The sequence below is a fragment of the Podarcis vaucheri genome, assembly GCF_965113315.1.
Source record: "Podarcis vaucheri genome assembly, chromosome: 8".
Taxonomy (NCBI): Eukaryota; Metazoa; Chordata; class Lepidosauria; order Squamata; family Lacertidae; genus Podarcis; species Podarcis vaucheri.
Window position 1 is genome coordinate 38,566,201 of NC_138766.1, and position 72,089 is coordinate 38,638,289.

Sequence of the window (72,089 nt, forward strand, 5' to 3'; positions counted from 1 at the left end):
GCTCACGTTCCAGCTTGACAATATCCTTCTGAAACTGTGGCACCCAGAACTGGACAAGGTATTCCAGGTGTGGTCTGATCACACCTGACCAGAATAGAGTGGTAATATTTCTTTCCTTGATCTGGACACTATACTTCTGTTAATGCAGCCTAGAATAGCATTATGGGGGGTTTTTTGCCACTGTATCACAGTATCGACTCAGATTAAGCTTGAAAAAAGAACGTAAGCAAAGGAGGCAGGGAGCCCTTTGGTTGGGGTGGGAAATTAGGCATCCTTGAGCGATTCATTCAAACAGTTTGACCCCTTTCAAGGGATTTCAGTGTTTTATTGGGCTGCTTGTGGGGCTCTAATGTGTTTCTGAAGGAAGGAAGCCTCCTGCTTGCTCATTTATGGAAATTATAACATAGCATAGGCAATTTGGCAACCAAAGGAGAGAGACAGAAAGAAAGAGACTTGGAGAAGATGCCACTCATCTATCAAGGGAACTACTGGTGGTTTCTAAGGGTGTGCAATGAATGGCAACGCAGCTCAGTGAGGAAAGATAATGAAAATATCTTGTGTTTCAAAGCCTAAGGCAATTTCAGCCCTTGTTTCTTTTTATTACAAGAACCCAAATCTAGGCTTTGTTTACTAAATCTTGCTTCAAAATTATTTACTTGCTTTGAAGGGGAAAGAAAAGATCCTGGATTTGACCCCAGTCCTACCCGCTTCATTTGCCAATCTCTTGCCAGGAAAAAAAAAGAGCCTGGCAAGCAAAAGCAGCCCATCTCCACCCCCTTGGCATCCAGATCTCATGCCGAGTCCAGCTCAGGGTTCACAAGCAATTTAGGTTTTTAAACACCAGTCCTTGGAAAAAAGATATGGGAAGTTATGAACCTGCCTTCTACCTGGTCAGATGATTTGCCCATGGAGCCAAGCCTTGTCTAATTTGAATGGCAGTATTTGAGTAGCACTGTCTCCTCTTTGGCAGAGGTCTTTCACATCCTCTGCTGCCATTTTCCAGAATTGGCAGGGATTGAGGTATAGATCTCCGGCATGCAAAGCATGTGCCTACCACCAAAATATAACCCCCTCCCCCCAAAAATATATCTATATAAGAGAAGTTCTACTCCCTTCATAATCAGGTCATGTAAAGAAATGATTCCACACCTGCCTCCCCGGGAGACTGCATCAGCAGCTTGAGTTGCTGACTCAGGAATCCTGCTACTAACAAATTTCTCTCTTCTGACATTTAATATGCATAAAAGGTTGCCAATACATTCTGAAATACGTGATTAATCTAATTTATTTTTAATCATATCTGGAAGTACTATTCGTCTCCTATTAGCAAATTTTCTACATTTTCTTAACCATTTTAAAGCTTTCATAAAGGTCTCGTTTCTCCGTTCAGCTGCTCCTGGAGTGTCACCAAGTCACAATCAAACTTCAGTTGTCCCCAATGAAGTGAATTGGGATTGTAAAGGGAAAATCAAGTATCAACACTATAGTGTTCTAGTGATGCTGCTGTAGTTCATAAATAATGGTCAGTTTGAACCAACTGATTGATTGATTGGAATGACAGGCTTCATATAGGAATTTCCTCTGCTCATAATACCTGGAACTTTTCAGAAGATATCTTCTAAGTGCTTCCTTGCTGTAAAACTCTTGCGTGGCGTTCCCAAGAGATACTGTGTGGCCTGTAAAAGAAGTGTATACGCACCAAGAAATGTGAACCAATTTAGAACTTGAAAAATTCACCAAACTCCACCCCGATTCTTCAACGACACCTGCATTTGCGATGAAATTCCAAATGGAGCTTAGATATGTTTGTCCATCTCTGAGTGCCATTATTTGGTGATGTCCCCCTGCGGCTGTCTTTTCTGGGTTTCTACTGTTTCTTTTGAAAGCCCAATCTACACACGCCCCAGCAAAGAACTTGAAAATGCAAAGAGAAGGTGTTTCATATGCACAAGGTAAATAGATGGAAGGTATTTCTTTTTTCCTTTGACAAATTACAACTATACCATATGCTAAGTTTCTATTTGCAGCAACAGTAGGCAAACTTCAAACAGAAGGCTTTTTAAAAAAAAAGCTCGATGGGCCCTTATAAACTGCATACAGACACATTACGTTTTATGGTGTAGGAAGGAAAAACAAAATAAGAGAAATTAAGCCTGTAACGCTTGATTATCCCACGATGTTTCCATTTGAGTTTTTTTGAATGACTTGAGTAAGAACAGTAGTAGATAGGTAGCCGTGTTGGTCTGCCATAGTCAAAATAAAATAAATTCCTTCCAGTAGCACCTTAAAGACCAACTAAGTTAGTTCTTGGTATGAGCTTTCGTGTGCATGCACACTTTGAAGTGTGCATGCACACGAAAGCTCATACCAAGAACTAACTTAGTTGGTCTTTAAGGTGCTACTGGAAGGAATTTATTTTATTTTGAGTAAGAACAGTACAGCCTCACTCCCACAGTCTAAGCAACTTGAGGGCTCCCTTAAATCTCCCACTCCTAGATGCCTCATGTTGGGAATTATCCCCCTCCCACCACAGGGAATAAAGGTACTCATCCTGAAGTACATCCACTCTAATTTGGGAATCGGTGCTTCCAGTCTCTACAGTCCAGGCTTGCAAAGTCTGTCAACCTGTGCTAATTTCCCCTGTACATACACACAACTTGTGGCAATGAGCACTCACGCTTTATAGTGTGGGTGCTCTTTGTGGGATCGCGCACAGTGCTACAGTTCCCAGGGAACTTACTAGAAGAAGGGGGGCTGGCTTGCCTCTCAGTGTTATTATTTGGAGGTTCACACCCAGCCTCAGTAATCAAGTTTCTTGCTGGGAGGCGGGAACAGCCCCATTTATAAATAGGGGGTGGAGCCGACGATAGCCAGAATGTCAGCTCTGGAGATTCACCGTCCCCACCCTCCCTTTGTTTAATGTTTTCTTGTCTGCAGGTTAACTCTTTCTTCCTGTTTAGCGGGCGCTGCTACGGTCTTTGACTGGTTGCTGTTGAAGGACCGGGAAGAAATTTTCCTGCATTGGCAGGTTTTGTCTTCCCTGTAGCAATTCGTCACAACTTTGGCGGTTTTGGCCTTGGGTGGAATCCTTTAGTCTTTTCTTCCCTTTAATGGGCTGGGTGGGCGTGAAGTGGTGATTCACCCCCCTGCGGCGGTGATTCCAGGGTCCCCCTCTTAAAGGGGGTGTCACTGGCCATACACTGAAAGGTGAACTACCCTGCGTGCAGGGATATGGGCTAGGCTGCCTGCTACATTTACGTCTCACAGAACACCCCCATATCCCATTTACCCTGATGTACCCCAGTTCCCCCAGCTGGGGGGCCTGGAAGAATACACGCCCAAGGCCGAAGCCAAGATCTTCCTACATTCAGAAGTTTAATAAAGTTGTGGCCTAATTTTTAATTCCATAACGTTGTCAGAGTCTTTATTCCTTTCTTATGATCTCTGGGGGCTGGGGCTGTCACGCCTGCTCATGCAACAGCCAGGATTGCATGCACAGTGTATGTGGTTTGTTCCATTTAAACAGCACGTGATTATGCAGGACAGAAAGGAAGGAGAAATCCTGTCTCCATAGCCTGACTGTGCACTCCTGCAAGCATTCTCTTTACATTTCCCTCTTTTCCTGTCATGAGCCCTGTTTTCCTACTTTTTTTCTTCCCATTGCCAGAATTCAAGTCAAGCATTCTCTTTACATTTCCCTCTTTTCCTGTCATGAGACCTGTTTTCCTACATTTTTTCTTCCCATTGCCAGAACTATGACAGAAGAAGAGCACACTGGAAAATACTTTCACTGTCTCCTTGCATCCTTCTGATTGTCAGGTGTAAAAAGAAGAGGATAATGGGGGAAAGTGTCTTCATTATCACCTGCCCAGGTAGAGATAATGTCACCAGTGAAGTGGAAAACACCCAGTGATTTTGGTGTCTCTTCTCACTAGTTGCAGATCCTTTCTCTGTTAGATTTATACACCACCTTTTAATTTGGGAGTAGGTCATGACACTTAAAGCACAATACACAATTAAAACAAAATAACATACGCTTTAAAGCAAAACCATCTTCTATCCATCAATTACACCAGTCAGAATAACCATGTCATTCAGTGCACAAATAACTTTCAGGGATGTAAGTGGCCTTCAGGAAACCTGGCAGAGGAGAAGAGTCTTCAGTTGGTATCAAAAAATAACCAAGGTTTGAAGCAGAAATGTATTGTGTTTATATTATACTTATATCCTGCTTCATAGTCCTAAAGGGTTTTGAAAGCGAATTATGAATGGTTCTCACAATAAAAACAGCTTTCAAGTCTAGCATCAGGAATGGAAATGTTTCTGTGGTGAGGTGAATATTCAGGTGGCATTTCCCACCCTCATCTTTGATCTTCTTTCACGTTGCCCTTCAGTCTCTGCTCACTAGGAGATGTTTTGAGGTGAGAGAGTGGATCTGAGCAGCTAGATCTCTCTTAGTCCACGATGGATGCAAGTCTTCCTTTCAGATCAGCAAAACATATTTGTCAGGATTGGGATGCAAGTGATGAAGGCTTCAGTCCATAACTTGCCTGTGCTAGAGGAGCTTTGTTGACTTTATTAGGATTACATAGGTAATTAGGAAACTTAAAATTAATCCAGAATAACTGCCTTTAAGAATTAGGCCAAGAACAGGTATCAGTTGGCCTTGAAAAACTTTCCCCAGCAATACCTAGAATGTACTTTTTTTGTTTGTTTTAAACATTTTGTGATATATATGTTATTAGAGGCAGTCTCTGGAATCAGAAGAGTTGGATGCTGCGGGCATTGTATGTAGTTTCAGTATTTAATTTGTTTTGAAATGAAAAGTTTACTTACTCTGAACACAGACACAAATCAAGGAATGAAGCCCTGCAACAAGCAGATGTTCATTGTCTCTTTATTCTCTTGCCTTCTGCCTGGCTCTTCATTTCCTCACCTCCAATATCTGACTTGTTTTGTTTTTTCCTCATTTTTATTCAGTAATTATTCAACCACAGGCTTACATGTTGCCCATTTCAAAAGAAGCAATACGATTAGAACATACATTATCTCCTAGACTATGACTTTGGCTAGACATTTGAACCAACTTCTCACTGTATTGTACTAGCATGGAAGCTACTACCCATGATGCTAGGATAGCCATGCATGTGCCTGATCCTTAGCGGTGGGGCAAATCAAATGGTTCCTTCCTACCCAGTCATTGCAATCCTTTCCATTAGGGATGAGTGGGATGTGGGTGGCGCTGTGGTCTAAACTACTGAGCCTCTTCGGTTTGTGGATCGGAAGGTCAGAAGTTTGAATCCATGCAATGGGGTGAGCTCCCATTGCTCTGTCCCAGCTTCTGCCAACCTAGCAACTCAAAAGTACACTAGTGTAAGTAGATAAATACGTACCGCTGCAGCGAGAAGGTAAATGGTGTTTCCATGCACTATGGCATTTGTCACAGTCCTCCATGAGCTAGTAGTGGTTTAGTAGTGGCCACATGACCAGGAAAGCTGTCTGTGGACAAACGCCGGCTCCCTTGGCCTGAAAGCCAGATGAGTGCTGCATCCCATAGTCACCTTTCACTGGACTTAACTGTCCAGGGGTCCTTTGCCTTTACCTTATTAGGGATGAAAAACATCTTTTGCCCCACCTACTTGGCTCCAGTATACGTATGGTTACCACAATAGTAATCCATGGGAAAGCAGTTTCTCATACTGCTAGCATAATAAATCCTTGAGTATGAGCCCTTGGCATTGCTTGATTTCTCAATTCCTCAACCTGTTTCATGATTCTGTACCAAACTGTGGAATCACTACTTAGACTGACCACTTCCATAATAACTTTGCTACAGTTAATAATCTTTACTTGCCCCAGGAGCAACAAAGACCATTCGTACCTTGACACCTTGACACCTAAGAGGGCAAATTTAAGATGTGTAGAAAAAAATAATAGTAGACAGTCTATATGGCTTTTTTCAAGTGTTGCCCTGTGGTTATTAAGGCTATTTGATGGCTTTTAAATATCTGGCTTGTTGCCAATGAGTTAGACTCTTTCTTCTCCCCCTCTATGAATTTGGAATGTTTTGCACTTCAGTAATGGATACCTCCTGCAGGAAGACAAGATGTGACTATTTCAAACAAAGTAATAAACAGTAATGTCTTTTCTCCTCTTAATTCGAGTTGTAAGCATGCCAGTTACCTAGAATGTTTGAAGTATGAACTTTGCTGATAAGAGTCTAGGCCATTTTGAGTGCTATTGACTAGGTGTTCAGTTTTTGTATATTAACGAAGATGTATAATGCATAGAGATTTCTTTTCCTTGTTTAGATTGCAGCTCATACTTCATTGCCTAAGTGCTACTCCAGCATCAATTGGAAGTATATAAATAATATGTATGGTTATATATTTGTTTGTCTAGGTCTTGAACAGCAGTAAATCAGAAACCTTTCTTGGGCTAACTTCAATTCCCAGAATGAGACCAATACATTTGAACTACTGTAGATTATTTGGATGTTGCTTGTCAAGATGGTTATTTAAATCAGGCACCAGTTCCTTCTTCCCCACCCCCACCCCCGCAGCAGCCTCCTGCAGTTTAAATTACTGCTATACATTTCTAAAACCAGTTATGAGCAGTTGTAGGGAAGTGAGTACTGCAAGTTCAAGACTTTAGTGGATGCATTCAAAATAGGCAGTCCTTGGTTGAGAAGGAGAAATCTGCCAGCATCACTAGATCAATATTAAAACACCCTTCTGCTCTTAAACTATACACATCTTTATTACTTTGGGTTAAGTAAGAGCAAGAATGGCTAGCTTTCAATTCAGTTTAGGTTCGAAGATTTTTCTGATGTGGATAGTTATTTCACTAGCTGACTACATTTGAATACATCTTCAGTCTGACTGCCTGAAGAGGGCTTCTTTCTTTGTTACATGTCTAACAAGTTAATGCTTTACATATACTTGAATAGTCATTGGACCAAGTATGTTTTATAAGTCAACAGACTTTTGAACCTCTGTTCAATTTTATTCACTTTGTGGTGCACCATTTATTCAGCAGATTTTATGTGCACCTCACGGAGGCTGAGAGTGTCACTACCTTTATCAAGGGCTATGAGGCCTGAACAATAGGGTCATGGGGTCTGAGGAGGGATGGCGGAGAAATTGTTTTCATTTTTTTGAACCAATATGTGAATCGAAGCACAATTATCCTTTGAAATATGCACTTTAACACTTTGCAGCGCAGTTCTCCAACCACAAAATTTGCATAAAATGGGTACATTAGGGCAAGGTGAGCATAAAAATACATGCATTCATGAAAATAATATACAAAATGCATTATGTTAGGGAAAATTGGCAAACAAATGGGGACGGGTCAATCAAAATTTCATGAAGAATGTGTCTATTGGGAAAAATTCACATAAAATTATGGTGAATTTTCATGAGGATTTTTAAAACAAACAAACAAATCATAAATCACTGTAGAAATGCAGAGAATTAAATTTAAGATTGGGAAAATGAGAAACCGAGAGTAACAGATTGACAGATTCACTCATCTCTGGGTCTGAAGCCAAGTCTTAGCTTACATCAGTACCTGGGGATGTCTGTGTTTCGATATCAAAGTTCCCTTTTGGTGCACAAGGGCCTATGAGTGTAGCAGCCCTTATAACTGGCAGGCAACATGAAATTTATTGGTATTATACTAGTTCTTCAATCTTTGTCTTGTCTACATAACAGTAGTCTCTCCACAATCCAGCCTCTTCTACATCTCAAGGCCTAGACTCAGGGATGTTGAGCTGGAGAATATACTCTCCCACTCTAGATTTGGGTATGACAAGTCACAGCTCCAGCCTTGCTTGCAATCCTTTCTAAAGGATTGTACTTGGTGGTACAGTTTAATAGCAATGATCTAGTTAGTGCTGCTGAAAGGCTAGATTCTGCTATTAAAGAAGTTGTGCTAATTGGCTTCTGGTGGTCAGACTTATCTTATTTCAGAGAACAATCGACTGGTTGTTTTTTTTAAAAAAAGTTTGGTTCTTCACTGTTGTTCCTCACCTACATTTTATCCAAACAATAGAAAGAATAGACTTCTGCCACAAACTCATTAAAATAGATCGGTTATTTCTGGGTGTTGTGTGTGCGTGTTCCTGAAAGTGCTTTATTTTCCTCAAAACTTTCTAGCTAGCATGTTTTAAAAGCCATTCATTTTAAGCCAGCTGAAATCTTCAAAAAATATATGTTGATAAATTTCAGGCCTCAGACATATAATTAATCTTCATATATTTTCCGGTAATGTAAACACACCTGTGGGATGTTTTCCATTGAAAACATGAAAAGAAAACCTGTAATATATCTCAGAGTGATAGCTTTATCATGACTGACAGAGCGGCTGGAGGCCTCTCTTTTAGGAGAATAATTTGGAAGTGTATAAAAGAGAGATTGATTTCCGCAATGCCCATTCTTTTCTTTCTAACATTCATCCCCAGTGTGTAAAATCCTCCCTCTTTTCGATGTGCAAAAGTCCAAAAAGGAATCTTTCCTCATGTGTAGCACAGGCCAAGGCATGCACAATATAATCAGTACCTTGTAGATGGGCAAAGTCCAAATTCCAGTGGAGTGTGCAATTTGCCAGTGTCGTGCTGTTTCAATCAAACTCTGTCTTGTCAAAACTTGTTCTTATTTTGGACATTTGGAAGAAGAAGTTTAACATGCAGAGCTTTTCAGGAAGTGCAGTGTGGAAATAAAGGCATGTTTTTGGCCCTCATCAGATTTGTATTTATTTATTGAAATATATCTAACATCAGAAATGCTGTATTCCACCACTGTGCTCCTGCTACAAGAAAATAAGAAGAACCTGTAGGGTGATGAGGAGGAAAATTGGGAGAGGCAGTGATGGAGTTTAAGGACCAAAGCCTAGTCAGCAGTTCTCAACCTGTGGGCCCCCAGATGTTCTTGGACTACAACTCCCATCATCCCTGACCTCTGGCCTTGCTAGCTAGGGGTGATGGGAATTGTAGTCCAACAACATCTGGGGACCCACAGGTTGAGAAAGGCTGGCCTAGGTGATCTCTCTCTCTCTCTCTCTCTCTCTCTCTCTCTGTGTGTGTGTGTGTCTGTGTGTCTGTGTGTTATGTAGAGAGGGTGTGTATAGTGAGCATGTGTGTGCTCAAAGTATGATCTTTACATATGTTTGTGGACCTGTATGTTGTTGTTAGTGCCTAAATCGAAGCAGGCTCTTGGTGACTTACAAGAGATTTTAAAAATACAAAAAATTCAAGCAATAATCTTTATTAACCATCGCAGCATTCTAAAAATCAAACACCAAAAAATGTAGTGTAATCAGCAGCTCAGAACTGCTCCAGTAAATAAACCATATACATGATCACGATGGACCTATCTACCCAGGCAATTTAAAAATACATCATATTATCTCTCACCTTTTTTCTCCAAGGAACTTAAGATGGCCTACAGAGTTCTCCCCCATTTTATCCTCACAACAAGTCTGTGGGGTAGGTTACTCTGTGAGTGAGAAACTAGGCCAAGATCACCCAGTGAGCTTCATCATGGCCGAGTGGGAATTTGAACCCAGTTTTTCAGGTCTTAGTCCAATGCTCCAACTACTACACCACACTGGTTCACATTTGTGTGTGTGCTAGGTGTTGTGTGTAAAAGAGAGAAGATGTGGTGCAGCAGACTTTTGCTTTGGTGATGTGCATGCATCCTTTGGACCAAAAAAGGGTTAGCCAGCCCTGCTTCAGATCTATACTCTGGGCTGTGCCCTTGGGAAAATAACTGAGGAATATTTCCTGATTTTAGGAGGAATAAATGTCATCCCAAGTCCAGTGAAGGCAAAAGGGCTGTATAGAAAACCCACAGAGATAAGCTGCAGCAATACATTTCATGTAATATATAGAAAGAATCAAGATTTGGTTCAAACCTTGATAGGAAAAGAGAGCTACGGAGAGAAAATAAAAAAGGAAATGTTGCCATCTCCAGAACTATTTGAAGCTGTGCAAAAATGAATATAAGCCTGTTTAACAGCAAAGGCTGTACACCGTTCAATAAAAGGTTGCCCTACCTGATCAAATAAATACAATTTGCCATAGTGTGTAAAGAGGATCTTTTCCAATTTAGCTATTTCCATTAATGTCTGAGTCTACTGATCAATAATAAGCTTTGCTTAGCTTCTCTCTTCATAAGAATCATCTCCTTGGCAGCTCCAGCTGTATTTTTGCAAAGTAACTATTGACAAGACCAAAAACGAAACAAAACAAAAACCTCCCACCACAAACAAGTTCAATAATGAAGTTATAAATATGTTTGGATTTCGACTAAATTAATTATTTTGCTTTGCACTGCCAAAATGGTGAAACCACAGGGTCAGTGGGGAGCTTTAGGAAGGAAAGTCAATCATGTCTATATCCACAATCACAAGAAGCACTTTACTTGCAGCCATGGAAGAGTTCTGCTTGCAGCGACTGGGATGAGTCACTGGATTTAGATTAATTTCCCCCCTCATTTGGCTCTTTTTAAAACTTGAGGCAATGTAAGAAAATACCTGGCAGAAGGAAGGGAAACCTCAGTTGGTAAACTCTTAATGTCAGGGTTGTGGGTTCAAGCCCTATGGTGGGCAAAAGATTCCCGCATTGCAGCTGGTTGAACTAAATGACCCTCATGGTTGCTTCCAACTCTATGATTCTTGCACCAGCTGCTCTACATCTATACTTCTGGAAATGTGTAGGATGTACAGGCTCCATCAGCTCAGAAAGGGCTACTATGCCTGAAAAATTCATTCAGTTTTACTATGAATTTTTCTTTTAAAAACAAGGCTTTTTTCAAGTCTTTATGCCTGGCACAAACCTCTTGAACCTATTTATATGAAATTTGATAGGCTTTATCCACTCAGTGGGGCTAATTTTAAACAGCAGCAGCAACCACCCAAACTTATCAGTTACTTTCGCAATGGAGATACTCAACTGGGAAGGAGGAGAGAGAATACCATTTTGAACTTTAAATCAGGACATTTGTTTTAAAAAGCTGTAGGTTTTCATCAGCGTTGAAAATTAATACAGTGGTACCTTGGGACGCGGGTGGCGCTGTGGGTAAATCCTCAGCGCCTAGGGCTTGCTGATCACATGGTCGGCGGTTCGAATCCCTGCGGCGGGGTGAGCTCCCGTCGTTTGGTCCCAGCTCCTGCCCACCTAGCAGTTCGAAAGCACCCCTAAGTGCAAGTAGATAAATAGGTACCGCTTTATAGCGGGAAGGTAAACGGCATTTCTGTGTGCTGTGCTGGCGCCAGCTCACCAGAGCAGCTTCGTCACGCTGGCCATGTGACCCAGAAGTGTCTCCGGACAGCGCTGGCCCTCGGCCTCTTAAGTGAGATGTGCGCACAACCCTAGAGTCGGACACGACTGGCCCATACGGGCAGGGGTACCTTTACCTTTACCTTGGGTTACAAACACCTCGGGTTACAAACACTTCAGGTTACAGACTCTGCTAACCTGGAAGTAGTACCTCGGGTTAAGAACTTTACCACAGGATGAGAACAGAAATTGCGCGGCGGCAGCTCAGTGGCAGCGGGAGGCCCCATTAGTGAAAGCACGCCTCAGGTTAAGAATGGTTTCAGGTTAAGAACGGACCTCTGGAACAAATTAAGTTAATAACCAGAGGGACCACTGTATTTTTAAGAGAGAGAATTATTTACAAGGAACCATGCAGACACAAGCAGAATGCTAAGCAGATGCCTAACACTGAACTCTCATCACATACATGTTTAGTGAAGTTTATAGGCACAAGGGAGTAGACCTCCATGGTGGCCCCATGGCTCTGGCATTCATTTCCAGCAGACCTCCATGAAATTATTACATTGCAGATCTTCTGAAAGGCCCTGAAGACCCTTTTCCTCTCTTGGTAGCTTACTTTTGAGAGATACCTTTCTGCTCTTTGAGGCTGCTGAAGCTGTTAAATTGTATTTTAGTCTCTGGTTGAATGAGGTTTTATTACTATTGGTTTATTAATGCTGTGAATGTACAAGAAGTAGTAGAATTTTTTCCCTTGTCTCTGTTAGAAGCTTTATTTTCATATTTTCTGGTGTAAGCCGCCTTGAGTGAGTCATGAAGGTGGCCTATAAACATTTTTAAGAATAATAGCAGGAGGAGAGTGCTGCTACTCATGATAATAAATATATAACTGAACCGAGTGCATGGGAAACAGCACTGCACCTCCCAGGCAGCACCCTTCACTTTTGTACAAATGCTTTAAGATTCAGTGACCCACATCACAGTTTCATTAGTGGCTTTGGTCCAGTTTTAATTAGGTGATGATATGTGCATTATAGTAGTTTAATGACGGGGAGGGTAATGGTGATTATATGGATACTGCTGAAAGTCCCCCTCAAATATTATGCTTATGATAGTCTACATTAAGCCTTGGGCTTTTCTGGGTCACCTCCATTTTAAGTGGGAAAGTGTGTAAGAATGTTAAAGTTCATTGAAATGGAGATCATTGCAGCAGGAACACTCCAAACGCTGTGGCATGTAAGTGCATCAGCTTCCCTTGACAGTTGGATACCCAAATTTCTCTCTGTAATTAACTGTATTCTAAGGGTCCATTAAGATGGCAAGCGATAGCCCTAGGCTGCAGATTACTGGCATATTCATGGCCTTGGAAAGATTAGGACACCAGAAAAATAATTTCAGTATGTACGCCACAAGGCTGAAATGTGAGAACACTCTTTGCTAGTGAGAGAAAAGACAAATGGAAGGTCATTGCGAAAAGGATGGAAGACTTGATAGCTTTATTCAACAGATTTTTGATTTTTGATTTTTTTTAAACCACCACTTTAACCAACTAAAACTCATGGATGGATGAAATTTTGTAGATGTTTGGAATGACAAAGACAAGAAGAATCTAAAGGCCATTATGTCCAACCAAGGATCTCAAGGCAGCATCCTCTGAATAATAATAATAATAATAATAATAATAATAATAATAATAATAATTTATTTATACCCCGCCCATCTGACTGGGTTTCCCCAGCCACTCTGGGCGGCTTCTATAGAAACCAAAAATACACTAAAATATCACACGTTAAAAACTTCCCTGAACAGGGCTGCCTTAAGATGTCTTCTGAATGTCAGGTTTATCGCTTTGACATCTGATGGGAGGACGTTTCACAGGGCGGGTGCCACTACCGATAAGGCCCTCTGCCTGGTTCCCTGTAGCTTTGCTTCTTGCAATGAGGGAACCGCCAGAAGCCCCTTGGCGCTGGACCTCGATGGGGGTGGAGATGCTCCTCGCCCAGGTAACCCCCAGAAAAACCACCACAGTGTGTTACAACCACAGTAGCAAAGCCATGTCAATGTCAATAGTGAAGATACCTTTAGGTGATTTAGACAAAAGAGCCAAGACTCTTTAATAACAAGTATTTCCTTCACGTTCACCATAGCATCAAATATCATAGCATTTCTATTTATATGGCTTATTTGTCGACCTAGCATTTAAAAAAACATTTCATATTGCATTATCAGAAAGAAACAGAAGTTACCAAACAAAAAAATTTAGCAGGTGATGACAATGGCTTAACAATTATAAAGGAACTGATAAGTTTATTCCTGTCTCTCACTTCGGTAGACTTAATTCAGGCTGGAACGCCCACTCTTCTCCTCCACGTGGACTTGTTTGCAAAAGAAACAAAAGATGGAAATAAGTTGGCCTTCTGGCAGCTGTATTTTTAATTTACTAAATATCTAACTCACGATTTTAATGCTTCAACTTTCCTAATTAAAAACACACACATTGAGAATTGAGAAATGCCAGGGTAAATAAATATCTAATGAAAGTTGGAAACATTCCCGAAAAATGGAACAACTAAGGAAGATGGCTACCAAAAGTGAAAAACTTTATTCTTCTTAATTCTTTTGGCCATTCAAACCTCAAAAAGACATATTCTTTTATGTTTCTCCAGTCATAAGGCTTAGGTGGTGTGTTTTGTTTTGTTTTACTTTTTTACTATGGCCCAGTTTTGCTCCTTCTGTGATAATGTTTCATGTGCAGTTTGAAGAGATGCTTGATCTTTCCAAATCCTAGAAGTGGACTTCCTACAGAGAAAAGCTAAACGAATGCCTTCAACAGATGTATTTAGTTAAGAGCACAAGCTCTGCTGACCTGCTCTTAAAACTCCAAAATGGGTTCAGTGTGCCCTCCTGGATGCCTAATGATAATACACTGCTTTTGCTCCATTAACTGCTGTGTACGTGCAGCCATCATGCTGACTGGCTGCTAAGCACTTTACTGCCCATCTACATCTAAGTCAGTGATACTTAAAGCTAATCACATACTAACTACATATCCTAGTGACAAAGCTGCATTCCCACTCTGTCTGTATTGATCTCCCATCAGTCATTTGTAAGTGACCGTGCTAGACATGGCCCTTGGGCATTTTTCCAATACAGAAGCCACTTAACATTAAAATTGCAGGATCTCTCTTGGCTGTTTTACAAGCCTTTATCAAAACCATTTAAAAACCTACCCTTAATCATAACGACTCTATGAATTCTTTTCACCTTTGAGCCTTGACCCCTTTAACATAACAGGAACATTTCTGTTCCTTGTTGCTTATTCACTGGTTTTATGCATTTTTTCTGCCCCCTCCACTCCACCTTTTCTCAAAATGCACCTATTTGCTATTTCAGATTTAGCACTGTCCCCCAAAATTTAGGGGTCATGTAAATGAAATACTTTATTGTTGTTGTTGCTGCTGTTGTTTATTGAATTTATATACTGCTTTACGCCAAATCATTCCACACTGTCCTCTATTTTTAAAAAGGGGTCTATACAGATGGCTTAATTTCAGGAGCTAAGAGGATTCCTAAAATGGTGCTTTCTAAAAGCACTACTTCAGTAAAGCAAATATGTGCTTGGAATTGTGTTGGTCTAGCAGTCTCTTGTAGGTATGGGGGTACTCCATCAGTTTTGATGGTGATGCACCCAGAAAAATGAGTGTTCAGAGGTAGCCTTTTCATTTAAATGAATTGACAAGATTACACAGAAAGGATTTTCTGTGTAGAAATGGAGTCCAGAATGGGATGGCACATGGGTATATATGTGTGTAACCCAAAGATGCACATAACAGGCATGGGATTGCAGCAGTATATCATGGGTGAATCTTTATTTTAATCCATAAGCAAGGATTCTTAGTATAGCTGAAGGCAATATATAGCACTGACATTATCAACTAGGAGCAGCATGTCAAAAAATAAAATACTCAGGCCAAGTCATCTTCATTTCTACTGGATATACATTTCAGATGATATATTTTGATTTATGTCTCCTGACATGCATTTGTTACATAAAGGTTGAGATTCTCTCCAGAAAGAAATAGACCACACAGGATAGCAGTAGACAGGGGAAGGTAAAAAGTGTCACGACCCTTCTTTTTAAAATAACAACTTGGGAAATATGGATTTAAAACATCCAACTTTAGAATAGAGAAAGATAAAAAAAATGCATGCCACATTTGATTCTGATTATCCACTGGAAAAAAAATATAAGGATTTGCACATTATGTGAATCAGCTCTAAAGGTGTAGATTATCCTGTGAACTGCCCTGAGATGTGGGTAGAGGGTGGAATACAAATTTAATAAATAATAATAATAAGGTAGAATGTTCACAACCACCATGCAGATTCCATACATTTTCTAGGGTCAGTCCTACCATTAGACAGAGTACCTCAGTTTTTGATTGTCTTGAAAGGGAAACAAATACAGTGGTACCTCAGGTTAAGTACTTAATTCGTTCTGGAGGTCCATACTTAACCTGAAACTGTTCTTAATCTGAAGCACCACTTTAGGTAATGGGGCCTTCTGCTGCCGCTGTGCTGCCAGAGCACGATTTCTGTTCTCATCCTGAAGCAAAGTTCTTAACCTGAAGCACTATTTCTGGGTTAGCGGAGTCTGTAACCTGAAGTGTATGTAACCTGAAGCGTATGTGACCTGAGGTACCACTGTAATGATCACTCACTTTACATAACAACCTGTGCTCAACATTCATAGTGTATGGGACAAGCATATAGAATAGAGATAATAGAGAGTCCTGACTCCTGAAGCATGCAAGCATGATGGAAGCAAGAGGAAGGTAGGAATTAGTATGGGAATGATACAACAATACTTTTTTGAAGAAGTGTTGACTCTAGAAATAATGGAGTCCCATGTCAGGCAGAACAATTTCTTGGAGCATCCCTGAACCAGAGTTTTACCAACCCTGCTCAATATCAAGGAATAGTAGGAATAAGAGGACTTATGGTTGGTTCAAGCTCCTCAGAGATGAAATATTTGCAGTTCTTAAAAAAAAGTGACACCATGTTGAATGCTGATATATAAGTCCATCAAAAAGCAAGCTCCCAGTGTTGATTATTATCTATGTCTTAATATTTCTTATCTTTCCCCCCATCTGATTCACTTTATCTTTAAATTTCATAACCTTGCTTCTGAGTAGATTGAGTTTAAAATAGGGTTCATTTTGTTCCATCTACAGAAACCCAATATTTGGCTATTGAATGCTGAATTTAAGGAAGCGCGTATGAAGCTCTTTGACTCCTACAGTTATAGGCAAATCTATTTCTGCATTTTTATTTATTTTCCCATACTTTAACAAAAGTGTAAATAAATAAATCTTCATTACTCAGAATCAGTAGATTCTTGTCTCCTGTATCTACTGTGCACTCTCTCTGCAGTGAAGCTACCCTGAATTAAAATGACTAGATACAAGCTTTTTAAAGTGCTAATCTGAGGGAAAGGAAAATCAACATTCAAATGGTAATTATTTAGAAAGTAAATTGATCAATTTGTTCTAAGCTCCATGAAGATGAACTGAGGTCAATCCACTTTGCCTATTAAGATTGTGAAGATATCTAGTTGGATTAGTTTCACAGTAAAAGCATGTTTTCCACTGGGGTTTCACAAGAAAATAGAACACCAAACTCTGTTAGGCATCAAGAAAAACAAAGTTTATATTTTACTGCAAATTGCCCAGTCAGTCTCCAGTAAACTGACTATGTAAATAACCTCCCGGTTATTAGTTTCTAATACAGTAGCCCTCCCTGAGGTCAATGTAACTAAACAGAGCTACTTACCTTGGCTTCAATTTTTATCATTTAAATAAACTTTAAACTATAATAAGGATTATGAAAATTGTAGATTGTATAAATGATTCAAAGAGGCTTGCTCCTTCAGCTTTGGGTAGGAGGTAGGAGGAAGCCTCCTTTAAAATCCACCAGAATGAACAACTTAGAATGCAGGGGATCTGCAGCTCAAGAGGCTGTGCCAGGTCAACCAAAGAGACACCTCTGTATCTTGTTCATACTGGCTCAGATGGGGTTCAGATGGCACAGTGTAAATCCTAAAATGGGGCATTCTGGGAGGTCTGGTGGGGGGTTAGAATGAAGAGGGGAGACTAATGCTGGATCCTAAGCCCATTCAGCTCAATCACATGGCCTGGAAAGATGGCATAGAACAGTATTTTAAAGGCTTGTTTTTCTTCTGCCACGCTAAGGCAGTAGCCCTGCTACTGAATGGGGTTTGGATCTGATGTAACTTTACACTGCCTTAACTTGCACTGGCCTGCATTATGCCAGATTCTTGTGCATAGGATTGCTTCTTGTGCATAGGATTGCTTGCAAGATATACAGCCATCACAAATTCAAAGGCAGCAATCAACCAGCAAAGTGCAGAAAGCAGCAAACCTAAATTCAGACAAAGGAAAGCCAGGTGGTGGTGGTGGGGAGAGTTTTCAGCTGGCATCAAAACCTAAAGGCGTCGATGCTGATGATATATAAATGTGCATTTCTCTGTTTTCCCTAACCAATTCCCTGAGCTAGCCAGCCTCCATATAAAACTGTTATTCCCTTCAAGGTCTGTGAAGTCCAAAGATGATCACACTTATTATTTATCTCAGCAATTTGGCAAGGAAGAGTTACCTGCGCCATTTCTATTGTCATCAAAGACGCTGATAATATTAAGAGAATAATGCTTTGTTGTTCACAATTCCTGATCTCGTTATCTGCACAAGAAAGCAGGGCATTTTTTAAAAAAAGGAAAATGTTTATTCCTGTGAGGATCCCAGTATCCAATAGTCATTTCTTGTTGAATAAGCCTTGTTTCTCTTCTGCACAGCATGAGACAAGCAATGCTATCATAAGAGTGGAAGAGAATATACTAGTGACTGGTGTATCATCTTAAACAACTCAATACAAATTTAGAAGTTTGTTCCATTTTTAAAGAATCCCATCAGCCTAATGACTGTGCAGACCACTGCAAAAACTTGAATTCAGTTTAGGCATTGCGGTTACAGTAGGCGTCCCCAACCTTCGGCCCTCCAGATGTTGTGGACTACAATTCTCACCATCCCTGATCATTGGTCCTGTTAGCTAGGAATCATGGAAGTTGTAGGCCAAAACATCTGCAGGGCCCCAGATGTTGGGGATGCCTGGGTTACAGTATGGTGAATTGTAGTTGCAACCCAAGGAGGAAATGAGGAGTTGAGAAAGCAGATTATAGCTGAACTAGGTCACTATTAAATTAGTAGCATGCCTTCAGGGAAAACCAAAACAGTGAGGGAATTCAAGCTTTCAACTATGCAGGTCTAGCCTGCAGTATTTTCAGGTTGAGCCAACCTAGCTGAAGGGGAGCGACAACCCTAATAAGCAGGCAACCAGCACCATCACCCACTGAAGCCCCAGAACTATGGGCAGGTGGGACAGGTCAGCCTCCAAAGCAACTGGTATTGTACAGGACTTGGGGAACACCCACCACACATTAATTAGAGTGCAGGCACCTGGGAACGCTGCAGAAATTATGTGTAAAATGGAAGAAAGGACACTTCCAAATACCCCTTGGCCAGCTCTAAAGTAAGTTAAGTGCAACAAACACCCACACCTCACCCATGAGTAGTTCTCTGATTTCTTCCCCCTCCACTGATAATTTTCAAGTTCAATTTCTTTTTCTCATTAATTGATGGGAGAATGGTTTCAAAAATGCAGGAGACAAATTCAGCACAGCACTGATAAAAAGTTGCTATGTTTCTCCTTACCTTAGATCCCAGACAAGTACTGGATTTATTTATTTATTTTTAAAAAGGGGGAATCAGCCGTTGTGTGTGTGGGGCGGGGGGGTGTATTCCAGCATTTCTAGCTGTGATCTGAAACCTACATATCACTTATCTGTTCTTAGATTCCTGCTTAAGGCTGAGAACTGCTCCCCCCAACAATCACTTAATATTGAACCTGGAGAACTCAGAACCTTGTTCGCTATTTTGTAACATTTGGGTTTGCCTAACTATGGTACAAGTTTGCAATGTTTTGCTTTGCTTGGAATCCAGCATGGCCTCTGTTACTGAAATTGATGTGACTTACAGTACAGTCCTAGGCATGCTTTTCCTGAAGTATGGTAAGTCAGAGTGAGCTCAATAAGACTTCCTTCCAAGTATATATTTGTCACATGGCAGCCTTAAGTTGCCTATTACCTTGACCTGAAGTGCATTCTGCATAGGTTGGGTTATAGCTAACGTTCAAAAATCTGTGAAATATGGGCTGCTCCCATTTTGAGGCCTTCGAAATATTATTGAAAGTAGTTGGTTAGTTACCGCTTAACTGCCATGTACTCATCATCTATGAATAGACCTGGTGTGTGTGCATGTAATTCTCACAATGGCATTCTAAAAAAAAAAAAACCCAATGAAGCTACAAAATTTCAACTGGTTCCAGACTGCTTATAAAAGAAGCATCCTGATAAAGGATGGGTTCTCATTTTTGTGTGGGCAGGCAATCAATAATTTACTGCAGGTTTTTGTTTTGCTGCTGGACCCCTGACAAGGTGGCTTATTGTACAGCTTGGAAAAACCTCAGATTGTGTAACTGGGTGGTGTTCCAATGTAAGTTTTCTAAATTTTACCACAAGATAACAGTCTAATAAAATGCCCACTTGACCATATCAGGAAACTAGTACCCGATACAGAGTGACTGACAGGGCAAATTATGTGGAGGAGAGGGCATAACTGATACCATGTTTGGGTTTTATGGGTGCACAATTTGCTATGTGTGTGCGTGTTGGAGTCCATACAGAACAAAAAGCCCTGAGCAAAGATTTGCACAAATTCATGGAAATTGAAAGGCCTGGGTGAACTGCATATACTGTCTCCATTCTTCTCTATGCCTACTCTGCAAAAAAAGCATTACACAAAGTATTGACTATTGTCTCTTTCTTGGATGCACAAATAAATCCTTCTGCATTGCTGTAAGCAGAACCCAAGATATCTTGCTCCTTTTGGTGAGGGAACAAAAGGCCATCCTGCCATGCCACATACAGAACCAAACTCGAGTGCCAACAGGAGTCTTCAATCCTGGAGCTGGGAAAAATTATCCTTTGCTAGGCAAGAGGACAGCAAGCTAACTTAGGTGGCACAGGGTACGCTGCGTGGCACATATAATGTCAAACATCTCAGCACTTCCACCCAGGCTGTCCATGAGGTGGACTGAAGCAGCCACCTCAGGTGGAGGAATCCCATGAAGAGGTGCCCATCACCATTGCATGGCAGTGGCAGTGGTTTCTGACAAGATCGTGGCATAAGCTGCTGCTGCCACCCCCCCTCCCTGGTAAGTGAGGCTTCAGCAATGAAATGGGATGGGCTACCCCTGCCCCCACCCCAAGCACCTGCTGCCTGAGGGGTCCAGCCCTGGCTTCAGTATTCTAGGTTTGTTGGAAACAAGATCTTCCATAAGGCTGCACAGATGACACAGCTGAGTTGCAGACCATATTTCTTTTGCGTAGTTGCTAAGTGTTGATCTACACTTAGCATGTGGTACCTGGCTGTTTTCTACAGCAAGTATGAATGACACGTGCATATCCTTAAGCATTCATACTCACAGATTTTGGCCTTGTGATCCAACTGAGGACCCCACCCCCCATTGGGAATATGCCCATAGCAGTCATCTATTCTTCACATATTTGCTGTGCGTAACACAAGCCTAGTGATTGCCAAATAGAAAAATGTCCTAAACTACATGCCTAATTTGGAAAATTTTATCCTGAGCATAAATAATCAGTTTTGGGGTTGTTGTGGTTTTCCCCCTATGGTCATAATACAGTATTTGAATAATTGTACTAGATAACTCACACATTTCACCTTCATATTTTTATGGCTATGAAATTGGTGGAGGCAGAGAATACAATCCTCGCTTATTGTTTACTTGGCTTAAAAAAAAATTTCCTCTTCCACTTGTGCTGAAAAGTTCCTTTTATATTTATTTTCTCTCTTTTTTTAAAAAAAAGAGTGAATTATTTAGCAACTAATATGAATTCTGAAAGCAGAAGGAAAGGCAGCAAACACATTTTAAAGGCTACTTAAATCATTGTTGGTTGATCCTTCCCTTGAAATTTGCTGAGCCTTCCTCTAAATGCTAATTGTGACCTGGATTATTATTTGCACATCTTAAACCTTTGATAGAATTCATGGGTGTGTTTTTTTCTTTAATGAAACTTGATGTAAGAACTATAGCATATTTACCTAAGTAGCACAGAAATCTGATTTGGCATATGGCTAGTATATGCTCTTAAACCCCCAGGCGTCAGGAAAAGGCATTAGACACAGTGACTAGTATATGTCAGGTGGTGAGGGAAGCTCTTTTGCTAACTGCAAACCAGTCAACCTCAAAATTCATTAAATTGGTATGAGTTCCAGCACTTATGATGATGAAGTTCCATCAAGTTCATCTTACGTGCAAAGTCAACTTTCATATACTTTGTTATGTAAGGAGGGAAGGGATGTGTTCTCAGCCACCATGCTAATCTTGACCTTTCTCTTGAGTTTCTGTGAAAAAGGGGACAAGCCCCTCAATCTGATTCTGCCTCTCTTTTCATGTTACATATCAAATGTGGCAGTTGCCATATTCAGACTTGCCCCTATCATTTTGTGTGCATAATCTCTTCTACGTGTGCCTCGTACACTAGGGCCGCACAACTTGAACTGGGCCAAAAGGTTGGAGGGAATGGTGGCATTGAGAGCCAGCAAACCCACCCACTGGGATAATGAGGCAGTGGTGGTGGCACATTACCTGGCAGAGCCCATGGAAGGCACTGCCACAGTCCCTGTGAACTACTGGGCAGCCCATCTCCAGGTTTGGTAGGATCTAGATTGGGTTGCCCAAGAACATGTTTCTTGCCACTCACCACCATTTCAAGCAAGAGGGTTTCCCACCTTGTGGTGGGCAACATAGTTACATGCCATTGCACCAGCTTGGATGCTGAGTTGGTGGAGCAGTTAGTCTTCCTGAAGATAACTTTCCACTGCTGAAATATCAGCCTGATCAGTGCTTGTGAGCAAGTGGCTGGTCAAGTCACCCTCTGACTGTTGCTTCTACTTCTACTTCTACTTCTACTTCTACTTCTACTTCTGCACTCTCTCTCTCTCTCTCTCTCTCTCTCTCTCTGCCACCTTCCACCTGCCCACCTTGCTGTCCACCTCTGCTACCCTCTTCCTTCCACTGCCCTCCTTGCTGCCTTTCCAAGCAGCAACATTCGCTGTTTTTCAGATGTAAGCAGACCCACCCTCCTTGACAGAGCACACACTTGCAACCCTGATACTTCCACATGGTAAAAGGGTCTCATGAGTGAGCATGGAGCATGCCACACCTTGTCTTTAAAAAAAATGGCAGGAGGGGCAGGAAAACTTGTTGGGACATCTTCATTGCATCTGTCCAGTTCTGGTTGGCTTGCTTTGTTTCAGAACTCCTAGATCATGACTCCTGAGCACTGTGTCTGTTGCTGAGCCTGCACCATTTCTTGCCTGTATCTCTTTCTTATTTCTAAGTGTGTGTTGAGTGGGAGCCAAGACTAATTTTGGCATTGTTCAGAGTGAGTATAAACACTTTCCAGGTCACAAAGTTCTTGGAGTGATCAGCAAGCAAATTACAGCTAGATCACTTTGAAGATTAGCCATATTTTAGAGACTTTTCATGCATGCATGCATGCATGTATAGATAGATGATAGATAGATAGATAGATGATAGATAGATAGATAGATAGATGATAGATAGATAGATAGATAGATAGATAGATGATAGGCAGATAGATAGATAGATAGATGATAGATATCCCAGAATACTAACTAGAAGGACTACCTAGCAATAATTTTAAATTATTACAGCACATCAACATACACCTGTGAGGTATGCCCTGCAAACACACACCCCCATTGCCAACCAATAGTATTCTACAGATTATTAAGTCCCTTGTGCTGTCTAGGTGTTTGTTTTTAAATCACACCATAATCTGACTGAAAAGTAAAGTTCCATCAAGTTCACTGAGAGTTATTCCCAGGACATGTGGCTGCTACAATAATATAAATGCTTAGCTGGCAGTCCATCCAATTGATTTGAACTCAGTTTGGCTTACTTCTGAGTAGACATAGTTAGGATTATCCTGCATGGTGTTGCAAAGATGGGAGGATATTGCAAAGCAAATATATTTTATGTTATTTTTAAATATAACATAAATATAAATATAACATAACATTTTATGTTATGCAACTTCCTTTTCTGCACTCTCTCCCGTAAGCAGTTGTTTGAATCTGACATGAGTGCTGAAGATTACCATGCTGTGCCCTCTGAACATTGTGAATTCTGTGATCTGGTTCCACTGGACTTTTCCCACTGTTTTCCTTTAAAAAACAAACAAAAAACCCCAGCTACTCTCATTAGCATCTGCCTCAAAAAGATCCTTTGTGACCAGAAACATAACCTGATGCCACATTTGTGGAAAGGAGCAAAGAGCCTGCAAAGGGGAGCACAGGCAGAATGACTGTTATGGCTTGTATCAAGTTTTCTCTGTCCAAAATAAAGGTTAAAAAGAGTGTGGAGCATGTGTTACCTCCAAACTGAGGCTGGCTGCTGAGGGCTTGGAGTGTTGCCAGCCATGCATTTCTCTTCCAAGAGTTCTCCGCTGTTTTATTTATACCCTCTCAACATGTCTAAGTATTCTCCAACCGTCTACCCCTAGAAAATTAAGGGGAAAGCCTTTGCTCTCACTAGAGTATTTTTGATATTTAGCAGATCATTTAATTCTGGTGAGAAGGGCATTTACTGCTGCAGAACAGAGGCCAGAACCTCATTGTCAATAGACAAGCTCCACTTACATTCCTGGCCCTTCAGATTTACTGCTAACACACTGGCAGGCAGCAGCAGTGGATGTGATGTAATATTGGAAATGTTTCTGGCTGTTGGATGATATCTATGTATTGCCTGGCAATTATGACCAAACAGTCCAGATTTTTCAGAGGCAATGACCCTCCCTCCCTTCTGTTGGAAGTTCTTATTTCATCTGTGTTCCTTGCTTGTTCCTGTCAGTCCCCTTGGTTGAAATATCTCCTTTCCTCTTCTTTTGCCAATGCTGAAGAGGAATCAGGATTCAAGTTTAAAATGGAAATCATAAATGCAAGGTATAGCTGGGCCAAGGAGGATGCTAAGGTTCTTTCTTTAGCTTGCATCTAATGAAAAGGAATACAAGTGAGATGCTATAAATACCATAATAATATAGAGGTTTTTCAAAAAGTAGCAGTTAACACTCAGACAGTCTTGCATGCAAACTTGGGGGAGGGGGAGAGACTTATCAACCCGATTTTTGCAGCCACAAGGCATTCTGATCAATAAAAATAAAACATAACATACTCGCACATATATATTTGTATAATTCAGGAAGCTGTTCTTCCCAGTTCTCTCTGGAGTGCAGAAATGAGAAAGCATCTCTAAAACCTGGCTTTATTTACCTCTGAGGTTTGCAAAAGTGAAGGCGAAGTGAGTGATTTAGAATGTTAATTTTATTTAAAGCAGAACTAAAGGTTCAACAAGCACACCACGCTTATAGCTTGATATAAGAGGAAATTAGGGATATCTTCATACTTAAATAAATGTCTTTAGAAATAAAATATTTTCTGTGTTTTGTTTCTATGATCTGCTATGATTCCGTGACATCTAATAGCAATTTGGGAAATCACAGCTTGGTTATCATCAGTGTCTAATTTTATTGATTTGTAATTTCAATATGGCAATGGTGTATGTGTCAGTATATTTCTCACTGTGTGATGGGGAGTTAATTTGGGTTGCTCCATGTGTGGCCACCAATTTCATATTCTCTTGGCATATACTTGTGAATTCAAAGCAAGATATACTCAGGGAATTTTCAGATGGTATTTGTTCCATCTCTGATGCTCCAGCGTCAAAAACCATATAGTTATTGTGCTTATCTACCCTCTTCTCACCCGTTACCCTGCCTCCCTCCAGAAAGAAAACTGGAGAATGAGGTCGTTGTATTTGGCAGGGGTTACCAATGTGGCTCCCATGGGTTGACATATATCCACATAGGTATTCCCTGTTGCACACTGCTGAAATTAGGCATGGAAAAAAGCATTTGATTGTTACCAAGATAATTGGTAGAGTGGGCTTGGTTGTGGTGTGGGTGGGGGGAGGTGCCCATGACAATTTACCATAGTTTGCAAATGTGGCAATGGGCCCAAAAGGTTGGTGACATGGTGTAACCTGCACAAAGTAATATTACATGGTGTCATGAGAAATGGTGCGATATCATGCACCTGATTTTTGTGGGCGCCGCTTCCCACGCTTACATTCATTATTCTGCTTGTCGTTCATGGACGGTGGGACTGAGAAAAACCAACATGCATGCAAAGGCAAAAATAACAAGTTGTCTAGTAACTGTAGATATCATGCCCGCCATGAATTTGTTGAGAACCCAATTAAAACAGCACCTTTATGATACCTATAGGAAAGAGGCCTACAGAGAAGATGAAGGGAGAGTGGAAGCTTTTCTAACTCCTGTTGTATCTGGTCTTCTAGATTCTCCCAGTCCATACCCTCTTCTCCCCCGGCTATGTCCATAAGCAGCCCTTCTCCACACTCTCCATGAGTGGCTTTGCCTTTACCATAATAATGTGTCCTTTGCCATCATAATATCTCTTCCTTGCCTGGGTGGGAAAAGGTGTGTGGGAAACTTCTGGCTGGAACACAGCCTGCTGCATCACATCAGTTGCTCTGCTCACTTTTGCCTCTGGCCCCACCTACTTTTTGTCTCTCAAACACCATCCACCAGTAGCATGCATCCGCTGGAGGTTTGTCCACAAAGGAAGATGACCCCTGGGCTGAAAAAGATCTGCTAAATATAAAAAAAATCATCTCTTGGACAGAACAAGTTGACTAGCAGTGACTTGAATAACAGAGATTTCTGAGAAATTTTGTTAGTCCTATTTCAGCTCTTTAAACCCCAACAAGATTTCTCATACAACTCAACCAATCATTTATTATTATGTTTGGTTTTTAAGAACATTTTATTAAAACCTTCCATATGAAAGAAAGATGAGGAAAGAATAAAAAGTCTGAGCATATACACCTCAATCTCCCACAAATATACAATCCATAACACACACACACACACACACACACACACACACACACACACGGCAATCAGAGGACCATCATGGAAATGAACCCAGGCTGCAAGTTGCATGAATTGATGGCGGTAGCCAATCATGCTCTCTGACCAAAGCAAATTTTATTAAAACAAAATTTGCCTCAAGTGTTTGATTTAGGTGAAATTTGTGGTGATAAATCCATTTTTTAATTGCTGAAAAGGGTTTTATTTTCAGTTTTGCTACTCAACTCTTCTTCAAATTAAAACTGCAACAGAAGATTTTGCTTTTTTTAAAAAATGCACAACTTCATCCAGGGCAAAAGGAGGACCTGCTTCCTGGGACCTTGGGTATTGTACTTTGCAAGTGTTCGTTATCCTACATCAGGGGAATGAGCATGCCCTGCCAACATTTCCTTCCATAACCTTTATTAAACACAAATGACAGGCTTGTGAAACCATTCACTTAATTAATTTCTTCTTAGTGTCATTCTGTAATGTGTTGATCTGTGTCCAAAATGTACATTTACCCATTTTTCCCATGGGATGAAGAACCTTAAAGTTCCTTTTGTTTTACTGAAGAAAAAAGGAATGGAGTCGTTCTTTTTAAATATATATAGAAGTCCTGTTTGCTCATTGTACTGTCAAATAAACCTTACGTTAAACAGCTAGTAACATGATAATGGATGGACAAGAAGATGTTTTCGTCCATGCATATAAAAGTGTATCATGTTGATACAGGGGATGCTCTTTCCTTAGTTGGCTTACAGAAATCTATTTAAATTTGGACTCAAATTGTCATTTTCTCTTTTCTCAGTTTAGGGGTTTTAATATCTGCAGTTGACCTTATATGGCAACCTATGAACCATGGTGCTTAATGTGAGCAAAATTACATCATGTAAGAAATTTCCTTTGGCCCATTATCCTGGTCAGTGCAATGTCAGGGCTTAGAAAAAGTCACAAGGCTGTAAATTAGCTGGTGGGAGGTATATGGGAAAGGATGGTGGGAGGCATCTCCTTAAGTCTAGCACCGAAGTTCCTAATATTCTTAATGCTGTTGCAAGATCATTGTGAAGAATGGTCATTAGGTGTTCCATCTTGGCACTCTGTCAATGCAGAATATTTTATGCAAATTGAAATATCTTGTTCCGAGAAATAATAGATCTGTAGTGATATCATTCCCATGTTACAGTGCGAAGGTTTTCATTGGAAAGATGGGTTGGCCACAACTAGGACATCTTGTTGAGCCTTAGAGGGATATACCGAGAAGAAATTAATCGGATGACATTAAGCTAATGGCAAGCATCACATATACAAGAAAGAGGTCATAGACCATTTTTTATATATATAAAAATTGTTAAGGGGTAATTGATTATCCAGATATGCTTAACTAGGCAGAGGAAATTTCTGGAGAGTGTGAATGTCAGAGGAACAGAAGCCAGAATAGGGGTCATGATCACATGTATACCCAATAGTCTTTGGTGGATCATCAGATCTGGTATTCTAACACTAAGCAACGCTAGGGAAGAACATGTAATTGAGCAAATAAAAGCGGCACAGAAGCTCAAGCTACTTCCACACTTGAACTTTAATAATGGGGACTAATGAGAGATGTCCTCTCAATTATAGTGAAGTAAATGAAGGTGGTGGCAGGGAGTGGGCCTTATAGGAGTGTTAATGTCTTTCAGGCTTTGGTATGTAACAAGTAAGTACCTAAATGCATCTGGATAAGAAGTAACAGTCTCCCCATATTTCACTAGGAAACAACTCTCACACACACAGCCTCTTGAACTACAAAGAAAATGCATTTTTTGAAAGAAGAAAGATATATTGTGGAATTTTGTCTTTTGGCATTTCATTTAAATAGCACTGTTCTCTCAAATTTATATTGCTAGGCAAACAAGTTGTCTACAACAAGGGGGGGAATTTTCAGATAATCTTTTTATGTCACGCGAGAACAGTACACTATGCTTATTGACAGCATAGTAAAATGTAGGAGGAATGAGGAGTTGGGATGAGTGTGAAAGATTAGGGGTATTATATGGCCAAGCTTTTTACCTGAATCTTTTAAAAATAACTACTCTTTAGTGCCCCGTCTGTTTCCAGCAAAAGACAAAAACATACTGCTCTTCAGAAGCACTTTGGGAAACCCTGGGGAGTCTGATTGGCAAGGCCAGTTTTGCATTAAATTGTGAGTGACTCCATCAGATATGTGAAGTGACGCAAGCTCTCCTTTCATTTTGTCAAATGCACTTGAGCGCCAGGTACCCAAGAGATTACACAAGCCCCTAAACTTTAGAAAAGAAAACCCAATTCCTTTCAGAGATTGGGATCAGGGAATGTGAGTATGTCATTGAACGCAATGTGAACAATCTTATTTGAAAGGAGAATTTTAATTCTGAAAGGGCTTTAGCCTTCTTGCCATGAATCAGTGATAAATTCTGAGGTGTGGGAGTTTATCATGACGGCTCCCAAAGCCACGCCTGCAAAAAAAGGGGGGGAAATGTTCCTCATTTTTTTCCCCAGATCATTCTTGGTCTAGGGGGCTACATCTTTATGGGTCAATTTTGACAGGTAGGTGAAACAACCTACCTGTCAGTCACCTGGCATCATTATGGTATCTGAAGATTAACATGTGTATTGTTCCATCCCACCCCCACCTGCCAACGTTTTCATTGAAACTGTGTGGGACAGGTCATGTAGGCCAGCTGGACATGGCTTCACAGGCCCAACTGGGACCACTGCTGAGCCGAATTTTGCCCGTGGGGCAGAGGTTTCCCACTCTAATTTAATCTGATTCAAACTTGAATATTTCATTTTCACTCCACTTACTTGCCAGAGCAAAGGAAAAACTATCTGGCAGGTGACATCATCATACCTCTTCTGAAAATAGTGTTGAAACTGTGCTCCCCTGTGGTACCTCTCCACCACAGCACTGCACATTGGATCCAAGCTAGTCTCATTTTCATCAGGTGCTGATGATGCGCCTCATTGTCCTGCCCATGGCCTTCTGCTGTCCCACCATACAGTCTGTTGCGACGGCAGAGCCACCATTTTGCAAGGCCCTGCCCGCAGAGAATGGAAGTTGTGGCCTAAGTATGTAAATCAATGTGTACTTTTCAGTGGGACTTACCTTATGTTCATAGGATTTCTTCCCTAAGCTTTCATATCTGGGCATACATTTCGTTGAAATAAATGGGGCATACTTTTGGGTCAGACTGTCTGAGGAATCCAGTGATAATGAATTACAAAAAGAACTGATCTCAGCTGCATTTCCCATATGGATCAGAACTTAGTTATCCATCAGCTTTCACACTTTCCAAATGTTCTGAGACAGTTCTCAGCTAAAAAGAAAGGATCTCAAAAGCCATTTGAAAATGTTTATTTTAAGAAAAAATACATTTATATGTTCTTATTTTGAGGGGGGAGGAATCCATTTTTTGTGAGAAAATACATTTTAAATTATTTTCTCACTGGCATGACTGGCACCCCTATTGAGGCTCTAGTGGTATGAAAAGGTGCATTGACATGGTTGTTCTTGCATGACCTCTCTAGCACTGTAGACCATTCCAGTTGAATGACCCAGCCAGGTGATGGCTAGAGCAAGTGGTGCAAGGATCACAAAGAAGGGGAGTGAGCACAGGTTAGAGCACAAAATCATGCCTATCGTGTGGTAGGGATGGTGATTAGTAAGGATTACTTCCATGTCATCACTGGATTAGCCACCCAGCAGAGCACATTCAGGTGGTGATGTTTGCAATGCCCTTCAAGGGCAAAGTCACTAGCATCTGGTCTGACCTTGGCTCTGGTGAAGTGTGGCAGGTTTTATAGCATTGGCTGAAAGTAGTTCTCTTTCTCCAGACTTCTGGATAGGTTTTTCAATATCTGGGAAAAATACGACAGATGGAGTTGTTAACAATATGTACCTCCACATGTGGTGGGAATGCCCCCAAATCCAACTAGTCTGGGTAACAACCATGCGAGAAATATGCAAAATAACTAAACAAGTATTAGACGTTACCCCAGAACTGGCCCTACTAAACATCTTCCAAGACAATCATGCCTACTCACATCACAAAGAGCTCATAACCCATCTACTCTCAGCAGCCAGAAACATTCTGGCCAGACACTGGAGAGACCTGTCAGGAATAAGCAAAGACCAATGGTACCAAATAGTATGGGAAGCAGCCTTACTAGAAAAACTAACCAATAAGCTGAAACTGACATGGGGACATATGGAAGAAGACACCGTCACCCCAGTATGGCTCCCTTTTATCAGACAACGACAAGAATCCACCAACAGCATACGAATCAATATGGCTAACCTGATTCAAAAACACCCACCCACCCCACTCACACATGAAAGCAAAGTCCACCACAGCCAATCACAAACAAACAACTACACCTTACGCCTACCCCAACCTCTCTCACCATCAAAGGAACACAAACGAATAGAGAAGAGAACCCGCACAAGCGACACTGATACAACATACATTAAGTAAAATGTAAAACCCACACATACATTAAGTAAAATAGAAACATTGCCACCCGACCCCAGCCCCCCTCACCATGACCCCTCCACCTCTTTCCCCCCTTTCTTCCTAATGTAACATTAATTTCTCAACAAATGAAACTGACCTGTAGAAAATGTAACTTGAAAAAAGAGACATTGCACATACTTTTGTAAACCAAGAAATCTTTAATAAAAAATACACACACACATACACTGTCTTTTACATTGTTAGGATCTGCCCTTGGATCACTTGTGCTGAGGGACAGAATATAAACTATTCTAAGCAACTAAATAAATAAATGCAATTTTTCATGCAGACTTGAGGTAAAGTCACAGATTCATACCAAAATTGGATGGATGTCTGGGTCAACACCTGCAAAGATGACATAGAATGGAAATAGACTGAGTACATTCTGGGTACATACTTGTCAGATTGAGTTGCAAGTCTATCAGAAAAGAGGAAAGGCTTTGCCCACTGTAGTTTTAAAGACATCAGAAGGTTGTTGGCAAAGCCAATTTTGTGGCAGCAGTATGAAGGCATACAGGCAGGAATTCCTCTGTGAAACTCACCAGATCCTGCACACTATTCCTGCAAATGACTGGGAACTGTAGTGAGTGCCCATTTAACCTAATTTAACAGGTTATCCTTTGACCTTTGAAAATATGGAAATGATTTCCATCTACTTTGTTTGCACTTAACTGAAACATCTAACCAAAAGTGGGTATTTGCTGCCAATATTTCAAGTTCTCATCTCTTACTAGTTTCTGGAAACAAGGCAAGCACTCTCTGCCTCCTCAGCTCCATCTTGATTTTGTTTTAATCCTACCTGTAAATGGTTTCATATGGTGTAAAGCCTTCTTCCTGAAGCCTGCTTTTCATTGAACAAATTCAGGGATTCTATCTGAGATCGACAGTACTGACAGAATGTGATACAAGTTCCCCTTCACCTTGTTGACTGTTGGCATTCACAAGACGCTGGAAATCAGACTGAAAAGTTTGAAGAGGAAATTCAGAACGAAGAAGTTAAATACGTTAGAAGCAAAACGAAATACAGGACTCCAGTGCTTTTCTACTTCCCCTTTCCTGTCTCATTCACCACAAATGTAAGGACCTCTTCTTGTGGAGATAAAACAAAGCTAAAAACAATTTTAAATTGCACAAATCCCCAGGTTTTCACTGCTGGAGTTTTCTCTTACCTGTTTCGTTGCCATATCAAAGCATGGCTTTAGCCATTTTCCTCTGTGCTGATCAGAGAATGTGCTTCAAAGAGAGTCCTGGGACTTCCTCCCCTCCCCTGCCACTTACTTGTTCTTTGTTTCCTGAAGTGAGGTTCAATCCATGACCAACAATAAAATCACAATAGAGTTGCCAAGTGGACAGAAAGCAACTGGCTCATGCCTCCATTTCTATGTGGTTCCCATTCACTGCCCCAGCCTTTTATGGCCTTTTGGTAGATGTTGAACTGCACATATCAAAGCACTCTGCCTAGATTGCAGGGTAGGGATGGGGAGAAATTGGATTCAGTTCCTATTTCCACTTTCCAGAACACTCTGAAGATCAAAGTGCAATCACCCTTCAAAATTTGCATTTCTCTTAATTTTGGAATGAAGTTCCCCAGCCAATAAATGTGCACAAAACTGCATATATTAGGGTAAGTTGTACTTATAAAATGCATATGTCAGTGAAAATAGCATACAAAACACATTATATTGGAGAAATTGTTTTGAAAGAATTTGACTATGAGGTAAAATTGTAGACACAGGTGTGTATATTAGGAGAAATTTGCACTAAAATGCTGAATAATTTTCAGGGTTTTGTTTTTAAAAAAAATTTAAATCACAAACTAATGTGGAGAACGTAATTTAGGCCTGGAAAAATGAGAAACCAAGAGAAACCAAAATTGGCATATTCATCAATCCATAGTGGCAACTGCCAACTAGCTGAGAGGTGTCAAATGCAGTAAAAGTAGCAGCTACTTCTATGGATTTGACCCCAGCTTGAAGAATAGGGAGATACACACATTCAAGGGAAGAACTCTTGATGTGTGGCATTGTCTGGTTTGGAGTGCCAAAACAACAGCCAGGAACAAAGTTGCCATGTGTGTATTTATCATAAGGTTTGATAGGGAAACTGTCATTAATTTGGAAGACGCAGGTATGATATTGGGAGATACATCTGTGTCTTTACAAAACACAGGTATTGGAATAGGTAACATATATGTCTCCATCTTGATGATGGACACAAAATAACAATTTATGGACAATTTATATCCAAGGCAAATGGATATGTAATGTAATTCGGGCATTAAGTTTTTGTTTATCTTCACAACTTGGTGCGCTTTCCGAGAATGTAACCACGTCTTACCAAATGCCACGAGAAGTAGCCCTTTGGGAATCTCCTTCCGTTAAACTCGCCGCACTTCAGCCCTAATCTGCGAGAGTGAACAGCCTCTCGAATGATGTTGTTTGACAGTGGCTCAAGTCGGCTTTTGAATTAGGCAGCACCCCTGTTCGCATTCAGTGAATTATGGCTGCTGCTTAAATAAATATTTATATCGCTAACTGTTGAGCACTTTATTGTGACATTTTATTGTTTAGACTTCTTGGGGAGAAAAAGGTTAAATATAATTACCTCTTTGTTCTTAAATGATAAAAAGTGGGTAACATCTGTGCCGACTGCTGCGTGTGCAGCAATAATAGCTGAGTGTTAACAATAACACAATGACCCACTCATGTGAATGTCACTGCCTTTTACCTGAGTGTCTCCAGCAGCTAGGAAAATAATTCCTATTCACCAAAGACTAATTTTCACATTTAAAAAATCTTTATTACGGGTCTAGTGCAGCAGAATTGCTTGACACAGTAGGGAACCCATACTTAGAGTGGCAATATAAAGTATGAGGAAACGCCTCAAGTCACAATCAAGCTGGGCAGTAATTCAGGCTCCAGCATCTCCCAATTACACCAGAACGTCAGCAGATGGCGCAAAGCATCTCAGAATAAAACTGAGCATGCTCACTCATTCAGATACAATCAGTGGCTCAAAGGTGATGTTTATATTTATTATTTATTTATTTATTTACTTATTTACTTATTTACTTATTTATTTCACTATCAGGTAAGTGTGTGTGTGTGTGTGTGTGTCTAGTCTGCCTTGAAGGCTAAAGGCAGGCTCTAAAGGAAGGGTATATATAAATGCTAGCAAGCCTACGTTTAAGGCAACTCAACCACAGCCACCAAAATGTTGTGGCAAAATGAAAATATCAACTAAACCACCTTGGTAACTGCTCCATCCCAGTTGCCAAAAGGCTAGCCAAGCAGAAATGGGTCAGAATGATTCCAGAAGATACACAGGTTCAGATATTATCAGTGCACACACACTTAGCACCTACCTATTGGCTCCAGTCCAACTAACATTGGTTATGACTAGGTCACATTGAAAATGACAGTAAACGGAGTGTGTTTAAGCCCCCTTTAAGATTGTTACAGGACATGGGGGATTCTTTTATTTCTTAGGTATTCCAGGCTCCTGGTCTGGGAAGATATGGGAAAAGAATATCAGGCTAGATCCATGGTTTCCATTATGGAGTCAAGAGCTATATTGTGAATACTACAGAGCTAAATTCATCTCGATTTTTTTCTTGAATTACTTTATCATTCTTTACCCTTCTGAAGTCCTTGAAGCCTTGATGGAGCTTTTAATTCAACCTATTGGTTAAGGGAGAAGATTGGAAGACACGACTTCCCCCCCTTTTAATTATTTTTTCCACATTCTTTGCCTTAGGATATATCATAGTGCCTTTAGGAACTTTAGTAACATGGTCTGTGAGATTTAATCACGGGGTGTAAATTGCTTTGAGAATCTCAGATGAAAACAGCTGCTGTCAAAATGCCCAGACTGTTCTTGAAAGATGGACAAGGAAGTGGTCCATTTCAGTGTCCTTCGTGCAACAGCCTCATGATCCACAGTGAGCTCAGCCAGGCCTGCAAAAGGTGAACCTGATGCCTAAGGATTGACCATAAATGAAGCATCAGTTTATGACAAACTGGATAATTCTATAGGTCCCACATGCCTGTTTGATTTTGGCAAAGTGCGGGGAATTTTGTGATACTTCATTGACGGAACATCTATCCAAATAATGTAGTATTGCACAGAGTCAGCTGGGAGCAAAAAGCAAAAGAAGCATTGTAGTTTGGAAAAACCAAGTCTGTTAAAGGAGCCCAAGTGCCTCTACTCAAGCATCTTCCAGTGATCAACCAGATACCTACAGAAACGCCATAAAGAGGACATGGGTGCAATAGTCCCTTCTCTGCTCAGAGGTAAGTCCCATTTAATGCAGGGGGACCTATTCCCAGGTAAATGGCCATAGGATTACAGCTTCAATTGTTTTATTTAGCCCAGCATTCTGTCTAGCAAGAGATACTTTCAGATAATTAGGAGAAATTAGGAGATGTTTCTGGGTGAGTGAAGTCATCCAGTTTTAGGCTTTAAAGGACTAACAAGAGCGCATGATGGTACCCTCTGATCATTCCTGGTCTTGTCATCTATAGATTTTGTCTTCGGTGGCTGGTCCTACTGTCAAACCCTCTTTCACACAAAGGGAATGAATCATTTCTTCAAGGTCACAGAGGATATCAATAGAAAAGGCTTGAGATAGAAAACAGACCATGTGCGGCTGTAGGAGAAAATCCACCTCAGTGGCTCATCGGGCCATAGCAGAAGGACTGTTCTGAAAATTAAGAGTGACTGTGCAGCCAAAGAGCCATTTAGGTTTAGAGACAGTGATTACTGACTGTCTGATTGAAATGTGGGGGGATTTTTTCCCTGTCTATTGGATATTTTTTTTTATTCCACCTTCCATCTAAGATGTGACCAGTTGTATATTTTATGCATTAATTATACCATTTTGGGGCTGTTCAATTTTCCGATGATTTTCAATGAAAGAAACCAACATTTTTTGACATTCATTACAGAGGTGAGTGCCTACTGTCTTCCGACATAGTAGGAGCATAAAGATTTAAATCACTAAGGTCAAGGGTTTCACAAAGCTGGTCTTCCTGGAGCAAAAGAGAGTCACAATCTGAAAAGCCACTTAACAACTCTCATCAGGAACATTATAAGGTGCAGCCTCAAACCCACAGAAAAAAATCAGAAGCAGAATAATTCTCATGGTCACCTCAGTGCATATACAGTAAGCTGTGTGTTGCTTTATTTTACCCAGGTCAACAAATATTTTGCCCCATGCCTTATATCTGGCTAATAAAAGATTTATTCTCTAAAGTTTATGTGAATAAAACATACTTGGCTACTAGGCACAATGGCTATTTTTTACCTCCAAGACTGGAGGCAGTAATACTTCTGACTACCAGTTTTTGGAAACCACAGGAGGAGTGGTTTGCTCTTGTACTCAGGTCCTCCTTGAGAGTCTCACAAAGGCATATGTGTGGCCAACATGAGAACAGGATGCTGGACTAAATGGGGCATTAATCTAGCAGGCTCTTCTTATGTTTTAATGTTATATTGCTAGAAATCTCTACCATCTCCTAGAGAACTAACTCACAATTATTAGATATTGGATTGAATCCCAAAGTACATTCTGATTTATGAAAGGAATCCTTCCATGGATGGAATGTCATTTGATACAGTGAAGGCTTCTGCTAGTGGAAGGAAGCAATTTTGGCCAACCTTTCTGCAGCCACCCTCCCCCATGCTACCTCTCACACTGTTCAGCAGTGTCCCTTGCCCTCTAGAAGATGTTTTCAGGAAGGAAGGAAGGGCTGCTGCAAAAAAAGGTGACCTTCCCTTTGGACCGCAGGTGCTAAGGGTGCTCTTTCCACAAGCTGAAGTCCACTCATGGCATCTTTGGGCGAAGTGCATTATATTTTAATGGATATTGTCTTTGAGTGCTGATTCCAGGCAAACTGCCCTGGAAGCTTTTATGATTGAAGGCATAATATTTACATTTATAAAGAAAACCAATAAAATATTTCACAGCCAATATCTTGCTCTGTGTGCAGACACTAGAGCAGCCAGTTGGGAAGACTTGCTCAAGATTTTTCCTGATGCTTATATAAGTATTGGGGAGGAGCCAAGTGCTGCCTGGGAACTCCCTTTATTTCTGTGTGACTTACACCATGCTTGTAGTACCAACCCATAAGGCTAATTTAGGAATACTCTTCCCAATATAATACAATTATTTTGCATAGACTTTTCCTTGTGAGCAACTCTCTCTAGCTGTGTCATGTTTAGACCCATCTTTCTATTTGGACTGATACAGTCTTATTTCCTAAAATGCTGCGAAGCAGAGATCGGTAATGTGTAACGGCAAGTGAAGGAGCAATGGCGTCCCCTGGGTGACATCACTAGCAACTCCAATAAAGTCCTGCCCCCATTAAGATATCTGTGAGACCAATTTTTTAGCACCTTGAAAAACCACCCAGCCAGCTGCTACTGTAGACGATCAATGAAGCTACTGAGGAACTTGTCAGAAAGACAAAAGCTACTGGCTACACAAATATTGTCTTATTATGATCCTTGTCGGTTAAAGAACTTTTGAGGAAATACCTCAGTGGAATGGTGACTAGCCACTGTCCTCCATGGGGTTGAGAGGCAAATGTGGAGGGAGAGGGAATCCATCACTTCCAGCTTAGATGACCCCCGTCCAATTCATTGCTAACCACCTCCCCATGACAGGAGACAGCAGTTACAGAATAGGGTGATGGCCTTTCCAAACACACACACACAAAGTCAGAGTGCTCCTCAGAAGGGGTGGGGCTAATAGGAAGTTCAGGCCAACCAGAAGGCCCCAGAGAGCATCATCCTGCTACCCAGGTGACAACTTTCCATGACTGAAATCTACTGATAACTGCTGTGAACTCTCCAAGGTGCTGACAATGCCTCCCACCCTGCTGTCTTTATTGGGATTTGACTGGATTATCAGAGTTGCCTTGTTGAGACTCTGCTCTTCAAGACATAGCCTATGTTTCATCACTAACTGCCCTTAATATCAACCCAGCCTCCCCGGGGCCCTAAGATAGAAGAAGGAAAGATGGGGGTACATTATAATGTGATTCAAACTGGAGGATCTGAGTTACAAAGTCTAAATAAATGCTATGTGCAAGAGCTGTGAGTTTTAGGAGGACTCTGTAGTTTATCACTTTACATTGGCATCAGAATTTTGAGGACCATTTGGGCCTTGTGCATACAAATAACAGGCAGGTGCAACCTCCAGCTGTTGTTTGGGGTTATCATAATGAAAGGTGCTGGTAGAGCCCAGGGGGAGTGTAGAATGGAGGCAGAATGATCTTGGGGAAGGGCTCAGTAGGTTGTCGGGCCCGCCACTGTGCGAAAGAGAATCAGAAAGTAGTGCTAGAACATTTTACTCAGGGAGAGTCTATGCGCCAGACCTCTAGGGAGTTGGCCAAAATCACCTGTGACTGGGGGGGACTGTTGAAGAGCCAGTGGGATACTGGATTTGAGGTAGAACACCATATATGGAATCCAAGGTTTAAGAACTATATAAAAAGGAGAAGAACAGAAACAGAAGAAGAAGAAGAAGAAGAAGAAGAAGAAGAAGAAGAAGAAGAAGAAGAAGAGTAGCAGCAGTAGTTTGGATTTGATATCCCGCTTTTCACTCCCTTTAAGGAGTCTCAAAGCAGCTAACATTCTCCTTTCCCTTCCTCCCCCATAACAAACACTCTGTGAGGTGAGTGGGGCTGAGAGACTTCAAAGAAGTGTGACTAGCCCAAGGTCACCCTGCAGCTGCATGTGGAGGAGTGGGACGTGAACCCGCTTCCCCAGATTACGAGACAACCGTTCTTAACCACTACACCACACTGGCTCCCAAGCTTGGGGGCATGGGTTCTTCTAGATGTGGACCATCAACCCTGTGGGCTAAGTGTTGGAGATTATGGGATCTCAAGCTGAAAGGTCACCATTACTACCTTTGAGCTCAAGAATGTAAGAAATGCCTCTTGTCTGACTTCATTCCTTATATGCATCACTACAAAAGATTACATACATGAATACAGCAGGCTCCCCATTGTAGATTTTATCCCTCCAATTTGCAGGAGGCAATGGCAGGTAGAGCTAATGCCCTCATCCCTACTCTTGTATACTGATGTTACCTAGAAGATGAATGCTTGAAAAAGACTAAGGTGCCCTATAATCCCTTTCCATTTCTGGTCATCTTTAGAGGAAGAGTTGTGGTTATGGGTATTTCCATGAGCAGAAGAGGTTGCACAGTGTGCTTAACAATAACTTGTACTCCATTTTGCTTAAAACCTTTCCTCCACTATTTTCATGTTGACTTGATTTAACATTGCACTGGAGTAAAATTAAGGGTGAAGGGGTAACATTAAAACCTTGATAAGAGTTAGAATTTACACTTCTGAAGACATACTTTGCCAATGAAAAGCATGCGATCTTATCGATCTAACCTTTAATCAACCCTGCCCCCTTTCTCTCCCTGTGTTCATTTTATTGAATTGTGTCTGAAACGACAGGTTCAGGATCTACATTATGTGGCACATAAAACATACTTCTTAGGACTACATAACAATAGTAGTCCACATAAACAGCCACACTGTTAATTAAAACACACACACACACCAAGAACCCAATGCAGCCTGATATTTGGGGTTGCATAAGAGCTGTTTTACTTTTTAAAGAGTATTGGGGTGTGCATGTTACATCTACAGATCCCCTGCCATGCATATTTGCTTAAGTAATGCACAGTTTGTATAAAGTACCTATATTAATATAATGCACTCTCTCATACCACTAAGAACAAATCTGGATCTGATAATATCCCACAAACAACAGCAAAACACCGAAGATTTTTAGTTTTGCTTTCCTTGCCAAAAAAATTTCTTTGTCCATCAAAGGTTCATCTCCCTCAACTCAGAACTCTCTCTCTCTCTCTCTCTCTCTCTCTCTCTCTCTCTCTCACACACACACACACACACACACACACTTTTTCTATGTTGGAATTATAATACTAAAATTGAAATTGCTTCTCAACAACAGAAACCAAACAGTTGAATATGTACTGCTAACTGCTAGGGTGGGGAGCCCTTTGTCAGTTGCATTCCTTGGGGGGGGGGTGATCTATAGTTGGTCTGCATGCTGGCAGTGGTTTGGAGGAGCCAAAATATGAGTGGGGCCACCCCCTTTCCTCTCTTTATGCTACCCCCTTCTATTTCCCCCTCTCTCCTATTTCCATCACCCGTTCTCTTTCCTCTTGCTGAGGGAGCTATAGAGACTAGAAACAGCTTCCCCTCTCTCATCCTCATGCCCATTTCGACTCTGTCCCCCATTTCCCCCTTGCATCCACCTTCTGTGCTCTCCCAATCTACGTGAAATTACGTTGAGGGCACAGGTGGCACGTCCCTGTTCAAAAGCACAGTGCTCAATTTTATTGAGGGCAGCTGCTCCTGTTATGTCACAATAGCTGAACTTCTTTTTAGTATTATAATTCCCAACAGGCCAATGAAGAAGTTCTTTCTGAAGATTCTCATGAACACTAAGAGCTTGAACATTCAACATTCAGTGAGTTGGTCATAACAAAGAAGATGTGAGCTTTCCAGTTTTCTCTTTCACTCTCTGTGACAGTCCTAACACTTCATCTGAACATTTGGAAAGTCAGTCATATGTCCATCCTCTCCAACAGTGGTTCCCTAACATTCATTGACTGTCATCAAACCACTAAAAGGGGAATTACACTGCTGACCTTGACAGACAAATACAGAGAATTTTAAAGTTGGAATTGTATGCTAACACAATTCCTTGGAGTCTATGGCTCAGACACTGCAAGGAATTCCTAGTCATCTTCCAAATACATACCACTTGAAGATACATTTTGTTTGGGCCTTTCCTTCAAAAATGAATATATCAGGAAATAAGGGGGAATCAATTATCCATGCAAAATCTTTTATGTACAGAACTCCCATAGAAATCAGTAGCAAATCCCTGCCAAGGTGGAGGGCACAAATGACCCTAATTAGCCCAACACAGGTACATGATGGCTTCGTGACTTCTTAGTGACTTCCTGTGCTGATGTATTACCCTAATATCAGCACTTCTGCTAAAAGAGACCTGTATTCCCCCTGAGATGTAAGTAGGATATTTTCCAAGCAAGGAATGGAAAAACCCTTACCTTGTTAATAAATTATATACATTGATTAGTTATCTATCTATTTGGGTTCATTAGCCTGTTAAAATGCTATTTGGCAGAAAGACAAAAGTGTCCCTCTGTTTATTAAATAGAGTAGTGTGCTCAGCCCAGTGGAGTGATACTAATTTACATCCATCAGGAATTTGGATTAAGGTACTTTTCATTCTTTTTGCTTTCCAGTCTTCTGCTTTGGCCCTGACTTTCCAAAGCTCAAAGCTCAGCAAATGTAGAGCACAGCTAAGAGAAACGATAGAAGTATTTTATATGCTGGTAACCATCATAGTAAACTTTAGTATCTTCTAAAGGGTAGGGTTGGGGGGGGCAGAAAAAGCTATGAGTTGAATTGTACAACTCACACAATTGGTAAAGAATAAACTCTTGTTGCTGTCATTCAAGGGTAGCAAAAAGGAGAAATAAATATTGCATGAAGTTCTGTAACTTCAAAACCAGGGATGATGTGACACAATCCAAAGCCAGCAGAACCCCCTGAAGGTGCACAGATCCCTCCAATAGCATGATCACACCAGGTAACAGGACTCCCTTAAAAGAATGCTTCCAGCTTAGTTACATCATGTGACATAGAGCTGACATGTCACTGAGTTACAGTGCAGCACAGAATCACTGGAATGGGCTGTGCAGATGCAGTGAGTTGTTCTGAGTGACATACCTAGTTCTGTCACAAACAGAAGGTTCAAGCTGCTTTGTGGGTAAAACTGAGAGGCCATCTTTTTGTGGCTGAAATCCATTGATCAAATACTCCCAAATACAACCGCTGAAACTGTTACTGAGGAAGAAGCAGCTGATGGTTTGTACCTTGCCTAATATAAACATGACTGAAAGCGTTAACACATAAACAGAAATGCCATCTGATGTTGTCATCACTGTATTTTTCTGAATTTCTCGAAATTAAGGAGTGTGGCTGAGGGAGTCAGCTCAGCAGTCAGTCATAGTTTAGGTTTTGGATTAGCAATGTTTCTGCCAGATGGGCTTGGATACATAAAAGGGTGTGGGAATGTGGCACTTTCAGGTGGTTTCTTCTATCGGGGTAGAAATGGAAAACCATAGCTCCTGAGTGTCTAATTGTTGTGATTTGAAACATTTAAATATATAAGGCTACATCCCCTGTTCACTCACCCATCTTTCCTGGAATATAGATCAGAGCCATATCCATAAGGCTCATTTTGGCTTCTCAATAAGAAAGGGCAGCCAGTCAAGCCTCATCAATGTAAATAATGGATGCTCAAAGAAAACTAGTTAGCCTTCTCAAATCAGAGGTAACACTGAAGAGGAGGATAGAATGCTTTATGGTCTGTGTACTCATTCCAATGTCTGCGTCTTGGTAAAAGAAAGGTTATATTGCCCATCTCAGAAAATGTCCCTTTGACTTTGGGGTTCTTACCCCCACATTAGAAAGGGAGCTCCCTAGCAACAAGTCTTTTCAGCTGAGAAAATAAGGTTTTCCATCCTGCCTTCTGATCTAAACCCTACTATACTTGGAAACTACAGTATATGAAAAGGACACGTTGAGGTGCTTCTTATATAATAGTTACTTTCAGGAAATAACAAAAACAACAATGAGCTATATGCATATTGTGGCAAACCCCAAAGTTCTGGACAACGACAATTACGGATATGAAGCAAGAGACCATTTTTGGTGCAAAGATTACAAGCTGTTGGGGATGGCACTATTGGAAGAGTGGCAAATGGTCAGCTGGGATGGAAAAATCTTACCATGAAGAATTTAAGACAGGAGGAAAAACCACAACTGGAAGTCTTGAATGTAGAGGTAGGTAGAGTTTCGAGCACCATCCAAGCATGTGTGGCAGACCACAACAGGTTTACGCTTGCATTTATACAGACATGCAGAGAATGAAATCCATCAACACTTTAAAGAAATTCAGCTGAAAGTACAGAATTAGAACTGACAAAAGATGCCCTGATAGAAAGATCAAGCAGGAGCTTAAAAGAATCGATCCAAAGATCAAAGTTTTGCAGAGAATGAGAGCCATCATAAATGAGAAGATAATAGAAACTTGTCATTTTATCTATCTGAGAAAGATTAATCGAAACTACAAGCATATGGCTCAGAAGGGCATGGCAATGGTAAGCCTGAATGTCAGGTGTATAGGTGGGCAAAGTGGAGAAGTGGAGATGGGCAACAAGGAGGAATGAAAATGTACCTATACAAACTGAAAATTCTAAAATCGAACACATGGAGATTATTACATAACAATACTCTAGATTTTTGATTGCCTGATATGTTCCCTACCTAGTCAATTACTAGTAATGGAAATGGGGTGATTGTTTCCACCTAAGAAGAGATAGTGTCTGTGGTTTTTTAGAGCTGAAATATGGGATTCCTTTCACAGCAGTAAGTGGGGGAAAAACAAGAACAGCAAACAGTATTGAATAGTGCCCACTTTCGTCAGTTCTTTGGTGATTGGTTTTTTGGGGGGGTGTCCATCGGAACTGTGGTCCATGCAGTCTCTTTTGAGCTGCTCAGCTGACTGAGGGGAAGGTGAGAGTGGTGAGAATGGGGCTGGATTGTGGGGGGCAGCGGGAATTGTCTGGAGCCCCCTGGGATGAGGTGCTTGGTATGCAGCTGATCTCCAGCTCAGCTGGCTGATTCCTGTTTCATTTGGGGCTCAACTGTCCCCTGGCTCAGCTCAATATATGCTGACCTAATTTGTCCATCCCAGGTCAGCCAGGCAACAGCTTGCTGAGCCAAAGCTGGTGGAGCTGAGACTGGTGCAAGCCCCACAAACGAAACGTAATAGGGGCGTGGCAGGAGTGGGATCAAAGATCAGAGACTTAGGTTGGCTCCTAAGCCCATTCACCTCCATCATGTGATCTGGCAGCCCACCATAAAACAGTATTTTAATGGCTTGTTTTCCCTCTTCCAGGCTTAGGTAGAGAAGGAGCCTCAGCGCTGAATGGGGGTTTGGATCTGATGTAACTTTACACCAGCTTAACTTACGCCAGCTTCTTGTTCATAGGATTGCTCCCATGGACTTTCTTTCCAATTGCTGGTTCTTCTAATGCTGAGAACTTGGGTTTCTTTGTTTGTTGGTAGACATATATCCTCCTAAAAGTGTAGCGGTATTAGCAGAGCCACAATTTTCCACTAAATTTATGCCAACACCTACAGTGTTCGAGAAGGTTTCTTCCATTTGCAAGCCACCACTGGTAAGAGGCATCAAGGCTAGAGCTTTCATATCAATGTGACTACACTAAGTACAGTGGAGTCTGGAATTGCACCAACATACCAGCTGGAAATCTGTTCCTCTAGCTTCTTCCATGCACCCCAATGTATAGCAGAAATTGCAGTATACATCTATTATCAGGAACTAGGGTTTTAAGATGGCAATTTGGTATTTGGGCTTTAAAGGGCATCCTGTGATGACAGACCATATGGTCATCTTCTGCCCTTTAATGTTCCTATGCAATAATGTATTTACAAGGCAACAGAGAGGCTAGGAAGATAATGCCATCTGCTGCCACTGAGACGGGAAGCACAAAATAGATTAGAAAGCTAATAAATGAAAGACTCTCAAGAAACAACCAGGCACCAACAGATATGTTTAATTTTTTATTCTTTCCATTTGCATAGTATTGACCAAGGTATACAGGGAGGGAAATTTGCTTGCTAGTAAAACAAATGACCAAGCCCACAAATTTGATCTTTCTTTGATGGCAAAAAATAAATTAATGATACAAATTACTCGTTAATCTATTCAGTATTAAAGAATGGGTGGCTAGGGAGGTCTAGCAGTGGATCATTCATGTTTGAGTATTCATCATGTTATTGACTCAATTGTGATCTGTTCAACAGTCTCAGCGTAATTAAGTCTCCCGGCTTGCTTTTGTCAAAGCGACTGTATTTAAGTCACACTGAATTGCCATAAACACAGCTGGATTCCAGTAGACTAACCTCTCACAACCCAGTATCCTCCAGATGTTTTGGACTACAACTCCCATCAGCCCCAACCAATCAGGGATGGTTATTTTATATGCATTTCATAGATTTATATATACTGCTTAATATCAGTCTCTAAGGGCACAACCTTAACTCTTTGCATTGCCTTCCTATACTTAGGATCGCTCCCTTAGTTAATCTAGCACATCATTTGACCCCAAGTTTGCTGGAATATAAACTTGTAAAAGATAAAAACCACCATGAATCTGGCATAAATTATGCTGGCTGGGCATACGTAAGATTGCTCCTTTAGCGGGTTACAAAAAAATCAAAAGAATCTAAATCAAACAGCTGTAAACAAATCTGATCTTAAAAGTGCCAGAAAAATACCGTAACAAAAATGGTCCAATAAACATCCCAAACTAGATATCCTTCCATTAAACCCTGATTCACCCACAGAGCCAGTGTGGGATAGTGGTTAGAGTGCTGGACAAGGACCTGGGAGACCAGGGTTCAAATCCTCACTTGACCATGAAGCTCACTGAGTGACCCTAGGCCAGTCACTGCCTCTCAACCTAACCTACCCCACAAAGTTGTTGTGGGAATTGAATGAGGAAAGGGAGAACCATATATGCCACCTTGAGCTGCTTAGAGAAAGATGTGAGATACAAGTGCATATGAGGGATTCAATACACACGCACGCACACACACACACACACACACACACACACACAAACACACACACTGCCCCTGAAATTCAGTGGAAGGGGTGATCTAAAAGTGACAGTCATAAATATTGGTGCTTTTGAAGTATAACCATTTGTGGATTTGAGAGAGGTTTTTGTTTGTTTTGAGGGATAGTTGTGGCATGGAATACACATTCCCCTCTCTTTCTTGGTCCCTTGTTTAAGGGGCTTCCATACAGCAGCACTGTAACCCAGGTCATCCTGACCCAGACAACTTTCTAACTCAGCTGTTTGGCAACATACTAATATTGTTTGATTTGGATTATTAATTATCTCTATCCTGAAATACTGAAGGAAGATTTGAGTGGAAAAAACCCCAAAGTAAAAAATCAGTGCTGATCAAGAACTACCCAGAGGAAAATCCCAGAACATCCCGAAATATTAAGATTAGGATGATTTCCAGAAGATCATTGCTAGTCCCCACAAAGTCTGCCTAAGATAGAGGTTTTATAGAGTTTTTGGGAAATGCCAAGAAATTCCTAGAGCATTTCCAGGAATATCTGCTGCAGACCCAGATTCTAATATGGCTGAGATCATGCTGTCCTCTACATGATGCTCACAAAGCAAGGCCATCTGTAGCATTTAGAAAGGATGCTGTAAAATCCTGAAGGAAGTCCTGCAGCTTCCTTCACATTGACCCAATATGAAAGAATCAAAGCACGGTTAGATTATCCCTCTCCATTGTTTCAGTAGTGATTCCTTTAATCTACAAAATGAAGCCATTTCACATGATTAAACCAAATAGAAATAGTTCCATTTAGCTGATTCAACCGTCTCCAGCTGAACGTCCGCAGCCGAGGCTTTTTCCAAATATGGAGACAAGGGCTTGGGAAAGCTGCACCCAGGGAGAAGCTCCTGTTCCCCTGTGTCAGGCTACTATTAAAGGTCTAGCCTCTGAGCCAGTCGACAAGGTGGCAACTATAATTCCGATTCATGGATTTCACTGTGCATTTTCAACAGCTGCAGAGTGGGTGCTTTACAAGGGAATTACAAAGCAGGGAACAGGTACAAAATCTATGCTTCATGTAGCCTGAGAAATGACCGAGGCATTGCCGAAATCCCCTTGTTCTTTCATTACAGCGAAGTAGATCAGGGAACAGCCTCCTTCTCTGGTGCCACTGAGTCAATCTGTTACAAAAATGCAGAGCCAAGAGTTGACACCCTTGTCATAAACAAATATCCAACCTAGTTTCCAATTTTGAAGGCAATGCCATCAATACAGAAAACATACTGACACAACTGTGGATATATATTTTTTTTGTCCTTCTTTTTATGTTGTATCTGCCTCCTTCCCTCAGGAAAATTCATCAGCAAGGTGGTTGCGGAGAATTCATTGGCACCCACCTCAGAAGTAACGTGTTTCCCAGCCCTGTCCGGTGGTCTAAATAAAGCACTCAAGGAGTTAATGGAGTCTGCTGCTGAGTGTTTGCTTTCTTCTGTTTGAAATCAAACATCTGATCTTTATCTGAGGTGACAGGTTTAATGCCTTTCTTCTCTGACAAATTTTGAGCTGAAGAGGAATGCAAACACATATATCGGTGTGGTTTTATAAGTGCTCATTGGAGCAAGCCAATATTGGCAGATTTGCTCTCTAATAAACAGCCGAGCCATGAGCTGGTGCCACATGGTTAAAAAATAAAATAAAAATATATCTTTTACATCATTTACATGGCTTTGGTGGGATTTAACAGAGGTCAGGTAATTCAACATGGATTTGGGCTAGCAGAGAGGCGGGTTGCTAGTTTCTTCATATTTGAGATGTTTAATCCTAACCTTTATATGCAAAGGAATATCGCACTCATGAAAGGTTAACATTTTCAGTGCCAAGAGACTAAAAGACAATTGAAAATAGATGTTGCAATTCGTATTACAAAGAGACATGAAGGCAAATGGGCAACTATATTCAAATGTGAAATCTAGGATCAAAGACACACATGAGGTGGGAATTGCAAACCATTTGGAGGATGTGATTGAAAACCAACAAGTGAGCACAATCATATGACATGATTCTAAATACACATAATGGCTAACTATAGCACACCAGTCCTTGGGCAAAAAGGAGTACGTAGGGGTGTATGCACCAGGTCTATCCTCTGGCCACCATTTCCTCCTCTCCCAACCTTTCACATGATGACCACAAAGGTCTGCAAGAACATTCTTACCATATTCAGCTGAATATGGTTACAACCCTTCCTTCATTCAAAGAGCACTGATTGTGTGAAGGGTCAAGAGAGAAGGGAAGAGCAGGAATATTTCGCTAAAGAAGGGTATGGTGCATGTTCCCTTAGCTTCTAAGATGACAGGGTTGATAGACTGGTCAATGGCTATCATACTTTAAAAAAATCTTGTTGAGAGAGGCCTCACTTATTAACCTCTTCCCCACATCACAATGTTAGTCAAGACCTTCCTTTATAGGGCAGCTTTTAGAACCTGACAGATGTACCGGAACAGCCATTCCATATATCATGCTGTCTTTTTTATTTGGCATTGTTTATTTTTATTTTATAACTCTGTTCTACTAATTTTGATATGTCTTTTATGGGACTTTTTAAACCATGGACACTTCAGGGGCCTTTTGAGGCTGATAACAATAATACTAATCATAAATGGTTCAACATATTCAGTTCAAGTACCACATTTCAAGAAAGCAGGATTCAGACTGAATTTTCACAGAAAAGTGACAAAGTTGGACAAGTTGAAAACATTTAGATGTGTAGAGTCTGAGAAGGACAGATTAAGAGACACATGCTGTCTTCAACCATTTAAATATGCTAAGAACTGGTTTGTAGAATCAAATTTATCACTTGAATTCTCTGCAACTATTTATTATACACTTGCTTCTTGTTCACACATGCTTGCCATCGCTTAATTTCTGTATGAATCCTGTTAGGCCAAACCAGATGCATGGTAAATATGCACTTTTCACTTGGGCTGTAACCCAGTTGATTTTGCCATAATCCAAATGATAAACATGAAAATATGAACAAGCTCTTGAGGGCTATCAGTAGAATGAGTAAGCCAACTCTATTGCAAAACATTGTGTTGGGGACAATATTAAAATGTTCTGTGATGGGCCTATTCACACATGCATTGCTGAGAATCTCAGTTCAACTGGAACATCACTGCATGGGACCCAAATCTATGTGTACACTTAGCACTGTGCTGATCAATGAGTGCAGCACTCTTGCAAAGGAAGCAGGGGAAACTGATGAAATTCAAGCTAGGTTTTAAGGGAAGAATCGGTAGTTAATGCCAAACATTCTCCCCATAGATCTACACATGTTGCTGGAGAGGACAAAAGTCTGCAATGCCCACCCGCTATTCTCCCGCCATCCCCAGCATGCTTCCCACAGCTGTGGCAGTGGTGGCAGCAGCAGTGAGCAGCATGAGGAGAAAGAATGATTTCTTCCCTCCCACTGCTGCCATTGCTGCTGCCAAGGAAAGCCTGGGTCACAGCTCACAACCATAGGTAAGTCTCTATCCTATAACTGGTACTCCTCTCAATCCCAAATTTGTTCAGTCCCTGAAAAAGTCAGCAAACTTTGCTGAAAAAGTCAGCAAACTTTTTCAGCAGGGGGCTGAAAAACCTTGAAAAACCCTCAGACCTTGTGGGAGCCTATATTTTTTTGGGGGGGAGGGGGGCGAATGAACATATTCCTATGCCCCACAAATAACCCAGAGATGAATAACCCTTTTAAATAAAAGGACACATTCTACTCATGTAAAACATGCTGATTCCCGGACCATCTGCAACCAGATTTAGAAGGCGATTGGGTCGGATTTGGCCCCCAGGCCTTATTTTGCCTACCCATACCCTTAGGCATTGCCAGTGGCGTAGCATAGGTTGCCAGCACCCGGGGCAAGGCAAGTAATTTGCGCCCCCTAACCCGTGGATTTGCGCCCCCTAATCCTAACCCCCAGATGTTGCGCCCGGTGCGGCCGGCCCCCCATGTACCCCCCACGCTACGCCACTGGGCATTGCATTTGTTGGACTGTTACACCTTTCTCTTCTTAAACCTAATCCAGCACCATGGATTATTGTGGGACCTGGTCTTCTTCCAATTTCTAGGCTTCCCTACCCTTGACTCCTTTTCCTCTCCCTGTCACTCAGCTGTATTTGTTGTTTTCCTCTTTTTCATTAGTCAAGACCAGGGGTCAGCAAACTTTTTCAGCAGGGGGCCGGTCCACTGTCCCTCAGACATTGTGGGGGGCCAGACTATATTTTGAAAAAATAATAATGAACGAATTCCTATGCCCCACAAATAACCCAGAGATGCATTTTAAATTAAAACACACATTCTACTCATGTAAAAACATGCTGATTCTCTGGACCATCCACCAGGCTGGATTTAGAAGGCAATTGGACCAGATCCGGCCCCCAGGCCTTAGTTTGCCTAGCCATGTAAAGAGCTTGCAGGAAGCCAGTTTTAACCCAAAATGAAGCTCTTTTTCTACTTTTGACCCATAAAAGAATGGTTTCTAAGAACCCAGAGGAACTTGGCTTAAGTAAATGAAGCCTGGATCCTGGTTGGATATTTTGAGTAGTCAACAGAGATATATAGGTTTCTTGTCGGATAAGAGAATACTGACAGCTTCCAAAATAAAGTCAGAGTGATTTGCTTTTATTTTGAAAATTAAAAAAACAACAACACCACTTTACTTTTACAGGTAAAATAGTAAGGCAGAGCATCCTGTCAATACTTTCCCTAATCTTTTCACCACGAACCTTTCACAAGAAAGCTAAGTCTGCAATCCTGTATCCACTTACCTGAGTGTGGCCAGATGGGGACAGGTTGGGCAGCACACCTAACTTAAGGCAGGAATGGTTACAAAGTGGCACCTCATTATCAATGTCCCAGGAGCTGCTGAATCTCTATTGTGTTAATGTTTAATAAAGTTCTGGCCCTAATTTAACTTAATGGTCAGTGTTCCCCTCATCACTTTATTCTGAGTGTGGATGTGACGCTGCATTTCACAGATTAGGTTAGGCACTTTGATAGTGATTAGTCAGGAGGATGGGCCTTGGTTTTATACTGTTCACACACTTCCACCGTAATTCTATACATATGTATACAAAAATGGTGTACTGGGTATAACTGCAACCTTTAAAAAGAAGCAGACATAGTAATCTCCTTTCCTGCCCTCTCCTGGTGAAGCACATACAGTGAAACAATACAAGGCTCTTCCAGATTTCTTTTTGACTGGGCTTCCTTCAATATTGTATTAAAATCTGTATTTCCTTTTAGAGACAGAAGCATCCCAGGAAAGGGAAGACAGGCCGTACTCCTGGAATATTCATGTGATCAAACAGGACAGGAATTAAGATACACTTTGTGTACCTGAGTACACAATAGCTGAGGTGTTCAAATGAACAAGTGTACAGTCTTTTGCAGAAACACTTGTAGGCGTGTAGAGAAATACCTTGCCCCTCTGTTCAGTTAATGTATGAACGACCCTTTCAAGTCCCCTCAACATACAGTACAAGAGTTAAAGGGCACTGAAGCAGTAAAGTATGCTTGAAGTAACTGTTTGTGTGAACATGACCTAAATTTGCCAGATCACACCTCTTAGCTTTAATCTAATTTAGAAAACTAATTCTGGTCAGATCACTTCCAACTGTATTGGACACCCCTTCAAATCCTCCTCCAGTTACTAAACACATGTTAGTATTTATGTATTAGCTGCATCAGAGCAAGTGTCTATGATGACATGAGCCAGGAGAATACAAATTGTTGGTGTGTGTGTGTGTGTGTGTGTGTGAGAGAGAGAGAGAGAGAGAGAGAGAGAGAGAGAGAGAGAGAGAGAGAGACTTTCTCACACACAAAAAAGAAAGATCAGGCTTACTCAATGGCATCCAAAAACTTTTCCATCTGCTGAGGTACATGATAATTGACATGTCTCCGGCAGGACTGCCGGACCACATGGATTCCAAACAATTACATTTCTCAGCTGTTAGATTTTCAAACGTGATCTATAGAGCGATGCTGACAGTAGATTTTCTGCCAGCAATAAAGGTGGCCTGATTCAGAGAATAATTATTGTATGCAAATGAATGTGATTTTCCTCTGCCCTTTTATGGATGGCTCCACTCTGCCATTCATCAGGGCCACAAATTTCGGTTGGTAGGATTTAAAGAGACAGGCGCCTCTAGAGCTTTGTCTGGACTTACTAAATCCCTGCTTAAGTATCTTCATAAATAGGTGGGCATATGCTATATGTGGATGCCTGATTTCTACCTCTTTTATCTATATATTACTGCTTAGGAAACGTTCGAGGAAAAAACATCAGAGTTCCTGTCCTTAAAGTTCATGAATCTAATGGCAGTATCGTTATTATTTTTTCAAAGCATGTCTAGTATATAATCCTGAAATGGTAATATATACATAGTCAGTTGCTATGTATATACCTATCTGCTTTCCAGCCTTATAGGATTTCTCTGGCACAATGCTTTTCTGATCTCAAATCATCCTGTAATAGGTGTGATGTCATCAATTCTTGGACGAAAGACGAGGAAAAAATGTGGGATGCTCAAGGTTCACCTTCCTTTTGATGCCATTGTTATATCCCTGTAAAAACTGAGTTTGTGAGCCGAACGAGTAAATGTGAGTTGTAGGTGAAAACGAAAGGTAATCGTAACAAAGTCACTCTCTGATGCTGGCCACAAGAACATGAAGGCGAGCTCATAGGAAATCTGTAGTGCATAATGTGTCATTGTTAAATATCAGTTTCTGCATTTGTTCCCAGCATGTGGTGTGCATCCTCCTCCTTTGAGTATGGAAGAAAGAAGAATGTGACTGATATAAATGGAACAGGTCCATCTGTCAGTGGGCTGTCTTGTTACTCATCCTGTAACAATATACTGATGTCACAGTAGATACAGAATGCTTCTCCTCTCCGGTACCACTGAAAAGCAAAGAGGATGTGTGTGAAGTGTTTTTAGTGTGTGCATGTGTGTGTGTGTACATCTATATATATATATATATACACACACACAATGTAGTAAGCACCACTAGAGGCCATCATACACTTACCTAAATAAATGCCACATTAATACATTCATTTCAGGGAGAAACCAGAGGCAGAAGAATGGTCCTTTACACTGCCAGAATAAAATTGTTGAGTTGAATGAATAGTTCCTTCCAGTTCAGTGCAGCACAACACATTTTTTTAATCAGGAAAAGGTTACAAATAACCATTAAGTGGGGAAAGACACAGTGATGTGAAATGCATTCTCATAGGAAGTGTGAAAAAGCGCATTTATACTACTTAGGAGACTACATCAAAGCCAGTGTGTAAGTCTACATTGTGCCCCAGATATATCAAGTTTACATGCATAATTTGTCAACCGAGGTGAAATAGAAATTAATTGTTTTCTAATTTCAAGTTGAAAAATTGGTATTGTGTAGCATTGTAGAGCAACGTGAAATTTCTGCCTACCTTCCCAAATTCAGCATATCTTTCAATGGACCCCAAATGATGGACCCCCTTCTAAGTCTCTATGCACTATTAGGCATGGTGAAATTGCATCAGATGTGGGTATCTTTCTATATGAAGCCCTTTAAGTTTGCCGGAGTCAATAGAAGTTTGGATAAATATTGTTACTGGGCATGTCAGGATCCTAACACTTGCTTCAGAGTTCACTGTGGATCAGATGTAATCTGCTCTAATTTGGGAAACAGTGACCACATATTGTGGCATTGGCAGCCATTTCCAGGGGGTTGTGTGTTTCCTTGAGGCCTACGACACCTTGATGAATGGGAACATTGCTTCTGGGAAAGGCTGGAAACTTCTGGTCTCCTGGGCCTGTAGAGTTGGTGAGAGGAGTCAAAGCTATCCACAGAGCAGAACATTGATTGGTGACATCCATATTTTCAGAGGTAGGGTGTTTTTGTGGGACTACCACAAATTGCTTACAAAAAGGAAAACACCAATGTGTAATTCAATCAGGGTAACTTTACCATTAAGGGTACAATTAAGGATGACCTTACCATGATCCTGATAGATGATAGTACAAGACTGGGCAAGATATACCTCTAAAGGGATTGATCCTATTAAGGAAGGGATGGCCCATTTCAGATTCTAGGGTGGAACCAAGGGTTCCAACGGAGGAAGACATATTTCCAGAGTGGACACAGAGCCTGTTGCATTCTGCCAGACTCTGCTCCTTTTCTTGATAGCATCATGGTCAAAAACCTAAAATAGAAAACCAATGTGCTGTAAAAAGGGTCCTGAAGTCACCAAAGACCCTGAGATTGATGAGACTTTCTTCCTTAAACATCTCAAGAAAGCAGCCATCCTAGAATCTTCTCCTGATGGTATCTTTGTGGATGAAGAGAGAGAAGAACCCCAGAAACTCTACTTCCTTCATCTTTTGCCCCCTAAGATACTTTCTCTGATGACATCTTTGGATACTTTTGTCTTTCCCCCTGAAATTTCTTCAGTTCTTGCCTTTGCTATCATGCCATTCCCAGGGTAGGAACAAGTTCCTCTGGAGACTTACCAGCATTGCTGAAGATGTTTCTGAACCAGAGTGTAACATTATTACCTGGCAGTTGATGTTTTCCAGGGAGACATAGTGAGGGTCCTAATGGTCTGCAGTGTGCAATGCAGAAAACAACAATAAAACGACAACAACAACAGCATGGCAGAAGTCAAAGTTAATGGACAACCATAAAAAAACATAAGAGTCCATCAAATCCAGACACAATAAAAAGATGCATAGTTTTTGTTCAGGTTCACCACATAATCCATTATTTTCATTAGAATGTTTGATGTAGAGAAGAATTTCTGAGAGGGTGCAATTGGACAAAAAATGGTTCAGTAAGACCACTATACTTCAGCTATGCTAAAGGTAGCTTTTTCCAATGTTAATAAATAACATGGAAGATATTATTTAAAGAATGGTTCTAACATATCCCGTTTATAAAGCTCTGATTCAAGCAAAAATTATTAGACAGGAAAAGACTGATTATACTAGCACTTTTAATGGGCAATTGGAGAATGTTGTCAAATTAAATCTGTACCCCAAGCACTGCTTGCTGTTGTAAATATGATTCTTTATGGAACATGCATAAAAATGATGGCATTATCACTCAAACAGCTTTCACAATATCACAGCTTGTTTTTATTTTCATTTTTGCAAGCAAAATTATAAGCCAACTGGAAGTATGCACTAGAATGACATAATACCTCCTATCACAGTGAATTTGTGACTTTCAATAAAGATAAAACAAATGCTATTATTATTATATTTATACTACCTTTTGCTTTAAACAGGGTCCTTCAAAGAGTTTACATAAGAGAATAAAACCAAACACCATCAAACCAAACAACAAGAATTAAAACTTGTTTAACATTGTTAAAAATCTCAATCACATATTAAAAACAGTGAGAAGCCACACAGAATAAAATGTTTACACTGCCCACCTTAAGAGTCAGGGTCTTACTTGCTTTGTGGCAGTGGGGGGGGCGGTATTCTGAAAGCAGGGGGCTACCAGTCTTGCATTCTCACAAACTACTCTTTTGTTATTGGGATATATAAGAAGTTCTCCTGTTCTATTATGCAGCCATGCCTTGTCAGCCTCATTTGCACACATGTTGGAAAGACTGTCTTCTCTGTGTGTCAACATGGAACCTTTTGTCTGAGGAAAGAAAAACTTGCCTGACATTGTCTATGCCATCATAGGGTCTGATGCCAGTTAATGAAAAAGGGTTTGGGGGTGGGCATCATGCAAGACATAGGTGGACATTGATCAAATTACAGTTGCATTTGATTCATTTCCATGCCTACACAGTTTAATTTACAGTGACACCTTATTCATTCTTGAACAGTTAGTCATCCATCAGTGCTGTCCTGCAAGTGATGTTGGCAATATGTTTGAGCCAAGATAGGTAAGATAAGTTTGCAAAAAAAAATAAATTAAAAATCCAGCAGTGGCAGAAGATGTGGTCCTCCTTCCCCTCCTCTTTCACACACATAAATTTTCTCATAATTGCCAGCCTTCACCCATAAGCACCTAAACTCCCCTCACCCACTTTGTGGTATGTGCTCCAGCAGTGAAGACTTTTTATACCTCTCTCTCATTTCCGCTGCCTCTCTGGCAACTGAAGAGCTCTATGACGTTTTTTGTGAAAATCATGCCCCAGTCCTGAAAATGTAATTTTATCACCTTTTCTTCTCCACCTGCCCACCACAATTTTAATGGAATATTTTGTTCACCTTAGGTTGGAAAGGTAGACTAGCAACATTTCAAATAAATAAATGCCACAGACATGACTCCATGTTTATTCTCAGATATGATACGGATGTGTTTAAATAAAGAGTTTTAAATCTGCCGTTTTATGCAGCTGCCCTGTTGAAATTTGTGCAGTCTTCAAATTTTGTTTCATCTCTGGAATATATTATCAGCAGCTGATATTCATCTATAACTGATATTGACATCCCTGCAAAAGGGAAACTTCTCGTCACAATTTGCAGTCTTCTTACCAGAAATTTCATTGAATACCACAACTAACAGGTGCAAGATCAAGGAGCTATTGTCATCCCTGACCATTGTCCATGCTGGCTGGAGCTGATGGGAATTTGAATCCAATAATATCTGAAGGTCACACATTGATTACGCCTGCCCTGGGTTCTTCTATGGCTTGGGGGGGAGCGGATCCTAGCTTCACTGAGTGTCTAATTTCCAACTCACTTCTTCCATTTCCTTCCAATAATACTTACTGGGCCAGAGTCAGGAGAATGAGTAGTTCATGAACATCCTTGGGATGTCATTTAGTCATCCAAAGTGCCACCAGACATTTTGTTCTTACACACTGAGTGGCAGCACAAGGAGCACAAGGAAGGTGAGGGGACAAGTTAGCAGTTCCCCGCATTTCCCCCTCCCTGTCATCCATGGCCAGATTAATGCAGAATTTGGAGCCTGGCAGGGAAGGTGGCTTAGAATCAGAGTCAAGAACCAGGGAGACGAGAGGAAATTCTGGAGTCAATTTGGCTCAGACAAATAAAAAGGGAAAATGAAAACCAAGCTACCATGGCTCCCTGTGCCATTATGAAGTTTCTCTGGTAATACTTGATCTAGTATATACTTTCCAAAGTTCTTTCTCTTCTTGGCCTCAGTGTATGGATACTGCCCGCAAAGGTGCAATGCAGTGGAAGGAAATTTCTTCATACAAGAAATAAGTATTTTCCTGGCATGCTCAAACAATGCCCCCACCCAAGGAATGGCCCCAGCTACACATGTGCTATGTTTCATCTCAACATACCAGAGAAGACTTATGTTCTTCAGTCCTAACTGTAAAACAAGGAAATCACAGAAAAGGGCCACCTACATTGTACAGTTGAATGGAGGGAAAGGCACCGTGAGCCTTTTTTAGATAATCTAGCAAGCAGGCAGAAAAAGCTTTTCAATTATATTCAAAAAAGGGGGGAACCCTGTAAAATATTATTTCTCACACCTTTATATTTATTTCAATATTTCCTACTCCATCTCCCCCCTTTTTAAAAATGATCAACATGACTTTCCTGGAAACTAATGATAGAAAGAGTTATATTTACAGCCTCACTCAGGAATTTAGCATTTTCTGAGAGCTACGCTTATTAGCCTTTCCATCATGCAGAAAGAGAATCCCTTTTGCAACTGGTTCTTCTCATTCTGTTACCCACAATCCCCAGCAATTCCCTCTCCCGCCTTAAATGTCTCAGGCTCCCATCACTTCCAGACAAATGCTCTGCCAGCTGAGAAGCAGCTGCACTACCTCAAGTCAGAGCTTCGTTTATCTGTTACCCACAATTCCTTAAAGTGGACAAAAGATATCTGAAACACACAGAGAGACACACCATGGGATAATAGTTTAAAGGAAAATAGAGCATCTTTTCAGTTAAAACATCCTGTAGTATCTCTGCATAATGTTTCATGACATATGACAGGAAGGAGATGACATGTTTCACCACAAGTCAAAAAACACAGCCATGTCAACTATAACTTTGGCATGGGGGGGGGATACCAGCCACACAAACACAAAATCAGCACATATGCAAAATGGAGTAAGGAGAAAAGCTGTCTTATTTTCTGGTTTTGTTCAAAAGTTTTCCCCAACTTTGTGAAGTATGATGTCATTTTCTGGTACTATCAGCATCTTTTCAGTCCTGTCTTTTCATCAGTCTTTACCACACACACCAAGAAATCCTTTGCAAAGATATACCTTGGATGAACTATTTGTAAGGGGTAAGCAAAGGAGTGCAGTTTAGGGCAAAAGTACGTCTTACTGAGATATTTCAAGTGAAACAAAGGGAAGGCTTGACATATATTTTCTGTCAATCAGAACAAACTATTTGAAGTCTGTTTTAAGGACCCACACTGCCCTCCCCCATTGTGATACCAGCTTTCCTTCTCCTTGATGATTTCTCCCCTCAGTACCTTTACACACACACACACACACACACACACACACACACGGTTCGTTTTGGGCAGTGGCTGTCCCATAAGAAATACTATTCAACTGAGCTGCTGCCTGTCACCGCTTCCCATCACATGCCTGGTAATTAAACTCTGACTGATTTATTGACTGACAGCCAACAAATCCCAACCCAGTTTTTATGATATACATACTTCCCCAGGCTAAATTCACTCAAACAACAGCCCAGCTGAAAAGGAAGGGGTAAGACTGGGGAGGGAGAAAAGAAAAGAGAAAGAGTGATGGGTGGCAAAGCAACACACACTTTCAAAATCTGGCCTTAGTAGATGAAGGGAATACATTTTGTTGGGGGGGGGGAGTAGCGGGGAACCACCCTGTCAAACATAACGTCTCTTTCAAAGCCTGGCTTCGAAAGGGAGGAGGAGGAAAGAAGTAGTAAACATTATTACTTCAGCTTTAAGATTCATTTGAAACACCTCACGTACAAAAGATCTCTGAAGGGGAAAACAAGATGTGCTTGCAGCTAATATTACAGTCAAGTTCCAATTTTACCTAAGGGAAAGCAGCTTTATTAAAAGTCATGACTGAAATTGCGTGACAGGTGCCAATATTCTCCACCCTGACAGATGTGTCAGTTTGCAAATGCCATTTTCTTGTCAGCAGTCCCTAGATGGAGTTGCTCCCATCACCATTTGTCTCTCTTCCAGCTAGATCACACATGCCCGTTGCCTGCCTCCAAGCTGCACTGCATTGTTTGATATGTGGAATCTTCACAATGAGACTTATTAAAAGACAGTCCATTATTTTTATTTAGAGCATTTCCAAAACAAGCAGAGCGCGCATGGAGATAATTTAAAAATTGTGTGGCAGGTCATCTTCGGGCCAGAGCAGCTCAATTTGAAATGCATAAGGAAGCAGTGTTTCCCCTCCCTGCCCCCCTCCTGTCAGTTCATAATGAGGGTGATTTGAGTGACATTTAACCCTTGAATAATGTCTTTGAAAGCCTGTAGCACTGTACTGCTGTACACTAGATACAGGCACCATTCAACATGAAGGATGGATTCTGCCCAGATTTTTCCTAAATCTTTGTTCCCTGTGCGTTCTCTTATTCTGTTACAGGTGGGCTTGCCCGACGCAGCTATAAAATATAAAATACTCCTGATCGGCTGTATTTATGGACCCATTCCCTCCTCCTGTTGGTTTCAAACACAAAAGAAAAATGGTATCTCTCTCGATCACGCCTGGTATGAGTAGCAGGTATAGCAGCAGCCAAGTCCTCTTCAGCCTCTGATGGAAAATTATTACAGATGAAATGATTCTGTAATAGAAATGGTAATAGGAAAGTTCCATTCTAAAGCATGTTTGTGTTAACACAAGAGGCAATGATATGTGATAAATTTGGACACCAGGGCAGAATGACCTCAAACACCAGCATTTCTAGAAAAGGGAGGTGGGAATAAAATAAAGCCAATGCACATTATTTATTTGTTTATTGCATTTATATCCCACCTTTTTCTCCAAGGAGCTGAAGGTGGTATAGACGGTTCTTCCTCTCCTCATTTTACCTCCACAATGACCATGTGAGGAAGCTTAGCTTGAGAGGCCCAAGGTTACCCAGTGAACTTTAGGGCCAAGCTGGGATTTGAACCCTTGTCTCCCAGGTTCTAGTCTGACACTGTAACCGCAACACAACACTGGTACATGCATGCACATAATTAAACACATGTAAATGCAACACTCATTCTGAACACATCACTGCCTTCCACTGGCAATTCCCAGTCCCTCTCCTCCTACCTGGGGTATTAAAAAAAAATCTGTGAAAAGAGAAAAGTCCCACACAATTGTAGCTTGTTCACTTCACAGTTTTACACACAGGTGGTGACTATTCCAAACGGGGAGTTCCTTTCCCTGTCCCTATGCGGGTCAACAATGTGTGTATAAGCGTGTCCTGCCCTGCTACATCCTGCCCTGTCCCCTGCTTCCATTCTGCCCCTGTTCTGCCTTCTTCCAGGTCCAAAAGGGCCCACATGTCAGCAGCCACACATTAATTGGACAAGCCTAAAAGGTTCACCACCTGGTAGCCATTGTAAAGCTTCCATTGCTGAAATGAAGGCTGGCTGGGAAGTCCCACAACCCAATGTTGCATTCTACCTGTGCCTTTGCCTATGGTCTGTGAATTACTAAAACGACTTGCTTGGGGCATGTCCTAGATTTATCTGCTGAGGAGCACTGACCACTATTATGAAGCATCATGCCCCGAGTTCTGAACAACAGAGGTAGAGCTGTCCTGTTTTCAGTCTTCTCTCTTAGATGGTATCTTTGATAGTACAGAAGTATCCCAGCTGGCATAACTCAGTCAGTTTGAGCTCCACGTTGGGCTAAATATTCCTGTATTGCGGTGGATTGGCAGTACATAATTCTCACGGTCCCTTCAAACTCTACAGTTCAATGATATCAAATCTCAGTAGATCACCTTACCCACTACATGAATGTTTCTATGGGCAGTTCACCTCAAGAATGCATTTGAAATGTGCTCTAGTCTTCCTTTTTTTATCACATCCGGGGACAGTAATGTCTGCACCCTCCTAGGCCACACCCCTTCACTGACCCTGCCCTGCACCTTCCACTAGTGATTTTACGTGGTTGACATGTCTCACTAAACTGTGAAGATACATCTGCCTTGCCTGAATGGACTTCCCATATACATTTGGTGTGCCACTCTGAGGGCAGGATTCTAGACTAGATGGGCTTTCGCTCTGATGTAGCAGGACTCTCCATATGTTCACAGCTCAGTCTATTTCCTGCCCCTCCAACTTTGCTGCCCGAGGCAGCTGTCACATGCCGCCTCATGGTAGGACCATCCCTGCTCTTGTACATTGGTATCTCAGGTTACATACACTTCAGGTTACATACACTTCAGGTTACAGACTCCGCTAACCCAGAAATAGTGCTTCAGGTTAAGAACTTTGCTTCAGGATGAGAACAGAAATCGTGCTCTGGCGTCACGGCAGCAGCAGAAGGCCCCATTAGCTAAAGTGGTGCTTCAGGTTAAGAACAGTTTCAGGTTAAGAACGGACCTCCGGAACGAATTAAGTACTTAACCCGAGGTACCACTGTATTAGGTGAAGTACAAGATCCTCTACAACATGGAACATTTCAGGGATCAGACTGATTAGCACTTACTCATAATGAATGTTTCATCCCTGGAGTAGCTTTGTTGTACAGTCAAGCACATATGATTTCTTATGCCTGTTTTTAACTTGTGACTAATTCTCCAAATCATCGTCTCTGGTTGACCACAGTCCAAAATGAGTCACACGATTAAAGAAGCATCTAGAGAAGAACTGCCCAGGAATCATTTCTCTTAACACAAACAAAGAGAAAAGAACAAACCAACAATGCTGAGACCAACACTGGAAGGTGTGACATCACCCACTACCAAGCAATCAGCAACTCTGGGGCAGCGGAGAGATGTGCACATTACTATTTTTATTTCATGATATATTAGTGCTTGCCTCCTGATGATGTCCACAGGGAGTAACAAACAAAACATACAGAAGAGGAGAAAGACGTAGCATTTTTGCAGAATTATTTAACTAATTAATTACCTGCTGCATACATTTCAAGAGCCAGTGTGGTGTAGTGGTTAAGAGCGATAGTCTCGTAATCAGGGGAACCAGGTTCGTGTCTCCGCTCCTCCACATGCAGCTGCTGGGTGACCTTGGGCCAGTCACACTTCTTTGAAGTCTCTCAGCCCCACTCACCTCACAGAGTGTTTGTTGTGGGGGAGGAAGGGAAAGGAGATTGTTAGCCGCTTTGAGACTCCTGAAGGGGAGTGAAAGGCAGGATATCAAATCCAAACTCTTCTTCTTCTCTTCTTCAAGGGTTTGGAGAAGGGTAGAACCCCTGACTTGAAAAGGACAAAACTGTGCCCCAATAAGCATTTCCATCTCAAGAGCAATTCAACGGCTTGTCTATATAAGCACTGGCCGTAAGAAAAGTCCCACTGAACAAACTAAGATAAAGAAGTGTCTTGGACCCATTGTGGAAGCCCTTCTGGCTGCAGTCAGACAGGAAGCGAGCAATCCTCATAGGTCTTCTCTTAGTCATGTTGGCTAAAGTGTTGGACTAGGACCTGGGAGTCCAGGTCTCTGGGTGACTTCGGTCTACTCACCACCAGTCAGCCTAGCTTACCTCACAGGGATGTCATAAGGATGAAATGGGGAGCGGGGAGAACCATGCACACCACCGAGTTCTTTGGAGAAATGGGGGTATGTTAATGTAATAAAAAGAATCCAAATACATAAAAATGCTATCACAGGAAAAGTGATGCTTCCCAACATTTGTCCTCCATGATGTAGGACTCACAAGAGTGTTTGCCTTGAGTCTTAACCAGGGGTCTCCAAGCTTCCGTTGCCTCAGGCCAGTGTTTTGAGCGACGATCACGTGGCAGGCCAGAGGGCGGGGAAGCGTGCACCCGTACGCGCGCACACACGCTATTTCCAGCACACTTCCAGGCTGGAGGAGGCCCGTGGGCATGCGCACAAGCTATTTCCGGTGCTCCTCCGACCCAGAAGTGGGTCCCCGCACTGCGCCATGCCGGTAAGAGTGGGCAGCAGCGGGCGGTGGCAGGGGTCGCCGCAGGCTGGATAAACAAGTCCCTCAGGCCTTATCCGGCCACCGGATATGTAGGTTGGTGACCCCTGGTCTTAACCCTACATGGTCATAGTGTCTTATATACACAGGTATGTTAAACAGCTTCCAGACTGATGCCCTCCAGATGGTTTGGACTCCAAGTCCTATCAGCTCTAGCTCTCATGGGAAATAGTTGGGGATGATGGGAACTGTAGTCCAACAGCATTTCGAGGGCATCATGTTGAAAGCTCCAGTAGAAAGTATGGCTGTCACTTAAAGAGGCAGAAAATTTCACACAGGAAGGAAAGACATGAAGGGTGTTCTTCATGCATCGCTCACTAACAATGCTCCTCTCCACTAACAATGCTCCTCTCCACTGACATGGCTGCTGGCCACATGTCCCCCTGAAGGCATGGCCAACAGGTGCAGCATCTGTGAGGGAGAGGCCTGTCTACCTCTCTTGTGATTGTTTGCTCTGTTTTAAAAACTGTTTTCATCAGGCCCTGTTTGCTGTCACTAGTGGGGCTAGCATTCAGCAGCAATGCTGAACTTCCCTGTCAGTGTGTTAATGAATTGGCTCAGCCAAGAGCTGCTAACTTTGCCTTTCCTGAGACTTGAGGGCAGAACTGGCCACGGAGAGGAAGACAACCTTTGTGGGACAAGGGGAAGGATCCAGTGGTTTGCTATCAGCTCTCCACCTCTTCTGGCCTGTGGGAGCAACACCCGACAATAGGGCCAGTTACAGATTGCCAAAAAAAGATGGAATAAATTACCCAAAGAAGAAGACAGAGGAGGAGAACCACTGAGGATCCACTGAGTCCCCAAACCAGCCCTACTGGTTGGACTGGTGATTGGGAGCAGCCTCTGAGACCATATAACATCTGTCCTGAAAGACCTACATTGGCTCCCAGTACATTTCCGAGCACAATTCCAAGTGTTGCTGTTGACCTTTAAAGCCCCTAAACAGCCTTGGCCCAGTATACCTGAAGGAGCGTCTCCACCCCCATTGTTCAGCCCAGACACTGAGGTCCAGTGCCAAGGGCCTTCTGGCGGTTCCCACACTGTGAGAAGTGAAGCTACAGGGAACCAGGCAGAGGGCCTTTTCAGCAGTAGTGCCCACCCTGTGGAATGCCAGATGTCAAGGAGATGAATAATTATAACTTTAGGAGACATCTGAAGACAGCCCTGTATAGGGAAGCTTTTTAATGTTTAAGGTTTTACTGTGTTTTTATATATACTGGAAGCTGCCCAGAGTGGCTGGGACAACCCAGTCAGATGGGTGGGGTACAAATATATTATTATTATTATTATTATTATTATTATTATTATTATTATTATTATCAGCAAAGTGATTTGCCTGCCCCCTACTTTTCCTTCTGGCTGTCACTCCACGAACAGGTTGAGATTGCAGCCTTACTTAGGATTCAGAATATTCTGGGTCCTCTCTGGATGGAAATACAGAATCTCCATAAGACTTTTTAAATGGGACATGATGAGGAAATAGGGACAATATGCTCAAGTCAGTCGATCAAAGCTAAAGCAGGAAATGCTGTGCTTTTGTTAAGACACTATTTTGTGAGGGTTGACAGGTAGTTGATGGCTCATCTGCCACATATTTTTAGAAGGGAGATGTATGGAGATAGCAAGGCGAAGACCTCAGAACATTCGAGATGTTTGTCACCTTTCCCTGGCCTTTCCTTCCTATAAAAATCTACAGTGTCTTTATTTCCAACTGAATAGCATGTTAGGCAGCAAGTAGCTGTAAACAAGTTTCACCTCCCAATTTACTTCAGGCCTGTCACTTTCCATCCCTGAGAATAACTAAGTTTATAAAGATCCCCAGGCTCCTGGCCTTCTTAATCATGATAACTCTTATCAGACTCCCATATCTCTGAAGCAGCACATTTTTCTTGTCCTCCCCCAGGAAAGAATGGTGTTTATAAGGCAATCTGTCGTAATCCTGTCAATTATCCTTTGGTAGACTGAGGCCATAGTACCGTACAACCTCCAGAGGGGTCAATCTGAAGGATTTATTCCTAAGGCCTTGAAGTTTTGGTGTATAGCTTTAACTTTGGAAATATCATGACATCTTCTTCCTTTACAATCCATTTTGGTAGCACACTATTTTACAAATACAATTCAGCAAATAAAAACAACAAAGAGTCTTGTGACACCTTAAAGACTAACAAATTTATTATGGCATAAACTTTCACAGACTACCTCAGATGCATGTAGTGTTATCCTGAGTTACAGGTACAGGTATACAGGACTAGGGATGGGAGGCATTGTAAACAGGTTAGACAGATATGAAACACTGAAAAGTACTGATCATGTTGATGATGATTACCTATTAAAAGTGGTCATTTGTACACACACACAGAGAGAAAGAGGAGACAGAGGGAGGGAGAAAAATTGATAACCCAGAGAGAATAGTTGATAACACAGAAATTCTGGCATTAGTAGTCAATTCACACAAGCTGTATGCTAAAATATCCATGGTACTAATTTGGTCCACAAGTAATGGAACTGAACCTCTTGTACTTTAATTCAAAGGTTTCTGCGAGTCTAGAAATTATTCAGCGAATAGAATACCATAAGATCCTTCTCCTATAAAGTCAGTGGTTGTATTATTACAAGTAGAGGCGAATATAATTTCATGGAACCTCCCTCCCAAGAGGGACAGCAATCTCCTCAACAAGATGAGGTCCTGGGACAAGGAGAGCGCTGCTCCCTTGATCATAAGAGATGCAGTACCCTGTATGGTTACCCTGTACGTTAAACAAAAACAAAAACGCACAGCCGTACAACTTCTCTAAGCAACTAAAAATGTTAAAGGAGGGAAGAGGCACTCTGGCACAGTGCAGATCCAAGTGTTCTTCATATCACTGGTTGTGTGGCTCAGTCCCCAGATCTACATTCCAGTTGGTGCAAGGATCTAAGTGGGGCAAGATGACATTTGCTCCAAAACTGGAATCCTCCCCAAGCCTAGCCTGGCCTGCTTTCAGGCTATACTTCTTACCCAACAGAAGCAGCAGTGAGAGAACCCTGGAAGGAAGGAAATCACAACATTCTCACCTCCTGCCCAAGAGAAGATTAGTACTGTGATATTGCAACAAGGTCCGTTTGTTTTTGGAAGACTGTGTGCAGTCTTTCCCTCAAATATATGAAGGGATCATTCATTAGGGTAGAAGTGAGTGGGCACGAAGGTGAAGAGGGGCTGTGAACTGCAAGGAGCTGCTAACAGTAACGGATTCGCAAGACTCATCATTCTTTTCCCACTCAGCAAAAATGAGAAGGCGGATTCCCAGAACACAACAGGGAGACACATATTAATATATTAAGTAAATGACTTAATATTCATTACCATCTAAAGACATCCACTAAAGACCTCCCCAGGCCGTTAAGTCCAGGCTTTAAAATTACCTGCATCACCATAGTAGAACCTGTGTTATGGACCATAGTTTAAAGAAGAGTCAATTTGCCCAGTATCACTCAGAACCTAATCTCCTAGCCCACAGCTTCACTGAAAAGGGAGCCAAAGTGTCTGAAATTCTTTTCTAGCATCAACTTTTTCTCCCTAAGAAATGCTTTTGGATTCATTTCCATGAGGGCATACATGCAAAGAACATGATACATATACAATTCCAGAGACAAATCTCTCTTCTTTATACAGTGGTACCTCGGGTTACAGACGCTTCAGGTTACAGACTCCGCTAACCCAGAAATAGTACCTCGGGTTAAGAACTTTTCTTCAGGATGAGAACAGAAATTGCACGGCGGCAGCGGGAGACCCCATTAGCTAAAGTGGTACCTCAGGTTAAGAACAGTTTCAGGTTAAGAATGGACCTCCAGAACGAATTAAGTTCTTAACCTGAGGTACCTCTGTACTGCTTCCACAAGACCTGTGATTGCCCTGGCTTCACAAAAACATGTCTTCACAAAAACCACACATTGTGCAGTAACAGCTTGTCCAGTGGGGCAAAGCCTCCCACCACTGTTGCCACTTGTGTTTTGGGAAGAGAGGAGAGGAGGTGAAGAAGTTGGAGAGCAAATTGGGCACTCTCACTGATGTGCCAGCATGGCCCCAACCTCACTGTCGCCTCTCCCAGTAAGTGGCAGGGATGCTGGTGCCATTTGCTATGGTTCTACTCCACCAGTCAAGTGGTATACATAATGTACGCCTATAATTTGCCACTTCTCTCTTCATGTTTGATGCAGTCTTCTCACACTGAAGACTAGGGTTGGAGGTGCATCCATTTTGAATAGAACTTGGTGGTTCTTGTATCAAAAGATAACACCTCTCGCATCAGACACCATTTGCGTCTTAACTGCTTGTGCATTGCTGGGTTTCCTACCAATCCTTTCTTATTCAGCTGTCACACTGAGAAATGGAAAAGAGGTGAATTTAAGTGCCCCACAAATACGATAAGATACTGTTATTATTAAGTGTGTTTATATCTGATCCTTCCTCCAAAAGCAGCCCTGGGAAGCAAACGCTTCAGAGATTAAACAATACCATTCAAAATAAATAAATAAAATTAAAACATTTGGAAGCATGTAAAACAATTACATACTCTCACAGGTAATAATTTCAAGGTTTCCAGGAACAGTATTTCTCAGCCATCAAATGCTTGGGTGTACAAGAAAGTTCTTAAATTCCTCCTGAATGTTACTAATGAGGGAGACAAAAAGGGAACCACCACTGAGAAGGCCCTGTCACAGTTCAGTGCCAGCCAGCCAGTACCCAGCAGCAGGTTAAATATATCAGAAATGCATGCATGCATACATACATACATACATACATACATACACATGAAATTGAGCATGTGATTTCCAATCATGTACACTTACAGTGGATGCTTGCAGTCAGTGAATTTATTATGGGATGCATGCAAATGTTCTCCAGCGTCTACTCAATGTCATTGACATCAGCCCCTTGTCTGGAAGCACCCTGGGAGAATAGCAAACAGTGTTAAACCCTCTTTGGGTGAGTATTTATTTACAACTCCTTCACTTATGTATTGTTCACAAGAAAATAGTGCATTTGCGAATGCAGATACATAGAGCCCTGGTGTGATTCCCACTTTTTCCTTGAACTCTCTGCAAAAGAGGATATTTTTCCATTTTGTGATCCTCCTCGCTATGTGACAGAATCACAGAATTGTATGGTTAGAAGGGTCATCGAGTCCAACTTCCTTTCAATGCAGGAAGCACAGCTAATGAATGTCTGCATACTCTCTGCATCTGTCTCCTTCCCTCCTTCCACATCTGGCTCTCTCAGGAACAGGGATGGAAGGATCTGTCCATTTCACTTCTCTCAATTTCTCATTTTTCCTATTGTTGCACACCATCTACGAGCAGCGCAAGATCCCAGGGGTTCCAAGCACTTACCCAGGGTTTGTGCTTCCTTTGGAAATGAGACACAGTGGAGACTGTGGTGTCTTCAGAATATATGGTTTATTTACATGTATACAACCTGAGCCTGCAATGAAGGGGCTCACATTAACACCCCAAAGGGTCTTGTTTCCCCCCCATAGCTGCAGCCTTGGATTGAAACAGAAATCAAACATCAACACACACACACACACACGTCTGGCCTTTTGTATTTCTAAGTAACAGGTACTGAGGGAGGGAGGCCCACCCATTTTCCCTTTGTTCCCTTATCAACTCATACTTAGTGGGCCATTACCAAGCTGGCCCGGCTATTCCAGCAATTGAATCTGTGTTGGATCCAGGAATTCAAAGCAGGGCTCAGCCATTAGAAGAATCTCGGCTTACAACCTACGCTCCCTGCCCCCCAAACTCATAACACTTATACTCAGTTTTCCATATATCTGCAGCAATTTGTGAATTTTCTTTTTAAAAACCCTCATCAAATTATCCCGCTACTGAGTGCAAATTTCTCCTAACCACCAGGATTCGGTATACAGTTTTGACTTCATATACACCTTTCTGCAAGTAGTTTATTCCAATATAATGCATGTTTTGTGTTATTTTTCATTTATACATTCGTTTTTATGCATATTCTCTCATAACACATGCATTTTTGTAACCATTGTCTGGTTACAGCAAATTTTGGATAAGTGCAAATCTGAAAGGATGGCTACGTTTCAGTTCTCTTGTTGTTATGGAAAGTGCAAATTTAATCAATTTGGCTTTAAATGAGAACGAATCAAATTTCTTCCCTACCCCTAAGCAGGAATATGGAGGTTAAGTGGCTTCACATAAAGGAGCAACATACTACTGTCATGAAAAGAATGCAGTTATCTGAATAGTGTGCACCTTATATAATTCTCAAGGTATTCAGATGAAACATAGGTTGGGCTGGTTGTATGAAGATGAATTAAATCACAGATTAAGAGTGTGGTTCAGCCCCTTCAAAATTATTATATCTCATCTCATTTCAAAGCATTTCATTCCACAACAAGCACAAAAATCCCTTTTCCTTGGTTCCTGATTTTTAAAAATGATTTTACAAATACATTTTACTGTAACAGCCCCCATCAGGGAGCCCCACCTCACACCCCCCAAAACACACCAAGATTCCCCCCCCACCTCCGGTTCCCAGTCTTCCTTTTAGTGTCAGTCATAATCAGAAAAGGACAGCAACCCGAGAGCATTTGCTTAAAAAAAAAGTCTTTGTGTGGGTCAAAACTATTCTCCTAGAGTGGTCCTGACATCTCTCTTCTCTCCCTTCCCTTCCTTTCCCCACCCCCTCTTCTTTTCCCAGAATAATCCCGCTCCCAGACTCTGTGCCGGCCTTCAATAAGGACAGTATTGCGTTTGTGTAGCAGCTGCAACAAGGCCTCACAAATGCTGGCTGACGAGAAGTGACAGCTCTGTATATCTCTCACTGGCACTGACAGCTGACAGATGGATACCACTCACACACAGAAAAAAAAGCCCCCAGGATGATTCGCCAACATTACTCTCTGTTCACGGGGGCCACACTTGATTGAGTGCTGCTCAGAATAATAAACCCTTGCCGATCCATTCCAGAGCCAGTTTGCTCACAATGTCCTGGTTCCCCCCACCCCTCGAAACACGTACCAATGTCGACTCGAGCTTTGCTTTGTTGTTTTGCCTTGCTTTGTCTTAGGGAAAAGCAGCGAGTTGGGGGGGGAGTTGCAGGAGGAGGAAACTATCTCCCTACTAGGTCTGTGCAGCTGCTTATTAGAGGAAAGGGAGCTATCAGTATGTAACTTAGCAATAGCCATGTTAAATGGGGCTGTTCCTTTAGAATTCCTTCATCCCCCTACCTTCAATTGGTTGGTTATAATCCTCTGGATTCCGCTACCCCACCCCACCCCCTCCTCATTTTATTTTATTATTCTCCTCTATCAATCAACCCATCTTTTAAAAGCATTGCTGGTTGGTTACTCAGAAGGCAGGAGCATAAAAACGGACAGGAATGCATGTTGATGCAGAAGAGGATGTAGAAAAGGGGGGCCGCTGAAGAGAAGGAGAGTCATAAACCAAAAGAGACATCCATTCACATGGAGAGATGTATATAGACAAAGAACGGGGAGTAAAAGAAAGCAGAAAAATAGACCCATGTTTCCACAATTAGAGGAGCTGAAATCTCCCCAACATGTTTCTCTTAAAAGGTCTGAACGTGATGTTGTCTCTGGATTCCCCCCTCCTTTTTTTTTTTTTTTTGGCAGCCTTTCCTCTCTTTCCACAAACTGCTCCATTATTTGTACCCCAGGAGGTAGGTAGCACTGCCAAAAGTCATTTTCAATTGGGAGAAAGCATGTTTTGCTATTGCCTCCCCTCCCCTCTGAAATTGCAAGGATATAGCTCAGATAGAAGGCACATTCTTATGGTTGGAAGAGCGACTGTAACAAAAGAGAATGCAACCAACACACACACCCCCCCTTTTAAGGAACAACATAAGCATAGAAAGGTGATAATGTCAAATATATCACTTGAACGTAGCTCATTTCAGTTATAAAGGTGACAAAATTTCTGTTGTTCTTGTTGCCAGTGCTGAACCTGAGCGTCTCCACCCCCATCATTCTGCCCGGACGCTGAGGTCCAGCGCCGAGGGCCTTCTGGCGGTTCCCTCATTGCGAGAAGCAAAGCTACAGGGAACCAGGCAGAGGGCCTTCTCGGTAGTGGCGCCCGCCCTGTGGAACACCCTTCCAGCAGATGTCAAGGCGATAAACAACTACCTGACATTCAGGAGACATCTTAAGGCAGCCCTGTTCAGGGAAGTTTTTAACGTGTGATATTTTATTGTATTTTTGGTTTTTATGGAAGCCGCCCAGAGTGGCTGGGGAGGCCCAGCCAGATGGGCGGGGTATAAATAATAAATTATTATTATTATTATTATTTTTACAGACTTTAGGGTCTTCATTTCTGCAAACTAGTAATTTGGGTTTTTTTAACCAGGGCAGGGGATGTTTACAAGTGCCACCAACTCTCAGAAGTCGCTTTGTCCATTGACTGGGCGGTTTCAAGCAGCATTTGTCCTGAAAAGCACACCCAATTACCAAACTAAATGGGCAGGATCCCTAGTCACAACTGGTTGGAAGAGAGATAGTCATCAATTTGGAGCTGGCTAAAAATTGCATGTTTGGTAGACTGGCTTTTGTAAAATATAGGTCTGAGATGCCTCCTTAGCTTTCCAAGTCAAATGATGATCTTCTCCTGGCCACTTCCATACGTGCAATTAAGAGGTATATTAAATTAATGTTAGAAGCAGCTGTAAATTATACACAACTTCCAACAATGTAAAAGTGGGAACAGAAACAAAATGTTCTGCCTAAAATGAATCCTTGCTTTCAGGGTTCCATTTAGACATTTTCCCCTCCTGTTCCCCTTCCATTCTTCTTTCCCAAACAACATTCAGTCCTCATTGGGCTATTTTGTGGGCAAGGAGAGGTTTCTCCTTTTTTTTTTTTTTTTTTTGTACCTACAATGAATCCAGAATGCAGCTGCCAGATAGGTGACTGGGAGTGGCCAATGGGACCATATAACACCAATCCTAAAAAAATGTACATTGGCTCCCAGTACGTTTCGGAGCACAATTCAAAGTGTTGGTGTTGATCTTTAAAGCCCTAAATGGCTTTGGCCCTGTATACCTGAAGGAGCATCTCCACTCTCATCATTCAGCCTGGACACTGAGATGAAGTTCCAAGGGCCTTCTGGCAATTCCCTCATTGCAAGAAGTGAAGTTACAGGCAGAGGGCATTCTCGGTAGTGGCTCCTGCCCTGTGGAATAGATAAACAATTATACAA

The 72,089-nt window shown here is 41.6% G+C and overlaps 2 long non-coding RNA genes across 2 annotated transcripts in view; one reads left to right on the forward strand and one right to left on the reverse strand.

Moving 5' to 3' along the window:
- The first annotated feature begins 3,755 nt into the window (after positions 1-3,755).
- LOC309539188 lies at positions 3,756-40,575 on the forward strand. The gene is made up of 3 exons (XR_014222756.1): positions 3,756-3,872; positions 32,503-32,609; positions 40,444-40,575. It is a non-coding gene; the product is annotated as an uncharacterized lncRNA (long non-coding RNA).
- A 27,111-nt stretch (positions 40,576-67,686) lies between these two features.
- Positions 67,687-72,089, reverse strand: part of LOC309539119 — a 12,974-nt gene continuing 8,571 nt past the window's right edge. Inside the window, exons 2-3 of the long non-coding RNA XR_014222703.1 lie at positions 71,933-72,062; positions 67,687-67,797 (exon numbers count right to left, since the gene is read on the reverse strand). This is a non-coding gene — a long non-coding RNA (uncharacterized lncRNA). The remainder of the gene's footprint in view (positions 67,798-71,932; positions 72,063-72,089) is intronic.